General features: G+C 40.6%; 1 long non-coding RNA gene and 8 other non-coding genes across 9 annotated transcripts; all 9 read right to left on the reverse strand.

Annotated features, from left to right (window-relative positions):
• Nucleotides 1-8,764: 8,764 nt before the first annotated feature.
• LOC112653822 (uncharacterized) lies at nucleotides 8,765-54,401 on the reverse strand. Its single transcript, XR_007409788.1, has 10 exons — nucleotides 53,997-54,401; nucleotides 53,582-53,626; nucleotides 52,358-52,538; nucleotides 51,252-51,999; nucleotides 50,826-50,870; nucleotides 48,642-48,686; nucleotides 47,420-47,661; nucleotides 18,436-18,618; nucleotides 11,585-11,647; nucleotides 8,765-10,252 (listed from the first exon to the last, which is right to left on the reverse strand). It is a non-coding gene; the product is annotated as an uncharacterized LOC112653822 (long non-coding RNA).
• Nucleotides 10,913-10,979, reverse strand: LOC112654219 (small nucleolar RNA SNORD109A). Its single transcript, XR_003132880.1, has one exon. It is a non-coding gene; the product is annotated as a small nucleolar RNA SNORD109A (small nucleolar RNA).
• On the reverse strand, nucleotides 47,290-47,369 carry LOC112654199 (small nucleolar RNA SNORD115). Its single transcript, XR_003132861.1, has one exon. It is a non-coding gene; the product is annotated as a small nucleolar RNA SNORD115 (small nucleolar RNA).
• Nucleotides 48,932-49,012, reverse strand: LOC112654196 (small nucleolar RNA SNORD115). Its single transcript, XR_003132858.1, has one exon. It is a non-coding gene; the product is annotated as a small nucleolar RNA SNORD115 (small nucleolar RNA).
• On the reverse strand, nucleotides 51,121-51,201 carry LOC112654195 (small nucleolar RNA SNORD115). Its single transcript, XR_003132857.1, has one exon. It is a non-coding gene; the product is annotated as a small nucleolar RNA SNORD115 (small nucleolar RNA).
• LOC112654201 (small nucleolar RNA SNORD115) lies at nucleotides 52,231-52,307 on the reverse strand. Its single transcript, XR_003132863.1, has one exon. It is a non-coding gene; the product is annotated as a small nucleolar RNA SNORD115 (small nucleolar RNA).
• LOC112654198 (small nucleolar RNA SNORD115) lies at nucleotides 53,877-53,946 on the reverse strand. Its single transcript, XR_003132860.1, has one exon. It is a non-coding gene; the product is annotated as a small nucleolar RNA SNORD115 (small nucleolar RNA).
• Nucleotides 54,402-55,513: 1,112 nt separating the features above from the next.
• LOC112654197 (small nucleolar RNA SNORD115) lies at nucleotides 55,514-55,594 on the reverse strand. Its single transcript, XR_003132859.1, has one exon. It is a non-coding gene; the product is annotated as a small nucleolar RNA SNORD115 (small nucleolar RNA).
• A 5,408-nt stretch (nucleotides 55,595-61,002) lies between these two features.
• On the reverse strand, nucleotides 61,003-61,082 carry LOC112654200 (small nucleolar RNA SNORD115). The gene has a single exon (XR_003132862.1). It is a non-coding gene; the product is annotated as a small nucleolar RNA SNORD115 (small nucleolar RNA).
• Nucleotides 61,083-72,089: the final 11,007 nt, after the last annotated feature.

Genomic DNA, 72,089 nt, shown 5'->3' on the forward strand with positions numbered 1-72,089 from the left:
CCACTTGGTCATGGTGAATAATCTTCTTAATGTACTCTGGCATCCTATTGGCTAGTATCTTGTTGAGAATTTTTGTATCTGTGTTCAGCAGGGATATTTGTCTATAATTCTCCTTTTTTGGTGGGATCTTTGTCTGGTTTTGGAATTAAGGTGTTCTGGCCTCATAGAGTGAGTTTGGAAGTATTCTATCTCTTTCTATCTTTCCAACAGCTTTAGTAGAATAAGTATTGTTTCTTCTTTCAATGTTTGATTGAATTCCCCTGGGAACCCATCTGGCCCAGAACTTTTGTGTCTTGGGAGGTTTTTGATGACTGCTTCAATTTCCTCCCTGGTTATCACCATGTTCAGGTTTTCTATTTCTTCCTGCCCCAGTTTTGGTAGTTTGTGGTTTTCCAGAAATGCACCCATTTCTTCTAGATTGCCTAACTTATTGGCGTAAAGCTGGTCATAATATGTTTTTACAATATTTTTATTTCCTTGTTGTTGGTGGTGATCTCTCCTTTCACATTCATGATTTTATTAATTTGAGTCTTTTCTCTCTTCTTTTTATTAAGGCTGGCTAATGGTTTATCTGTCTTATTAATTCTTTCAAAGAACCAACTCCTGGTTTTGTTAATCTGTTCCACAGTTCTTCTGGTCTCTATTTCATTGAGTTTTGCTCAAATCTTTATTAACTCTCTTCTTCTTCTGGGTGTAGGATCTATTTGCTGTTTTTTCTTCAGCTCCCTTAGGCACAAGGTTAGCTTTTGAATTTGGGTTCTTTCCAGTTTTTGGATGGATGCTTTTATTGCGATGTATTTCCCCCTCAGGACTGCTTTTGCTGCATCCCAAAGATTTTGAATAGTTGTATCTTCATTCTCATTAGTTTCCATGAATCTTTTTAATTCTTCCCTAATTTCCTGGTTGACCCTTTCATCTTTTAGCAGGATGGTCCTTAACCTCCACGTGTTTGATATCCTTCCAAACTTCTTCTTTGATTTAGTTCTTATTTCAAAGCATTATGGTCTTATATTCAGGGGACAATCCCAATCTTTTGGCATCGGTTAAAACCTGATTTGTGACCCAGTATGTGGTCTATTCTGGAGAAAGTTCCATGTGCACTGGAGAAGAATGTGTATTCAGTTGCGTTTGGATGTAAAGTTCTGTAAATATTTGTGTAATCCATCTGGTCCAGTGTATCATTCAAAGCTCTTGTTTCTTTGGAGATGTTGTCCTTAGAAGACCTGTCGATTGTAGAAAGCACTATATTCAAGTCACCAAGTATAAGTGTATTATTATCTAAGTATGTCTTAACTTTGTTTATTAATTGATGGATATACTTGGGGCATAAAGATTCATGATTGTTAAGTCCTCTTGTTGGAATGATCCTTTAAGTATGATATAGTGTCCCTCTTTATCTCTTACTACCATCTTCAGGATAAACTTTTTTATCTGAAATAAGATGGCTACCCTAGCTTTCTTTGAGGACCATTTGAATGGTAAATGGTTCTCCAACCTTTTATTTTCAGACTGTAAGTGTCCTTCGGTCTAAAATGCTGTCTTGTAGACAGCAAATAGATGGGTCTTGCTTTTTATATCCAGTCTGAAACCCTGTGTCTTTTGATTGGGTCATTAAGCCCTTTCATGTTCAGAGTTACTCTTGAAAGATATGAATGTAGTGTCATCATGATACCTATTCAGTCCCTGTTTTTGTGGATTGTTCCATTGGACTTCCTCTATTATAGAATCCCCTTTGGTATTTCTTGCAGAGCCAGTTTGATGGTGACATATTCTTTCAGTTTCTGCCTATCTTGGAAGCTCTTTATCTCTCCTTCTATCCTGAATGAGAGCCTTGCTGGATAGAGTATTCTTGGCTGCATGTTCCTCTCATTTAGGACCCTGAATATATCCTGCCAGCCCTTTCTGGCCTGCGAGGTCTTTGTGGAGCAGTTTTCTGTTATTCTGATTCTTCTCCTCATAAAGGTTATGGATTTCTTTTCCCTTGCTGCTTTAAGGATCTTTTCTTTATCTTTGTAATTTGCAATTTTCACTATTAAATGTTGAGGTGTCAAGTGGTTTTTATCGATTTAAGGGGGGTATCTCTCTATCTCCTGGATCTGAATGCCTGTTTCCCTTCCCAAGTTAGAGAGGTTCTTAGCTATGATTTTTCAAATCCACTTTCTGGACCTCTGTTCCTTTTGGCGCCCTCGGGAACTCCAATTAAACAAAGATTTTTCCTTCTGAGGCTGTCATTTATTTCCCTTAACTTATCCTCATGATCTTTTAATTGTTTGTGTCTTGTTTCGTCAGCTTCCTTCCTTGCCATCAACTTGTCTTCTATGTCACTCACTTGTTCTTCCACCTCATTAACCCTCGTCGTTAGGACCTCCAGTTTGGATTGCATCTCATTTAATTGATTTTTAATTTCTGCCTGATTAGATCTAAATTCTGCAGTCATGAAGTCTCTTGAATCCTTTGTTTTTTCCTAGAGCCACCAGTATCTTTGTAATTGTGCTTCTGAATTGGCTTTGTGACATTGAATTGTAATACAAATTTTGTAACTCTGGGAGAGAGGACTGTTTCTGATTCTTTCTTTTGAGGTGAGTTTTTCCTTGTAGTCATTTTGCTCAGTGCAGAATGGCCAAAAACAAGTTGTACTGGAAAAAGGAGAAAAAGAGAAAAAAAGTAAAAAAAAATAAAAAACGGGGGGGGGGGGTGGGGAAACAAACAGAAAACAAAAAACAAGGGGGAGTATCCTCTGATTCCATATACTGTAATTCCCTCGACTTCCCCTGAACTTTCCAGTACTTCTTGGTCAATAACTTGCTTTTCCCCTGTCCTTCTAGCTGGTCTTCTGGGTGTGGGGCCTGCTGTGCTGATTATCAGGTGTGTGCACCTGGGGGAGCTGCCCAGCCCCCTGTCAAGTGCACGGCTCAGTGGGAGCTGTTTATCCTGTGAGGCCCCTGCTCGGTTCCAGGTACAGGGTGACACCAGGAAGAACAACAACAGTGGCAGTGTCGGGTTCTCCAACTCTGGAGGCAGTTTCCACAGTAACTACCCGCAGCTCCCAGTCTTCAGGGGCCTGGATGCTCCGGGGGCGGGGGAGCACCGATCTGCACAGCTCCGGGCCTCTGGCTGCAAGAGCATCTTTGCTGCCCTGTGTCCTCCTGACCTTTGCCTGTCTCAGGGGGAACACCGGATCTCCGTCTCTGTCCCCCAGCGCTCTGGGCTCTGGGGCCTGCACCGCTGGAATTGCACTCCCGGGGCTGCGCAGCCCCCTCCGTGTGGAGAGGCCGCCTGAGCCACCGCCCAAGCTGTTCCCGGCCCGCTGGGCGCATGCTCTAGCCCTTTAGGGAGCTCGGCCTGCAGTGTGTGGTGTGCTCTCCCCCAGGGCGCAATTCCTCTGTTAGTGCCCCTGGGATCCTAAGGGCATCCCTGCCCATCCTAGGATCCTGCCTGAGTTCCTGCCAGTGCCTTTCCATCGGAAGATTGGTAAAGGTCCTGCCTCTCCGGGTCTAGGCTTTCCTGTCCTGGGGGCACTTGCCACGGGGCCTTAGCCCGGCTCTTCGTGGAGGCCCCTCCCCTTTGGATGCTTTTTTATTTATTTTTTTTCTGTCTTCCTACCTTGATAGAAGCGTAAATTCTTCTCACTGTAGCATTCCAGCTGTTCTCTCTTTAAATCTCAGGCTGAATTCATAGGTTTTCAGGATGATTTGAAGGTTATCTAGGTAATTTGGTGGGGACAGGTGATTTGGGGACCCTACTCTTCCGCCATCTTGCCCTGCCTCTTCATTTTGTTTATATATAACATTTTCTGCATATACCAGAATTTTGTACTCATTTCTTCTTTCTTCACCACATTTCAGATATTTGGTATCATATTTGATATCCTTTTATTCTGTGCTTTTCTTAAGTGATTCTTACTGATATATTGGTAAGATATTACTAAGATACATATTGCTTTTGTACTTTCTTTCTTACTCTTTCTTATGTTTTTTGTTTTGTTTTGTTTTGTTTTGTTTTCCTCTCACAGTGTCCTTTAACACTTTTTTTGTAGGGCTGGTTTAATGGTCATGAATTCTTTTAGTTTTCGCTTGGTGAGAAACTCTTTATCTTTGTTTCTATTCTGAATGATATCCTTGCTGGATAAAGTATTCTTGAGTACAGATTTTTCCCTTTCAGCACTTTGATTACATAATGCTACTTTCTTCTGGCCTGCAAAGTTTCTGCTGAAAAATCAGCTGATAGCCTTATGGGGTTTCCTTTGTATGTAACTGTCTTCTTTTCTCTTTCAAACTTTAATATTCTTTCAGTATCACTATTTTTGCCATTGTAATTACCACGTGTCTTGCTGTGGACCTCCTTGGGCTGAATTATTGGAGGATTTCTATGCCTTCCAAATCTGGATCTCCATTCCCCTCCCCAGATTCAGGAATTTTTCAGCTTTTAATTCATCAAATATATTTTGTGCCCTCCTTTCTCTTCTTCTCCTTCTGGAAACTTTATTATGTGAATTTTATTATATTTGATGAGGTCAGTGAGTTCTCCAAGTTTATTCTTATTATGCGATATTTGGCTCTCACCTGTTCAGCTTATTTTTCATTATTCTCTCTTCCAGGTCACTGATAATTCCTCTGCTTCTTGTAGCCACTATTTATTCCATTTATTGTATTTTTAATTTTACTTATTGAGTTTTCCATCTCTCACATGTTATTTTTATCTCTTTGTCAATGATCTCACTGCTGCCCTCCATCCTTTTCTGAAGTCAAGTGAATATCTTTATCATCATTATTTTAATTATGTATCAGGCATATTACTTATTTCTCTTTCACTTAGATATCTTGCTGTGATTTTGTTCCGTTCTTTCATTTGGCACATATTCCTCTGTCTCCTCATTTTGTGTAGCTCTCCATTTGTTTCTCTGTGTTACAAAATTCAGCTATGTTTTCTGTTCTTGCAAGTAGTGGCTTTGTGAAGAAGAGATCTTGTAGTGCCCTTTAGTGCAGTGTCTCTTCTCTTGTTTACCAGAAACCAAACTTCAGTTCAATTTCCTATGTGTGTTGCCTATGTTGCTTTTGTGTCTGAGTCACTTTTCCTTTCAGTTCAGACATCTAGTGCTGACTCCTTGCTTGCTGTGGGCTGTGCTTGCTCTCTGTGATATTAGTGAGACCCAGGCAGTCAAGCTTTGAGGGGGTGTGACAACAGAAGAGCTTGGCATCGCATTCTGAATAAGTGGCTAGGCAGGTTGTATGTGGCCATCATGAAATTTATGGTGAGCTAAGGGCTGGGGTCAGTAGGTTTGGGGTGGGTGAGTCCTCAGGACAACTTATGCATGGGGTGTACTGCTAGCAGGTTAGGTAGCAGTTGTCTGTGCAGTGCTATCTCCCACAGGTGTCTCTATTTATGTTGGGGATAGAGGAGGAAAATGGCACCTGCTAGCTCCTTTGTTTCCAGAGAAGTCTCCCAACACATTGTGAAATCAGTATAAAGAGATCTCTTTCCCTTTCTGCAAGCTATTGCTTCTACGTTGCCTCTCTTTGGGCTGTTGTCTCTTTTTAAGGGCAGGAAACAGCTATCACTGGCCCTCTCAGCTTGCTCAGTGCTGAGTCAGCTGACTTTTAAAGTTCCAGGCTCCAAGTCTTGCTGGTTATACAAACTCACAAAACTAACCCCTCTGGTTTTCAAGGTCAGATGTTATGAAGATTTGTTTTCCCCATGTGGGCTCCCTGGTGCTTAACCTGTCCATGATTATAGCTCCCTCCTTCCTGTGAGCAGCTTTAGACCACCATTTTTCCTTTCCCAACCTCTCTATTGTGTATTCCTCTCTACATTTAGTTATGGAGTTTCTTTACTTGTCTTAGGATCACTCTCCAGTTTATTTATTCATACATGAGTGATACCCAGTTGGAAGCATGGGACAAGGTGAGCTTTGGGTCCTACTCTGCCATCTTTACATGTCTGTTTGATAACTGAGATATTTTCTTACATTTATATTAAGAAGACAGTGAGTTTTTTCAGACTGTATGGTGATATCATAGTTAAGGATATGGCAATGTTGGACACACACAAAAATTGTAATAGACTAAACAATGTGGCAGAAATTGATTTTCAAAATTTACGACTTAGATTATTGGAGCAAAAAGTGATCCACACCAAAACAACATTTTATATAAACTCGCTTTCAGCAACTTTTTCTCTCTTCTATATCCTAAGCCATATTTTCCCACATTGAAACAATATTTCCACGAAGTGCTCATCTGCTGATTACATCCCTAGAACTAGCTTTATATTTTTACTCAATCTGTGCTTATGGTTCCTTCTTTAAATTTTTGTCTCCATTAATATCAAAAACTTAAATTTAGTGGCATTATTTATATTACACACATGCACACACATAAATGGCTAAACTCTGTAGATAAAGAAGTTATATATATGCTTTCCTGCCATATATATTTTTCCAATTTTCTCTTAGATCATCTTAAGCCAAACCAAGAGCATCATTACTTACAGTTCAATATCTCTACCATCATGCCAACTTTGTTTTAATATCTCTATGTGGTTATCATTTTTTAAAAGTAAGCAAGAAAGCAAGTAATGACCTCAACACATACTAACGCAGGCCTGGAGAAATGACCTTGGATTTATTTTAACCCAGTATATTTGGCAGAAAATAATTGTGAAGCATTGTGTGTAAAGAGACTTTAATCTGCTATCTCTACTTGGAATGCATGACCTGTAGGCTCAATCCAGAGGCATGGCTGATATGTAAGTCTGACTCAACATGACCCTGACTATATATATATATATATATATATATATATATATATACACACACACACACAAAGTACACTGGCAACCAGATTTTCTTGTTTCCCTGTACCAAGTTCTCATACACACACACACACACACGCATGCACACCTAAGCCCTCACATGAATAAGTCATAAAATGTTTAAAGGGTGATTGATGTAAAACAAAACTTGTGTATTAGTAACTATTAGATATTTCAGTGAGATGATAATGTCCATTCTGTATATTCTATTCTACACATTTCTTTTTTTTAAAGATTTTATTTATTTATTCATAGAGACACAGAGAGAGAGAGAGGCAGAGACACAAGCAGAGGGAGAAGCAGGCTCCATGCAGGGAACCCAATGTGGGACTCGATCCTGGGTCTCCAGGATCACATCCCGGGCCGCAGGCAGCGCTAAACTGCTGCGCCACCAGGGCTGCCCTCTACACATTTCTATAAAGCTAAGTAAACATTACACTAGATTCAAATTCTCTGTATCCTACATGATTAATTTACTACCTCACTCAGGTAACATAATTTATGCACTTATATTTATTTTCTTATTTTTTCACTCTCAAGTATGCATTGCCAGCACTAAAGATAAACAAATGAAAAGTAAAACCCATATACCAAACACAAATCTCAAACTTACCTGAAAAGAAATACGCACAATGCTTGAATCTTAAAATTTTTCACTATGGAAGCTTGTCCTGATTAATTATCCATGGGAACATTTTTAAAATCAGTGTTATAAATTTTGTTTTCTCGTTGTCATCCTTGCATGTATTGTCAGAATATAAATTATTATAATAAAAATGTTATAAAAACTGTGATTTATCCATATAATGGCTTTATCAGAGCATATGAATCTTAATATACAAGTTTTGCTTTGCAATTAATAATAGTGCTTAAGTGATTGTTAATGAAAATCTATCTTGGTATGACTGTCAGTGTAATATTATGGTTTACTGAAAATGTCAGTGTTTGGAAGAGAATGCTCAACCTATACTGAAGACATCAATCTTTAGATCTTTAGATCCCAAGTTAGCACATTACCAATATTAGACAATATTCCTAGGAAATGTACTTTTGGACTAATTTGATGGGATATTTAAAACTTTCTATTAATATATGATATGTTTGTAGAAAAATCCATGAACATACATTGTACAGCTCAATAAATTTGATCATCCAAATAAAACAACTAACGAAGACACAGATCAATACACAAATATTACAAGCATTCCAGGAATCACCAAAGTGTCTTATTTCCATGACTATCTCCCACATGTCTTTCCATAAGAAACTTATTTTCAGATCATAGACTAGTAAATATACAACAGATATAGGTAAGGCAATTTCAAAATAGAACTAACTGACATATATAAAACACTGAATCCACAATGATAAAATTACATAATAATGTAATTATAAGTGCAAATAGAATATTTATTAAATTATGCCATATTCTGGACCATTATAGATATACATAATTATTCAAAAGTAATAAAATCAATTCAGAGTTTGTATTTCCATCATATGGAATTAGGTTAGAAATCATTAATAAAGACCAAGAGAAAAAGCCAAACTTCTTGGAAATTAATCAGTGATCTTCTAACTACTCCATAATTCAAAAATAAATCCACACAGAATTTAGAAAATATACTTATATTAGTAATAGAAAAGATGTAAATGCTAAACTTGTAATCATGCAGCTAAAAAATGCTTACAGGGAAATTTAGAGTGAAAAACTATATATTAGAGTTGAGGAAGGCTTAAAAAATCAATAAATTATATTTTACAAGAAGCTAAATTAAAAGAGTCAAATAAAAATCCAGAAAGGTATAAGGAAAAATTAAAGAGGTTAAGAGCAGAAATCAGGAAAATAGAAAGTAGACTTAAAAAGGAAAAAGTAACAACAGAAAATAATAATTTGAAGCAATTAATACGATTGAAACCCTCCTATCAAGAATAATCAAGAATGAGAGGTAACACAAAATATTAATACCTAAAAGATATACAAAATAAGAATATATTACTAAAAAACTTATAGTAATGAATTTGATATTTCAAATAGAATGCTCATTTGACTAGTAAGAATCTTAAGCAAATGATGTAGTCCCAAAGATATCAACACTATATAAGTGCCTTTTTATAAAGAAAAAAAAGGAAGAAAAAACCTGAAATTTGGGGCATTTGAGGCAAAGAGGGTGGAGTTGTTCATTAGGGAAGAATCTAATGTGTCAGTTATATTTTTCTTCTATATCTGAGTCCTGTGCTATTATGTAGCATCATCATATGGACAAGTTACTGCATAGATATTATGCATCAATATGCTATTACATTGCTTGGATTGAGACAGTAGCACCAACTTTATGAATGGGTGAATCTATTAATGGTAACAAATATACAAGTAGGGGCTTGTGAGAATATGCTTTTTAAATAAAAACAGGCCCTATTGTCCCTATTTATATGTCTGTTCAAAGGCTGTTCATGTTGAGGTTCTAGAGTTCACTTCAATATCTGGCAGAGCTAACTTCCTCTTTGATGTAAGACTATTTCTTAGTAGTTACTCAGTTCTTTAGAATCGTTCTATGGTTCTAGAGAATAAATGTAGATTTAAAAATTATAATAAATGAATACAAAAATAAGTATATTACTTGATGAGTTGTGACAGAACTTTGTCAAGAAAAAAAAGTTGCCTGCGCTTAAGGCAGTAACCACTAGGTCCCACGTAACATAAAATCTTCACCAAATCCTGCCAGGAAATATATAAACCACTTTTCTTAGGGATTTGTATTTCAAGTTTTAGTAAGAAATAATAACAATATGATATTTCCATATCTCTACATTCAATATCTCTAACATAATATCCTTTTTTAAAGGCCTAGAACAGTGTTGAAAATTGAACTATTTTGTGTTTCAAAAGAATTATTGCAACTTTTATCATATAAAAACTTAACAGTCTTAAAGAGATCTAACAGAATTTCACATACAACTTCCCATGTTGCAAAAACGAGAAACAACCCATGTCAATCTTCAAAGATTAAAGTAGAAGCAGAAATATAAGGCAATATGACCACAAAAACCTTATGAATCGTAGAATCTCTGTTCTTAAATTTCAATAATTAAGCAGATGAAATATGATAATATTTTGGCATATTTGGATTTCACTATAATAATTTTTGATCCAGTATGAAACTGCTAAAAAATTCTCTAGTATTCTGTATCCTTCTATTAAAGCAGAAAATAATTAAAATGAAAGAACAAATTTTAAGGATACAATAATGTAGGTAACCTTGATTAAGTCTTCAATGAGGAAAAAGGCACATTATAAGAATATTCTTGAATAAGCTTCTGAAAAAAATGAACATAGAGACCTCAAGACCTGGCAAACACAATATGACATATGAGCTTCAAAGTATCTTTGTTTAGTCACTCACCTCTATTCTCTGAAGTCAAAGCTCTGATCTCAGTTCTTCTAACTCAGCAAAACATGACAGAAAGAAAAACAGAGTATCAGAAAATATTCAACAGTAAAATTAACAAAAAGCTAAAGTTGGTTTCATTGTCATTATTTAATATAGGCATACAATCTTTTCTTCTTTTGGCCAAAATGAGAATCTCAGTATCCATTACAGTTGCTTCCTTCCTTCTTAATTCAAAATTTTTATTCCCTCATTGGTTACTCAAGAACATATTTTCTCTATGTAAGTATCTATTGGCAACTTTTGTTCAAAGTAACCAAAACAAAGGAAGTCTTGGATCACTGATTGTGTCTAAAGGTGAAGAGGATCCATGGGTGGCTCAGCGGCTTAATGCCAGCCTTCAACCCAGGACATGATCCTGGAGTCCCAAGATCCAGTCCTGCGTCGGGCTTCCTGCATGGAGCTTGCTTATCCCTCTGCCTGTGTCTCTGCCTGTGTCTCTGCCTCTCTCTGTGTGTGTGTTTCTCATGAATAAATAAATAAATAAAAATATTTTAAAAAGGCGATAGTACTTATAAAACAAGACACAAGCCCTGTTCTGGGGAAAAAAAAGAAAAAGCATGCTAACAGTGGTGTTATGTTGTCACTGAAGGGTTACTACAGACAGCCAGGTTCTGAGAGTCTTATTTGTCCTAGTAGAGGGCAACTCATCTGGACCTCAGATTGACATCTGGAATGAGTCCCTCAGCATCCTCAGACAATTGTGCTCATCATTGATCCAGACAAGCACCCTCCCAACAAATAAGCATTTCCATAGCCAGGCTTATGTTGTGCAGGTTTGAATAAAGAACAGTAAATGTGTGGTAGACACTTTGTTTAGTACCTAAATAATGAAACCCATATAGCTTTTAAAATGCTACTTTTGATTGGTCTAATAAAATTAGGTAAGATCTACAGGGGATATAAAGAAACCCTTTAGTCAACTAAAATTTTAAAGTGAAAATGAGGTACCAAAATAATATAAAATGTGATTATAGTGTAAATATTAGTAGAAGCATCTATGTTGCGAATATTTCAGATAAAGATAGAAAATCAGTATTTAGCACAGTTGAATTTCACTACACGATTATTTTCATCCAATGCGAACTTGTGAAAAAAAAAGAGGGAATAATCTCCTAAAGTTACTTGGGTTACTTTAAAAATATTTTTAAAAGGGTAGAAAACATGAGGATTCCTTGTTCCATGTAGGGATACTCACTGGGAAAAATATCTATCATAAAAATACTCTTCCTTAGGCCTCAGAAAGAATGAACTAACAGATTTGAAATATTGACATTACTAGTCATGAAACATATAATTTCAAAAGCACCAGGATAGCAACTCACCTTTCTTTCCTGAAAGTAACTTATTAACTTGAAAAAAACCAGACACCTCTTCTACCATTTGATCTGTAAAACATTACAAAAAAATAGGTCATATGAGACAATGCATGAAATTAAAATAATACATAATATTAGTTCTGCTTTAATTAATCATACAGACACCCCTTGCCACAAACACCACAGTTGCTAGATCCTTCGTCATTTCTGTCATATCATTTATTCATTTGTTTCCTCCTTGAGTTCTTTACTTTGCAAATGGCCAATAATTCTCTCTGCTGAGCTATTTAAATAAGTATATGGTAGTTATTTCTATGGAAATTCTAAAGCTGTATTCACTCAATAAAGACTGAAAATACCTTGTGATGTTAAAAATGCCCTGTGATGTGAAAAATGAAAAGAATATAGTAGGAGTATTGTGAGATTATTGAGGATTATTAGAAAGGGGTATATGAGAACTTTTATGAGGATTACTGATGACTTCATCAATTGAGCAGTACTAAAAGTGAGTTTTATTTGTCTTATTAGAAGGCCACTTAGCTGGACCTCAGCAACCCCAGGTACTTATGCTTATTCTTGATCCAGACAGGACCAGAACCAACCAATTATCATTCCTCATACCACACTAATGCTCTTAACAGTTTACTACTTGTCCTTATCTTACAGTAGAAAAAAGGACAGGTAGATATTGAACTTGACTTCAGTATATCTGGTTATAATGGCAGCTCCAGAAGCTTCCCAGAATCTTCATTAGAGTGACACATTAAGTGATATTGCAGTTGGAGAGTTTTTTTTAATAATAAATTTATTTTTTATTTATGTTCAATTTGCCAACATACAGAATAACACGCAGTGCTCACCCCGTCAAGTGCCACCCCTCAGTGCCCGCCACCCAGTCATCCCCAAACACTGCCCTCCTCCCCTTCCACCAGCCCTAGTTCATTTCCCAGAGTTAGGAGTCTTCCATGTTTTGTCTCCCTTTCTGATATTTCCTACCCATTTCTTTTCCCTTCCCCTTTATTCCCATTCACTATTATTTATATTCCCAAAATGCATGAGACCATATAATGTTTGTCCTTCTCTGATTGACTTACTTCACTCAGCATAATACCCTCCAGTTCCAACCACGTCTAAGCAAATGGTGGATATTTGTCATTACAAATGGCTGAGTAATATTCCATTGTATACATAGACCACATCTTCTTTACCCATTCATCTTTCAATGGACACCGAGGCTCCTTCCACAGTTTGGCTATTGTGGACATTGCTGCCAGAAACATTGGGGAGCAGGTGTCCTGGCATTTCATTGCATCTGTATCTTTGGGGTAGATCCCCAACAGTGCAATTTTTGGGTCGTAGGGCAGATCTATTTTTAACTCTTTGAGGAACCTCCACACAGTTTTCCAGAGTGGTTGCATCAGTTCACATTCCCACCAACAGTGCAAGAGGGTTCCCTTTTCTCCACATCCTACCAACATTTGTGGTTTCCTGCCTTGTTAATTTTCCCCATTCTCACTGGTATGAGGTGGTATCTCATTGTGGTTTTGATTCGTATTTCCCTGATGGCAAGTGATGCAGAGCATTTTCTCATGTGCATGTTGGCCATGTCTATGTCTTCCTCTGTGAGATTTCTGTTCATGTCTTTTGCCCATTTCATGATTGGATTGTTTGTTTCTTTGCTGTTGAGTTTAATAAGTTCTTTATAGATCTTGGAAACTAGCCCTTTATCTGATACGTCATTTGCAAATATGTTCTCCCAAACTGTAGGTTGACTTTCAGTTTTGTTGACTGTATCCTTTGCTGTTCAAAAGCTTCTTATCTTGATGAGGTCCCAATAGTTCATTTTTGCTTTTGTTTCTCTTGCCTTCATGGATGTATCTTGCAAGAAGTTACTGTGGCCGAGTTCAAAAAGGGTGTTGCCTATGTTCTCCTCTAGCATTTTGATGGAATCTTGTCTCACATTTAGATCTTTCATCCATTTTGAGTTTATCTTTGTGTATGGTGCAAGAGAGTGGTCCAGTTTCATTCTTCTGCATGTGGATGTCCAATTTTTCCAGCACCATATAAGAGACTGTCTTTCTTCCTGTGGATAGTCTCTCCTGCTTTGTCGAATATTACTGGAACATAAAGTTGAAGGTCCATTTCTGGATTCTCTATTCTGTTCCATTGGTCTATGTGTCTGTTTTTCTGCCAGTACCACACTGTCTTGATGACCACAGCTTTGTAGTACAACCTGAAATCTGGCATTGTGATGCCCCCAGCTATGATTTTCTTTATTTAAATTCCCCTGGCTATTTGGGGTCTTTTCTGTTTCCACACAAATCTTAAAATAATTTGTTCTAATGCTGTGAAGAAAGTCCATGGTATTTTGATAGGGATTGCATTGAATGTGTAAATTGGCCTGGGTAACATTGACATTTTCACAATCTTAATTCTGCCAATCCATGAGCATGGAATATTTTTCCATCTCTTTGTGTCTTCCTCAATTTCTTTCAGAAGTGTTCTATAGTTTTTAGGGTATAGATCCTTTACCTCTTTGGATAGGCGTATTCCTAAGTATCTTATGCTTTTGGGTGCAATTGTAATTGGGATTGACTCCTTAATTTCTCTTTCTTCAGTCTCATTGTTAGTGTATAGAAATGCCACTGATTTCTGGGCATTGGTTTTGTATCCTGCCATGCTACCAAAATGCTGTATGAGTTCGAGCAATCTTGGGGTGGAAGCTTTTGGGTTTTCTATGTAGAGTATCATGTTATTGGCGAAGAGGGAGAGTTTGACTTCTTCTTTGCCAATTTGAATACCTTTTATTTCTTTTTGTTGTCTGATTGCTGAGGCGAGGACTTCCAGTACTATGTTGAATAGCAGTGGTGAGAGTGGACATCCCTGTCTGGTTCCTGATCTTCGGGGAAAGGCTCCCAGTGCTTCCCCATTGAGAATTATATTTGCTGTGGGCTTTTCGTAGATGGCTTTTAAGATGTTGAGGAATGTTCCCTCTATCCCTACACTCTGAAGAGTTTTGATCAGGAATGGATGCTGTATTTTTTCAAATGCTTGCTCTGCACCTATTGAGAGGATCATACGGTTCTTGGTTTTTCTCTTGCTGATATGATGAATCACATTGATTGTTTTACGAGTGTTGAACCAGCCTTGTGTCCTGGGAATAAATCTTACTTGGTCATGGTGAATAATTTTCTTAATGTATTGTTGGATCTTACTGGCTAGTATCTTCTTGAGAATTTTTGCATCCATGTTCATCAGGGATATTGGTCTATAATTCTCCTTTTTGGTGGGGTCTGTCTGGTTTTGGATTTAAGGTGATGCTGGCCTCATAGAATGAGTATGGAAGTACTCCATCTCTTTCTATTTTTCCGATCAGCTTTAGTAGAATAGGTATGGTTTCTTTAAACGTTTGATAGAATTCCCCAGGGAAGCCATCTGTCAGTGGACTTTTGTGTATTGGGAAGTTTTTTGATGACTGCTTCAATTTCCTCCCTGGTTATTGGCCTGTTCAGGTTTTCTATTTCTTCCTGTTCCAGTTTTGGTAGTTTGTGGTTTTCAAGAAATGTGTCAATTTCTACTAGATTGCCTAATTTATTGGCATATAGCTGCTCATAATGTTTTTAAAATCGTTTGTATTTCCTTGGTCTTGGTAGTGATCTCTCCTTTCTCATTCATGATTTTATTAATTTGAGTCTTCTCTCTCTTCTTTTTAATAAGGCTGGCTAATGGTTTATCTATCTTATAAGTTCTTTCAAAGAACCAACTTCTGGTTTTGTTGATCTGTTCCACAGTTCTTCTGGTCTCAATTTCTTTGAGTTCTGCTCGAATCTTTATTAACTCTCTTCTTCTGCTGGATGTAGGATCTATTTGCTGTTTTTTCTCTAGCTCCTTTAGATGTAAGTTTAGCTTTTGTATTTGAGTTCTTTCCAGTTTTTGGATGGATGATTGTATTGTGATGTATTTCCCCCTCAGGACTGCTTTTGCTGCATCCCAAAGATTGTGAATGGTTGTATCTTCGTTCTCATTAGTTTCCATGAATCTTTCTAATTCTTCCTTAATTTCCTGGTTGACCCTTTCATCTTTTAGCAGGATGGTCCTTAACCTCCACGTATTTGAGGTCCTTCCAAACTTCTTGTTGTGATTTAGTTCTAATTTCAAGGCATTATGGTCTGAGAATATGCAGGGGACGATCCCAATCTTTTGGTATCAGTTAAAACCTGATTTGTGACCCAGTATGTAGTCTATTCTGGAGAAAGTTCCATGTGCACTTGAGAAGAATGTGTATTCAGTTGCGTTTGGATGTAAAGTTCTGTAGATATCTGTGAAATCCATCTGGTCCAGTGTATCATTTAAAGCTCTTGTTTCTTTGGAGATGTTGTGTTTAGAAGACCTATTGTGTGTAGAAAGTGGTAGATTGAAGTCATCAAGTATAAGTGTATTATAATCTGTCTTAATTTTGGTTATGAATTGATTGATATATTTTGCAGCTCCCACATTTGGGGCATATATATTGAGGATTGTTAAGTACTCTTGTTGGATAGATCCTTTAAGTATGATATAGTGTCCCTCTTAATCTCTCACTACAGTCTTCGGGTAAATTTTAGTTTATCTGATATAAGGATGGCTACCCCTGCTTTCTTTTGAGGACCATTCGAATGATACATTGTTCTCCAACCTTTTATTTTCAGGCTGTAGGTGTCCTTCTGTCTAAAATGAGTCTCTTGTAGACAGTAGATAGATGGATTTTGCTTTTTTATCCAGTCTGACACCCTGCCTTTTGATGGGGTCAAAAGCCCATTCACGTTCAGAGTTACTATTGAAAGATGTGAGTTTAGTGTCATCATGATATCTATTCAGTCCCTGTTTGTGTGGATTGTTCCATTGGACTTCTTCTTAAAGGGGAATTTTAAGAGTCCCCCTTAAAATTTCTTGCAGAGTTGGTTTGGAGGTCACATATTCTTTCAGTTCCTGCCTGTCTTGGAAGCTCTTTATCTCTCCTTCCATTCTGAATGAGAGCCTTGCTGGATAAAGTATTCTTGGTTGCATGTTTCTCTCATTTAGGACCCTGAATATATCCTTGTAGCCTTTTCTGGCCTGCCAGGTGTCTGTGGAGAGGTCTGCTGTTACTAATACTTCTCCCCCATAAAAGTTAGGGATTTCTTGTCTCTTGCTGCTTTAAGGATCTTCTCTTTATCTTTGGAATTTGCAAGCTTAACTATTAAATGTCGAGACGTTGAACAGTTTTTACTGATTTTAGGGGGGGATCTCTCTATTTCCTGGATCTGAATGCCTGTTTCCCTTCCCTGATTAGGAAAGTTCTCAGCTATGATTTGTTCAAATACATATTCTGGACCTCTGTCCCTTTCGGTGCCCTCGGGAACCCCAATTAAACATAGGTTTTTCTTCCTCAGGCTGTCACTTATTTCCCTTAATCTATCCTCATGATCTTTTTTCGTCTCTTTTTCCTCAGTTTCCCTCTTTGCCATCAACTTGTCTTCTATGTCACTCACTCGTTCTTCCACGTCATTAACCCTCTTCAGTAGGACCTCTAGTTTGGATTGCATCTCATTCAATTGATTTTTAATTTCTGCCTGATTAGATATAAATTCTGCAGTCATGAGGTCTCTTGAGTCCTTTATGCTTTTTTCTAGAGCCACCAGTAGCTTTATAATAGTGCTTCTGAATTGGCTTTCTGACATTGAATTGTAATCCAAATTTTGTAACTCTGTGGGAGAGAGGACTGTTTCTGATTCTTTCTTTTGAGATGAGTTTTTTCTTGTAGTCATTTTGCTCAGTGCAGAGTGGCCAAAAACAAGTTGTATTGGGGAAAGGAGAAAAAGAGAGAAGAGAAAGAAGGAAATAAAAAGAAAAAAAGCAAAAAGAAAAAAAGGAAGAGAAAAAGGGAAACAGAAAAAAGAGAAGAAAAAGAGAGAATAAAGAAAAAATTGGGGGAGGAAGGAAGCAAACAGAAATCAAAAAGAAAGAAAAAACAACAAAAAAACAACCAAGGGGGAGTATCCTCTGATTCTGTATACTGTAAGTTCCTTGACTTCCCCTGGAACTTTCCAGTGCTGCTTGGTCAATAATTTGTTTTTTCCCTGTCCGTCTAGCTGGTCTTCTGGGGGAGGGGCCTGTTGTGCTGATTTTCAGGTGTTAGCACTTGGGGGAGCTGCTCTGCCCCTTGCCTGGTGCAGGGCTCAGTGAGTGATGTTTATTTTGTTTATTCGGTGCGGCCACTGTGAGGCTCAGTGGGGGTTGTTTACCCCGTGAGGCCCCAGGGGGAACAACCATAGTGGCAGCAGCCAGCTCTGGAGCCCTGTAGTCAGCTCCCACAGTAACTACAGAGCTCTCCATCTGCAGGGCCCGGATGCTCCAGGGACGGGGCCGCTGATCTGCTCAGCTCGGGACAGGAGCGTCCTTGCTGTCCTGGGCACTCCTGGCCTCTGCCTCTCCTGGGGGGAGGCCGGATCCTGGGCTGTGTCCCTGGCCCCTGTGCTCCCGGGCCTGCGCTCCAGCCACATAGACCCCTCCGTGGTGCCGCCCGATCCCCTCCCAGCTGCTCCCGGGTCCAGCCCTGTGCGCTGCAGCCTTTTAGGGAGCTCGGCGCACTCTCCCCGGGGCGCAGGCGTCTGTTAGTGTCCCAGGGAGCCTGAGGGCATCCCAGCCCTCCTGGGTCCTCCTCTAACTCCCTGGGAGCGCCTTTCCGCCCGGGAAGATTGGTGCAGCTCCTGCTTCTTTGGGAAGGGGCTTTCCTATCCTGGGGACACTCACAGTGGCCTTAGCCCGGCTCCTCGTGAGGCCCCTCCCCCTTGGATACCTTTTGTTTCTTTATTTCTTTTTTCCCCGCGTCTTCCTACCTTGATAGAAGCGTGAATTCTCACTGTAGCGTTCCAGCTGTTCTCTCTTTAAATCTCAGCCGAATTAATAGATTTTCAGGATGATTTGAAGGTTATCTAGGTAATTTGGTGGGGACAGGTGACTTGGGGACCCTACTCTTCCGCCATCTTGCCCCTCATCGTCCAGTTGAAGAGTTTTTAATCCTGATATATTTATTCAATAAGATAGAAAAAAAAAAGAATCAGGAGTTAACCAGGAGGTTGAGTTATATCTCTTAAAAGATTAATAAATTATGTTAGGATCTATCTGACAATGTGATAATACTTTCATTTGATCAATCTATAGTCTCTGGAGAGAAAATATATGTCCATATTGAAAGTATAGGACCATTACCCTATACCATTCTCTGTTTTATCTCACTTGGAGCAATTATTTTAATACACAACACATACAAACCAAATCTATTCTATGACTTGCCTTCATTAATCTGTAAATGCTCCCAAATATCTAGATATTTTAAAACAAAATCCATTCCTCATTACCATTATCCAAAATATATTTCCTTTTAGAAGTCACAAAAAATACCCTAAGAAAAGAATACTTTTGTCATTTTCCTGATCTGGCTGACTTCCCAATATCTGCATTTAGTTTAATGCAGTTTCTTTTTTTTTTATTTTTTCTTCTTTTTAGTTTAATGCAGTTTAATGCAAAAGCATCAAATATTAACAGCAAATAATTGAAAATAAATAGATATAATAAATACATCTATTAATACATGTAAAATATTAACAACTACATTGACCAAGGGAACAAATTAGCAATAATTAGTATTGGTTAGCTACTTAAAATGCACTAGAAAGGTGCTAATATTCAAATCAAATTCCTCAATATAGCAAAATATCTAAAAAGTCAAGATAACATTTATGATTTACAAATATAGCATGCACACAAAGAAAAATATAGATGTACTTAAAAGGATGAGCAGATGATATAATATAAAAGCCATTCCTCAGCTCTAGATAAGCTGGACTTATGGTAAAATCAGAATAACTCCTTCTCCCTAAGCAACTAGATACTGTCTGAAAACAAAACAAAAAGGGCAGTGCAAGTAAGTTTCCATTCTTATTCTAGTCAAAATGTATAATGTACAGAAAAGAATAAGGCAAGATGAAGCAAAAAATGTAAACTGTAGTCCTTAAAACTGACAGGGAGATGACCATATTTTAGGAGGAACACAGAAAAAATTTTAAGTCTGTTCTGTAGAATGCATAGAAAATTATGACTATGTGTTAATAGATCTCATAAGAAAAATGGAAATTATAAGCATGAATAAAATAGTAATTCTAGAACTTAAAACTACAATATATTTAAAAAAAATAATAGATGGAGCAAAATGACAAAGTAGGAAATTCCTAGCTTGTGTGCCCCAAGACAAACAGTGGATGGCAGCCATCCATGGATAAAAATGGTTTTGTGAGAGCTTTGGGATCTAGGTAGGAGATTGTGAAATTCCAGTAGAGACCCAAGACTAAAGAAGGCTGCTTTAAGAAGGCAGGCTCATACCCCCTTAATGGTAAACTCACTAAATGTAGTCCTCTTTGCAGATTAAAAATAATATCATCCCACTATGGGTTCAGCTCCAACTCTGCTTCGTTGTGGTCTTGCATGCAGCCTCGTTCACCAAGAGACCCTAGAAGAGCTATGCTCACCTGTGACCCTGGTAGTAGTTTGTCAGTCTCAGACCTGACTGTGAATACTGAAGTGGCTCTATGGACTGGCCCTAGAACTGTCTGCCACAGTCTGGAGTCATTCTTGCCCACTCAGATACATGGGAGGAAACACACCCATCTCTGCTTCTGGTTACTGACCCACTGACTTTAGTCTCAACTGCAGATCCTCACATAGCCCTAAGACTGATCTACTGACAACAGTGTATAAAGAAAGGAAGACAATTTTTTCTGTCAAATATATGGACATCAGTGCTACTCTACATAAATCATGAATCAAGAATCAGGCAAACATGAAACCACCAAAGGTAACTAAACAAGCTTCAATAAATTAACCCCAAGTAAATGTAGATTTATGAATTTCCTGACAAAAAAGTCAAAATTATTGGGTAAGGGAAGATGGTGGTGGGCTAGGAGGATCCTAGACTCACCTCATCCCATGAACACAACTAGATAATATCAATCATCCTAAATACCCCAGAAATAGACCTTAAGGGTGACAGAACAAAATCCACAACTAAAGGGAGAGAAGAGGCCATACTGAAGAAGCTAGGAAGTGTAGAGACATGGTTTATGGGAGAAATGGGTTTCAGGTGCTTCAGAGAGAAGGGAACCATGGTCACAGAGAGCAGGGAGAGAGACTGGAGTACACAGGGGAATACACAAGGAGAACATTTCCCCAAAGCCATTGGCTTGAAAAATAAGGTGAGTTGAGCTTTACAAGTTCTTACAACCAGTGGGGCTTAAATACTGGAGTCTTAAAGGTTAGTATATTTGGCAGGGATAGAGTCCCAAGGACACTATTCTGCTCCTGGAGAGAAGGTAATCAAAAACAGTATAAAAACAGCAATATGAAGAAAGCCTGGGGCACACAGTGGGAAGATTATTTTCTCTTCTTGGAGCATACCCCTGATAAGGATTATTCAGAAAGATACCTCTTTGGGAACAAAGAGCTGGCCAGAGCCATTTCTGTCGCTAGACTCTCAGCAAAAATACACAGCCACCTGTGGGAATCAGCACTCATTGACACTGGATACATAACTTGCATGTACCAAGACCTACCACCCTGGGACTGGTGGTAATCTGTAATCTGGTGGGACTGCCTCCTCAGTCACACATGCATCAGGCCCAGTATAGTGAGCCCATTCCCCCAAAAGACCAGCACAAATTACTCTCACACCATGTCACCAGAAAGTTCTGTAGGGCTTCAGATCCAGTGGAAGTGGTGACAGGTATAATTTCACAAGCAAACAAAAGCACACCTAGTTAAAACTTGCCACATTAAGGTCAGGGACAAACATTGCCCATAGCAGGCAAGGAGAGCCTCTGCAGATGACTGACCTGAAGGATAGAACATCCAAAATGCAACAGCAGAGCACATACAACACACCAGACACACTCCTTGAAGTGCCAGGCTCTGGGCACTAAAAGACTTCTTCTTCATAAGGCTATTGCTTTCAGGAGTAGTACTCATAACTACCACAAGGAAGAAGGCAGAGACTTCGACAAAATGTGAAGATGGAGAAGGTTATCCCAAATAAAGGAACAAGCTAAGGTCATGGCCAGAGATATAAGCAAAAGACATAAATAACATGTCTGATGGAGAATTTAAAGCAACAATCATAAGGATATTCACTGGGTTTGAAAAAATAATAGAAGATATCAGGAGACCATTATCAAAGATATCAAAAAGTTAAAAAATATCCAATTAAAGATGAAAAGTACAGTGTTTAAGATTGGAAATATACTTGATGAAATGAACAGAAGGCTGAAGGAAAAACACAAACAAATAGTGATGTAAAGACAAGGTAGTGGAAAGCAATGCTAAAGAAAAAATAGAAGTATGCAACACAAGAATAGATTTAGGGAACTTACTGACTACATCAAACATAATAGCATTCATATTATAGGAGTCCTAGAAGAAGAGAGAGAAAAGGGGGATAGAAATTTTATTTGAAGTAATAATACCTGAAAATTTCTCTAATCTGGGGAAGGAAACAGACATCCAAATCTAGGAAGCAGAGAGAACTCCCATTGAAATCAACAAAAGCAGGCCAACACCAAGATATATTGCAACTAAATTTGAAAATATATTAATAAGGGAAAAATCTTCAAATCAGCAAGACAAAAGAAGTCCTTGCCTTACAAGGCAAAAACCTAATAAATCTACCTGGAGATTTCTCAACAGAAATTTGACAGGCCAGAAGAGAGTGGCATGATATATTCAAGCACATATATTCATGTGCTGAATGGTAAAAATGTACAATCAAGAATACTCTACCCAGGAAGGATATCACTCAGATAGAAGGAGAGAGAGAGAGATAAAAAGTTTCCCAAACAGAAATGAAAGGAGTTGTAAGGACTAAACCAGTCCAGCAAGAAATATTAAAGAGGACTCTGTGTGGAAAGGAGAGACCCAAAGTGACAAAGATAAGAAAGGATCAGATCAGAGAAAAATCTCCAGAAACATTATTTTATTGTAATAGAATCATAATAAAAATATCTGTCAATTATTACTTTTTAAAATTTAAATTCAATTAGCCAACATATAGTATATACTTGGGTTAAGGTGGAGTGTTCCATACTTTATCAACTGTATATAACACTCAGTGCTCCTGTGCCCTCCTTTATGCTCATCACCAAATTACCCCACCCCACCACCTCTGCTCCAGCAACCTTCAGTTTGTTTCCTATAGTTAATAGTCTCTCTTGGTTTTTCTCCCCTGTGATGACTTCCCATTTAGCTTTCTCTTTTTTAATATGTATATTTTTATTGGAGTTCAATTTGCCAATGTATAGTATAACATCCAGTACTCATCCCGTCAAGTCCCCCCTCAGTGCCCATAATCCAGTCACCCCATCCCCTTGCCCGCCTCCCCTTCCACTACTCCTTGTTCATTTCCCAGAGTTAGGAGTCTCTCATGTTTTGTTGCCTTCTCTAATTTTTCCCACTCGTTTTCTCTCCTTTCCCCTATAATCCCTTTCAGTATTTTTTATATTCCCCTTATGAGTGAAACCATAAAATGTTTGCCCTTCTCCGAACTTAGCATAATACCCTCCATTTCACTTAGCATAATACCCTCCATTTCCATCCACATCGAAGCAAATAGTGGGTATTCATCATTTCTAATGGCTGAGTAATATTCCATTGTGTGTGTGTATATATATATATATATATACCATATCTGTGTGTATATATATATATATATATATATACCATATCTTCTTTATCCATTCATCTTTTGCCCTATGATCCTTTGTGTTTTTGCTTGTATTCCCCATATGAGTGAAACCATATGCTTGTCTTTCTCTGATTGACTTATTTAATTCAGCATAATACCCTCCAATTCCACCAACATTGATGTAAATGGTAAGTTTTCATCCTTTTTGAGGAGTAAGAAATATATATATATATATTATATATATATAATATATATATATTTGATTTGTGAATGTTGACATTTTATAGACATTTTAATAATATTTATTTTTCCAAATATATATATTTTATTATCCATCTTTCTATCTCTATCTATCTCTATATAGATCTTCTTTATCCAGCCATCTGTCAATGATATCTTGTCTCTTTCCACATTTTGGTATTGTGGACATTGCTGCTATGAATATTGGTGCAGGTGCCTCTTCAGATCACTACATTTATATCTTTGGGGTAAATACCTAGTAGTTCAAAATTGCTGGGTAGATGTAATTTTAACTTCTTGAGGAATCTCTGTACCATTTTCCAGAGTGGCTGTACCAGCTTGCATTCCCACCAATAGTGTAAGAGTATTCCCCTTTCTCCACATCCCCTCCATTTGTTGCTTCCTGTCTTGTTAATTTTCACCATTCTCACTGGTGTAAGGTGGTATCTCATTGTGGTTTGGATCTGTTTTTCCCTGATTGTAAGTGATGTGGAGCATTTTTTCATCTCTTGGCCATTTCTATGTCTTCTTTGGAGAAATATCTGTTTATGTCTTCTTCCCATTCCTTGATTGGATTGGTTTTGGGGGGTTGAGTTTGATAAATTCTAGATCTTGGATGCTAGTTCCCTATCTGATATGTCATTTGCAAATATCTTTCATGAATAAATAAATAAAATCTTTTCCCATTCTGTAGGTTGCCTTTTACTTAGGTTGACTGTTTCCTTTGCTGTGCAGAAGATTTTTATATTGATGAAGTCTCAATTGATTCATTTTTGCCTTTGGAGATGTGTCTAGCAAGAAGTTGCTGTGGTCAAGGTCAAAGAGGTTGATGTCTGTGATTTTGATGGATCCCTGTCTCGCATTTAGGTCTTTCAAACATTATGAATTTATCTTTGTATATGGTGTAAGAAAATGATCCAGTTTCACTTTTCATAAGTGGCTGTCCAATTTTCCCAACACCATTTATTGAAGATACTGTAATATTTCCATTGTATATTATTTTCTGCTTTGTTGAAGTTTACTTGACCATAGAGGTGAGAGTCCATTTATGGGTTCTTTATTCTGTTCCACTGATCTGATCTGTGTGTCTGTTTTTGTGCCAGTATCATACTGTCTTGACGATTACATCTTTGTAAACACAGCTTAAAGCCAGACATTGTCATGCCCCTGGCTTTGGTTTTCTTTTTCAACATTCCTCTGGCTATTCAGGGTCTTTTAAGGTTCCATAAAAATTTTAGGATTATTTGTTCCAGCTCTGTGAAAAATGCTGATGGTATTTTGGTATTGTATACATAAACCACATCTTCTTTATCCATTCATCTTTAGATGGACACCGAGGCTTCTTCCACAGTTTGGCTATTGTGGACATTGCTGCTATAAACATCGGGGTGCAGGTGTCCTGGCATTTCATTGCCATCTGTATCTTTGGGGTAAATCCCCAGCAGTGCAATATCCACCATTTGCTTCTACCTGGATGGAACTGGAGGGTATTATGCTGAGTGAAATAAGTCAATCGGAGAAGCACAAACATTATATGGTCTCATTCATCTGGGGAATATAAAAAATAGTGAAAGGGAATAAAGGAGTAAGGAGAAAAAATGAGTGGGAAATATCAGAAAGGGAGACAGAACATGAGAGACTCCTAACTCTGGGAAACAAACTAGGGGTGGTGGAAGGGGAGGTAAGCGGGAGGTGGGGGTGACTGGGTGATGGGCACTGAGGGGGGCACTTGATGGGATGAGCACTGGGTGTTATTCCATATGTTGGCAAATTGAACACCAATAAAAATAAATTTATGTAAAAAAAGAGAATGATATTTGCTGTGGGCTTTTCATATATGGCTTTTATGATATTGATGTATGTTCCCTCTCCCTCTACACTGTGGAGAGTTTTAATCAAGAAAGGATGGTGTATTTTGTCAAATACATTTTCTACATCAATTGTATTATATGGTTCTTGTCCTTTTATTAATGTGATGTATCACTTTGATTTGTGAATGTTGAACCATCCTTGCAGCCAAGAAATAAATCTCACGTGGTCATGGTGAATAATTATTTTAATGTACTATTGGATTCTATTGGCTAGTATCTTGGTGAGAATTTTCATCCATGTTCATCAAAGATATTGATCTGTAATTCTCCTTTTTGGTGGGGTCTTTGTCTGGTTTGGGGATCAAAGTAACGCTGGTCTCATAGAATCATTTTGGAAGTTTTCCTTCCATTTCTATTTTTTTAAAACAGGTTCAGGAGAATAAGTATTATTTCTTTAAATGTTTGGGAGAATTCCCCCCAAAAGCCATCTGGTCCTGAACTATTATTTGTTGGGAGATTTTTGATGGTTCAATTTCTTTGCTGGTTACGGGTCTGTTCAGGTTTACTATTTCTTCCTTTTTCAGTTTTAGTAGTTTTTTTTTAATTTTATTTATTTATTAATGATAGTCAGACAGAGAGAGAGAGAGAGAGAGAGAGGCAGAGACACAGGCAGAGGGAGAAGCAGGCTCCATGCACCGGGAGCCTGATGTGGGATTCGATCCCGGGTCTCCAGGATCGCACCCTGGGCCAAAGGCAGGTGCCAAACCGCTGCGCCACCCAGGGATCCCTTTTTTAAAAAAATTTATTTAGTTTTAGTAGTTTTTAGGTCTCTAGGAATGCATCCATTTCTTCCAGATTGTCTAATTTGTTGGCATATATTTGCTTCTAATATGTTCTTAAAATTGTATTTTCTTGGTGTTGGTCATGATCTCCTCTTTTTCATTCATGATTTTATTGATTTGGGTCCTTTCTTATTTTTGATAAGTAATGCAAGGGTTTTATCAATTTTATTAATTCTTTCAAAGAAAGATATGTTCTACTGTTCTTTTAGTTTCTATTTCATTGATTTCTTCTCTAAACTTTATTATTTGTCTTCTCCTGCTTGGTTTTTAGGCATTATTTTCTGTTCTTTCTCCAGATCCTTTAGGTGTAAGTTTAGCTCTAGTATTTGAGACTTTTTAAATTTTTTGAGAAAGGGTTGTATTGCTATGTGCTTTCTTTTTAGGAATGCCTGTACTGCATCCAAAATGTTTTGAACAATTGTGCTTTCATTTGTTTCCATGAATTTAAAAAATTCCTCTTTAATATCCTAGCAGATGCATTCATTTTTCAGTGACATGCTCTTTAATGTCCATGTGTTTGAGTTCTTTCCAAATTTACTCTTGTGTTTAAATTCAAGTTTCAAAGCATTGTGATCTGAAAATAAGCAAGGAATAATCCCCATCTTTTGGTATCAGTTGAGATCTGATTTGTGAACGAGCATGTGTTCTATTCTGGAGAATGTTCTATGTGCAGGCAAGAAGAATGTGTATTCTGGTGCTTTAGGAATGCTTTGTATATATCTGTGAAGTCCATCTGGTCCTGTGTGTCCTTCAAAGCCCTTGTTTTCTTGTTGATATTGTTGAAATGGTAGATTATCTATCCATTTCTCTGAGAGGAGTGTTAAAGTCCCCTACTATTATCGTATTATTATCAATGTGTTTATTTTTTTAATAATACATTTATTTTTTATTGGTGTTTAATTTTCTTCAGAGAGTTAGAACAAATTATTTTAAGATTTGTGTGGAATCAGAAAAGACCCCGAATAGCCAGGGGAATTTCAATGTGTTTCTTTAAATTTGTTATTAATTGGTTTATATAAGTGACTGCTCTTATCTCCATGTTCTTGTTGGATGGGCCATTTAGGTATGATATGCTGTTCCTCTTCATCCCTTACTACAGTCTGGTTTAGAAACTAATTTGTCTGATATAAGTATTGCTACCCCAGCTTTCTTTTGATGTTCATTAGCATGATAAGTCATTCTCTACCCCTTCACTTTCAATGTGGAGGCATCTTTGGTTCTATAATGAGTCTCTTGTAGATAGCATATGGATGGGTCTTGCTTTTTTATCCAACCTGATACCCTGTGTCTTTCAATTGGGACATTTAGCTCAATTACATTCAGAGTAACTATTGAAAGGTACAAATTTAGTGCCATTTTATTACCTATAAAGTCCGTTTCTGTAAATTGTCTCTGTTCCTTTCTGATCTATATTACTTTGGGCTCTTTCTTTGCTTACAGGATCCTCTTTAATCTTTCTTGCAGGGCTGTTTTAGTAATCTCAAATTCTTTTAGTTTCTGTTTGTCCTGGATGCTCCTTATCTATCCTTCCATTCTGAATGAGCCTTGCTGGATAAAGTATTCTTGGATGCATGTTTTCCTCATTTTGTAATCTGAATATATCATGCCAGTCCTTTCTGGAATGTTAGGTTTCTATGGATAGGTCCTCTGCCAGTCTAATATTTCTACCCTTGTACATTAAAGACCTCTTGTCTGAGTTACTTTCGGGATTTTCTCTTTATCTCTGAAATTTGAAAGCTTTACTATTATATGTCAGGGTGTTGGTCTATTTTATTGATTTTGAGGGGGCTTCTCTGTGCCTCCTGGACTTGACTGCCTGTTTCCTTACCCAGATTAGGGAAGATTTCAAGTATGATTTGGTCAAATATACCTTCTGTCCCTCTCCCTCTTTCTTCCTTTGGGACCCCAATAATTCTAATATTATTTCACTTTATAGTATAGCTGATTTCTTGAAGCCTTACCTAAAGGTGCATTAGTTGTTTTACTTTCTTTTCCTCAGCTTCCTTCCTTTCCATCATTTTGTTTTCTATGTCACTGACTCTCTCTTCTGCCTCATTAACCCTAAGCTGTTAGAGCATCAATTTTAGGCTACATTTCAGTTAAAGCATTTTAAATTTTGACCTAATTAGATGTTATTTCTGCACTAAGAGATTCTCTACTGTGTTTTATGCTTTTTTTTGCAAGCCCAGGTAGTAACTTTATCATCCTTATTCTGAATTCTAGTTCTGACATTTTACTTATATCCATATCAATTAGATCTATGGCAGAAAGTTATACCTCTGGTTCTTTCTTTCACCATGAATCTCTCCTAGTCATTTTGTCCAGAGAAGAATAGATGAGAGAACAAAATAAAAAATATCAGTGAAATACACACTAGACAAATCCAAAGAGGTCAGAAACCAAAGAAAAGAAAAGAAAATTAAAAGGGAAAAAAGACAACATATAATTTCACACGTGGACGAAACAGAGTGATCCACTTGGTCTTGGGTGTATTTTGGTCTGTGTCAGAGGACACGAAATCCCAAAATTGTAAAGAAAGTTAAATATATATATATATATATATATATATATAAATTGAATACAGGGCAACCCGGGTGGCTCAGTGGTTTAGCACCGCCTTCAGCCCAGGGCTTGATCCTGGAGACCCAGGATTGAGTCCCACGTCAGGCTCCCTGCATGGAGCCTGCTTCTGCCTATGCCTGTCTCTCTCTCTTTCTCTCTCTCTCTCTCTCTGTTTCTCATGAATAAATAAATAAAATCTTTTAAAAAACTGAATACAGTAAAAGGGAGCAAAAATGAATATATCTATAAAATATAGATGTAAAAATGAAAATTAGAAAAAGACTTAAAAATAGTTGATAAAATAAGAAATGAGTTGAAAAGAAAAAATTTAAACTGAAAGACTAAAGATTCATGAGAACAAAACCCTCAAATTCTATATACTATTTTCCCCAAACAGGAGTTTTTAAGTCCTGAATGATCCATATAATTGGTATTGGACTGATATTCCTGCTGGTCTTCTGAGAGTGAGGACTGTTGCACTGATTCCCAGGTGTCTTTGCCAGGGCAGGGTTGCACCACCTCTTGCCATGAGGCCAGGTTCAGTGTAAGTTTCTTTGGGTTGCATTATGTGGCTTTTGTTCCTTGATGGCTTTTTGCACCCTTTAGAGGATGGGGGGAGAAAAGTAAAAATTGCAGTGCCCTGCTCTCCAGCCCAGAGCTGAATGATCACCGCTCCCACTCTTCAGTGCACCCTTAGGGGAAAAGAGTCAATCTCTTTTGTGTTCATCAACCTCTACAGACTCTTGTGGTGCACACCCACACCAATTCCCCAGGGGAGGGTGGCAGGTCTCACTGTGGTCCCTGGCTTGCTGGGCCCCTGCTCAGGGAATGTTTATCAGATAGTGGGTGCACACATATGCTCCTCTCAGTGGAAGGAGCAGGGTCTCCCACTGGTATAGCTTGCTGGACCCCTGCTTTAAGAGCAGTTGCCCAATTGTGCTGTGACTTGTGGTTTATGGTACCACCTGGCTGAGGGGCTATCCAGGGCTCATTAATTGTAGCCAGTTTCCCTGTTCCCATGCTTGGTAATTCTGTCACACTCAGGCACCCCTGTCCTTTATGTGACCCTGGGGATCCTGAGACTACATTGTCCGACCTAGGATTCTACCCTGCTTTGCCACCTGAGCATTCTTCAGGCAGGGATATCCCTCAGAGGAACAGACTTTGAAAAGTTCCAATTCTGTATTCCATTGCTATATTACTTTACCATAGCTGGCTTGTGGAGGCTCCCTCCCCTCCGTGGTTTATCTTCCTATATATCCTCTCAGATTCACATCTCTGCACCTCTTACCTTTCAAAACGTCATCGCTTTTCACTTTTAGAATTGCAGCAATTCTTTTCTTAGATCTCAGGTTGAATTCACAAGTTCAGAATGATTTGATAGATAACTAGATGAATTCAAGAGACCAGATGAAATGTAGGCCCCTTATTCTGGTACCATATTCCATCCCTCCAGCATGGTAAAATGCTTCATGATGTGGTTCTTTTTAAATATAAGTTAATGCTAACTTGTGTCAAATAAATATCAAGGTAATGTTTAGTGAGTGTGTTCATGCTCAGGGGGTGCCAAAATTCACTCAGGCTCTTTCTGAACTGTGGTTCTGAAGATCTAAGAAGTTCCAATTCAGCAATAGAATTGAAGATGCAATTCACTCCTGCCTAGTTCTCTTGGAACACTTTCTCTTGAAATCCAGCCACTGTGCTGTAAGGAGACAAAGCCTGCAGCCTTAAGCATGATGGTCTACAAGACAGCAACTGAAGGAGGCCTCCCCATCTGAAAGCACAAGGACAAGGAGCAAGTTGGCAACCACTGAGGCTCACTATGGGCTTGGAGGATAAGCCACAGGCACACCTGACAGGCTTCTGTATGTGGAAGGCGGAATGGCAGAAGACAGTCACTGAGGAGATGGAGCCACTCCTTGAGGAGTAACAGGAGCAGCTCAGAGAGGAGCACCACCAGGAATACTGAAGATGCTGATGGGGAGATCCTGAAGGGGGCAGACAAACCACTAAAAATCACTTATTAAAACAAAAGTAAGAGAAAGCATAAAATTGTGCCTTCATTCAACCATTTACAAATTTATAAAAATTATTAAGATGAAATAAAAGGGGGGGCAGGGCAAAATGGTGGAAGTGTAGGGTCCCCAAGTCACCTGTCCCCACCAACTTACCTAGATAACTTTCAAATCATCCTGAAAACCTATGAATTCAGCCTGAGATTTAAAGAGAGAACAGCTGTGAATGCTACAGAGAGAAGAGTTTGTGCTTCTAACAAGGTAGGAAGATGGAACAAAACTAAAAGACAACCTACAGAATGGGAGAACATATTTGCAAATGACCTATCAGATAAAGGGCTAGTTTCCAAGATCTATAAAGAACTTATTAAACTCAACAGCAAAGAACCAAACAATCCAATCATTAAATGGGCAAAAGACATGAATAGAAATTTCACAGAGGAAAACATAGACATGGCCAACAAGCACATGAGAAAATGCTCCGCATCACTGGCCATCAGGGAAATACAATCAAAACCACAATGGGATACCTCACACCAGTGAGAATGAGGAAAATTCACAAGACAGGAAACAAATGTTGGAGAAGATGTGCAGAAAGGGGAACCCTCTTGCACTGTTGGTGGGAATGTGAACTTGTACAGCCACTCTGGAACCTGTGGATGTTCCTCAAAGAGTTAAAAATAGATCTGCCCTATGACCCAGAAACTGCACTGCCGGAGATTCACCCAAAAGATACAGATGCAGTTAAAACCCGAGTGATTATGTCCACAATAGCCAAACTGTGGAAGGAGTCTCGGTGTCCATTGAAAGATGAATGGATAAAGAAAATGTGGTCTATATATACAATGGAGTATTAGCCATTAGAAATGAATACACACCATTTGCTTCGATGTGGATGGAACTGGAGGGTATTATGCTGAATGAAGTAGGTCAGTTGGAGAAGGGCAAACATTATATCGTTTTACTCATACAGGGCATATAAAACATAGTGAAAGGGATTATAGGGGAAAGGAGAGAAAATGAGTGGGAAACATCAGAGAGGGTGACAATACATGAGAGACTCCTAATTCTGGGAAATGAACAAGGGGTAGTGGAAGGGGAGGTGGGCGGTGGGGGATGGGGTGACTTGGTGACGGGCACTGAGGGGGACACTTGACGGGATGAGCACTGGGTGTTATAGTATATGTTGGCAAATCAAACTGCAATAAAATATACAAAAAAATTTTAAAACAAACAATGGAAGAATAAATAAATGAAAACAATATACAGAATAAATAAAGAGCTAAATATCTAACTAATGTAATAAATAGAAACATGAAGTACAGTGAGCTCATGGATTCCCCACTGAGCAAAAGGCCTAGCACATTGACATTATCAATGGGAAAATTTTCGAGATGTGTCTTTCAGAATTGAGAGTATCCTGCAAACCAATCTCTCTTTGCAAAATGAGTGGTATATGCATCATTAAGATTACCTTACTGCCCCAAAAGAAACATCAAATGATACTAAGAAGTCATATAAAATTTATTTTCTTGTAAACAGATATCTAAAGACATGTCCTAACCACATATCTAATATAAGCCCCTCCATGGGAACATTCTGGCTGAGGTAAAAAAGCTGTCATCATTTTATTTCAATGCCTGCAATGTCTTACTAATATCCTCAAGTGTGAACTCATATATTCTATTATTAGGATATATACACCTGCTCCTCTCATTTAGACAAATATGATCTTACTACAAAGAGGCTACCATGGCTCTGAATGAATGTCAAAATCATTTCCATGAAAGTACATTGAAAAGCAGTTTTGGACTTTCGAGGGAAGTCATTCAGAAAAAAATGCTAAAAGGGATGGACACCAGATGCCTCACTGGGCAAAGTTTAATCAATCAGAGAACACATCAGAAAAACCTGGCAAAACCAAGAAAGCACAGTTTCTTAAATTTATATGATGAAGAAGTAGTCAAACCTCAGCCTGCAATACAGCTATCAGAATCTTCAGATAGTCCCCAAGTGTAACCAATGGCATGAGTAAATTCCTACATCTAACAAGCTGGATGCCATAGGTGTAAAACCACGACAATAGAAACTCTATTATGACTCAAGTGAAAACCATGGCATTCATCATTGATGAAGCTTACAGAGTTACTGGCTTCAAGCTCACCATGCATGACAAGGGAAAATGTTAACTGGGGCCAGTGAGAAAGGAATGCCTTACATTGAGAGATGATTCCATTTAGGCAAGTTAAAAATGTTTCATATTTAAAAAAAAAAGTTTCATATTCCTGACATGATATATTGAAGGGCTAACACTCAAGAAAACTTTTAATCTATACTTAGGTAACCAGAAAAGTAAAAATTATTTATTGTTTTGTGTTTAATCTTTTTCTATTAAAGAGCATTCATTTTTTATTCAACTTTTTACTTAAATTCTAATTAGTTAACAAATGGTGTGATATTAGTTTTAGGTGTAGAATTTAGTGATTCAACACTTACATACAATACCCAGTACTTATCACCCTAAGTGTCCTCCTTAATCTCCATCACCCATTTAATCCATCTCCCCTTTGGTAACAATCAGTTCGTTCTCTATAGTCTGTTTCTTCATCCCCACCCTTGATGTTCATTTTTTTCTTAAATTTCACATACGAGTGAAATAATATGGTATTTATCTTGCTCTGACTGACTTATTCCACTTAGCATAATACTCTCTATCTATCCAGTTCATTCCAAGTGGCAAGGTTCATTCTTTTTGATGGCTGAGTAATATTCCATTGTGTATTTGTGTGTGTGTGTGTGTGTGTGTGTGTGTGTACACACACATCTTTTTCTATTCATCAGTCAACAGACACCTAGGCTATTTCATAATTTGGCTATTGTAAATAATGCTTCCATAAACATCAAGGTATATGTATCTCTTTGAATAAGTGTTTTTGTATCCTTTTAATAAATACCTAGTAGTGCAATTGCTGGGTCATAGGGTAGTTCTAGTTTTAACTTTTTGAGGAACTGTTTTCCAGAGTGGCTGCATTCCAAAATGCATCCATTTTGCACTCCCACCAACAGTGTAAAAGATTTCCACTTTCTCCACATCCTCACCAACACTTGTTGTTTCCTGAGTTGTTAATTTTAGTCTTTCTGACAGGTGTGAGGTAATATCTCATTGTAATTTTGATTTTTTCCCCCGATGATGAGTAATGTTGAGTATCATTTCATGTGTCTGTTTGCTATCTGAATGTATTCTTTGAAAAAAAATGTCTATTCATGTCTTCTGCTCACTTTTAAACTGGATTATGAAACTTAATACCAAAAACCCAAATAAGTTCTTTATAGATTTTGGATTACTGGCCATTGGATATGTCATTTGCAGATATCACCTCCCATTCCATAGGTTGCCTTTTAGTTTTGCTGATTATTTCCTTCACTCTGCATAAGCTTCTTATTTTTATAAAGTCACAATAGTGTATTTTTCTTATTATTTCCCTTGTTTCAGGGGTCATATCTAGATCCTAAGTTAAGATAGTGGAGTAGTAGAGGGACCCTATTGTTGGCTCATCTCTTGAATAGTCAGTTAAATATAAAATCTTTTTGAGCACCCAAGAAATCTGAGGACAGAGAACAAATTGCATATCTAGAAAGCAAAATGGCCACATTGTGGAAGATAGGAGGTGCAGAGAGTTGATTTGGGGGACAAAAGAATTGTGGGTGCTGTGGAAGAGAGGGAGCCTTGATCACTGAGAGAAGAGAGAGAGAGAGAGAGAGAGAGAGAGAGAGAGAGAAAGCAGCACACACGTGGGATTGCACACACATGAAAAACTTCCCAAAACAATTGACTGGGAAAAGAGAGAATATTGGATGGATCCAAAAGGTGAAATGAAACCTGGAAGAAAAGGTATTTCCTTTAAATCCTGAGCAATGGAGCCAGCTGAAGGAACAGACTTCTGACATTGATGACGCAGTAAGAAAACTGTAAAATCAGAGCCATATAAAACTTGTACTGTTCTAGTTGTTTTAATCTGTTTTTTTTACATTGGCTTTTGTTTTCTAAACATTGTTTTCCAATATATTGTATATTTGGATTGCAGAACAATTTGTAAGATGAATACTTTCTTTTTATGTGTATTATTAAAAGTGTTCTGAGTGAAGCTAATTGTCAACTTGATTAAGGAATATTGCTTTGTGCCCACCACCTAGTGTAAAATAAAATTGAGTAATACAATCTTAAAAAAAAATTATCCGTTCAAAGCCAGCTCCCTTGCCAATGCTGGGAAAAGGAGAGGGATTAACTACCACAGTGTTTATATGCAACAGAGCTCAAAGTCTGAAGTTTTGTAAGTCAGTGCCATTGGTCAGGGTTGTGCCTAATGGATTTAGAGGGGGAAGGAGGGCAGAGACCTGGGAGTATGGGCAGTGTGGTTGGAGGATCCCCTGGATCACATCGGGAGAAATAGTTCCCCTTCTTGGAGTGCATTTGGAGGACCTAGCTTCTTTTAGCAAGCTAAACAAAGCACAACTAGTTACAACTTGCCACACACTGGACAAGGTCTAAACATTCCTCACTGCAGACAAGAAGCAACTCTGAGAGGACAGACCTGAGGGAAGGATCAGGCAAAACACAACAGTAGAGTGCACACTCTGAAACACTTTCTGAAGACCAGGTCCAAGAAAGACAACACAGGACCTCTTCTTAATATAGTCATCACTCTCAGGAGCAGGGATAAAACAGGTTTCCTGATACACAACCCCCACCCCACACATACAGTGACCTAGACAAAATAACAACATGGAGGGATTCACCCCATAAGAAATATCAGGAAGAAGTCTCAGACAAGATTTAATAAATCAAATGTAAGAAAGATGCCTGAACCAGAATTCAAAGCAACAATCATAAGGATACTCGTCTTGAGAAAAGCATAGAAGACACTACAGAATCCCTTAATGCAAATATCAAAGACCTAAAAACTAGTCAGGCTGAAATTTAAAAATGCTATAAACCAAGACACAATACCTACTAGATGCAATGACAATGAGGATGGGTGAAGCAGAAGAAGAAACCAGTGATACAAAAAATAAAATTATGGAAAATCATGAAACTGAAAAAAATAGGGAAAGGAAAGTATTAGATCATGAATGTAGACTAAGGGAATTTAGTGACTCCTTAAAATATAATAACTTTCACATCAGAGGAGTTCCAGAAGAAGAAGAGAGGGGGAAAGGGCAGAAGATTGGAGGAAGGGTTAAGATGACAGAGAAGTAGGGGGAACCTGGGTTCTCCTTATTGCTCAAACATAGCTGTATTGAGATAAGATCACTTGGAACAACCAGTAAATCAATCTAAGGACTGGGAGAAGGATCTCCATGATTGGAGAGAGACAGACTCACAAGTGTGAGGTGTGTGGAAGTGAATTTTGGTAGAGTAAAACTGCATTTCTGTGGAGAGAAGGTAATCCTTTCCGTGGGGAGAGAAAAGGGAGAGAGAGAGGGAGGGTTTGAGAAAGTGCAGTGTCAATGCAGTGTTTTATACAGGATGAAAACCTCCACAGAACTTGGACTGGGGAGTGAGAGTGAGGGAAACTGAGTGTCACAGGTGTTTGTTTGTTTGTTTTTTCAGATAGTGTGTGAAGCACAAACTCTGAGGTTTTGGAAGTGTGGGACTTTTTCCAGAGCGGAGCTGTGGTGTGCACTCCTGGGGAGAGGGCCTGGAATGCACAGAGTGGTGTAGGGTTCTCCTGGGTTGCACTGGGACAGAATATTTATTCCCCTTCCTGAAGTACATTTGGAAGAGGTAATATTGACTCTCCAAGGACAAAAGATCCTACAGACACTCCTCTTTCATTGTCAGGGGACTGCACAGGCACAGGACTGTTTTTCTTGGATGAAGGACACCAGACATAGGACAGCGAGGCTGTGCTTCTGAGGGTGGGGAATGGTTCCCCATGGTGGCTGGTCTGGTAATATTTGGTTTTTAATCCCAGCTACATGCTGAAGATAAAACACAGGAAAGCTGTGATGCTGGGTGCACTGACAGCCCTCACTTTTCCGTGAGGGCTTCCTGAATGGTAGGGGGTGTGAGATCTCCTGTCTGGGACAAGAGAGTGGAGTGAAGCCATTTCCCCCCTCACCACCAAAATGAATGGACTTCAGAGAGCAGCACAGCAGCCCCCTGTGGAGATAGAAGCTGCTTACACTAAACACAGCCCTTTAAGCCTGTCAAATATGTATTCAAGAATACTTTATCTAGTAATGCTGTCATTCAGAATAGAAGGAGCAATAAAGCACTTTCCAGACTAACAAAAACTAAAGGAGTTCATGACCATTAAGCCAGTCCTGCAAGAAATAATTAAGGGGACTCTTTGAGTGGGAAAGAAAGACCAAAAGCAGCAAAAACTAGAAAGTAACAAAGAACATTACCAGAAACATCAACTCTACAGGTAACACAATGGAACTAAATTCATTTGTCTATAATAGTTACTTTGAATGTAAATGGACTAAATGCTCCAATCAAGATACAGGGTATTGATTAAAAAAAACAAGACCTATTTATATGCTGCCTAAAAGAAACTCATTTTAAACCTAATGTCATCAGCAGACTGAAAGTGAGGGGATGGAGAACCAACTACCACATTAACGGATGTGAAAAGAAGTCCAGAGTAGCCATACTTATATCTGAGAAACTAGATTTTAAACCAAAGACTGTAACAACAGGTAAAGGAAGGCACTATATTATATTAAGGAGTCAATCCATCAAGAAGATATAACTGTAAGTATGTATGCCCCTAAATTGAGAGCATCTAGATACATAAATCAATAAAAACATAAACCTCAATCATAATAATACAATAATAGTAGGAGACTTCAACACCCCACTTACAGTGGTGGACAGATCATTTAAGCAGAAAATCAAGAAGGAAACAAACAATGGTGTTGAATGACACGCTGGACCAGATGGATTTAATAGATATATTCAGATCATTCCGTCCTAAAGTACCAGAACACACATTCTTTTTGAGTGCACATGGAACATTCCCCAGAATAGGTCACATATTGGGTCACAAATCAGGTCTCAACTAATTCGAAAACATAGAGATCATGCATGCATATTTCCAGACTACAATGCTATGAAACCTGAAGTCAACTACAACAAAAAACTGGAAACACCACAAATACATGGAGATTAAAGAACAACTTGCTAAGGAATGAATTAGTTAACCAGGAAATTAAAGTAGAATTAAAAAAAAAGACATGGAAGCAAATGTAAATGAAAACATGACAATCCAAAACCTTTCAGATGCATTAAAGGCTATCCTAAAAGGGAAGTATATTGCAATACATGCCTACCCCAAGAAGCAAGAAAGGGAAGTATATTGCAATACAGGCCTACCCCAAGAAGCAAGAAATGTCTCAAGCACATACCCTATACTTAAAATTAAAATAAGTAGAAAAGGAACAGCATATATAGCCTAAAGCCAGCAGAAGATGGGAAATAATAATAATTAGAGCAGAAATAAATGATATAGAAACAAAAACCAGTAGAACACATCAATGAAACTAAGAGCTGGTTCTTTGAAATAATTAATAAAATTGATAACCTTATAGCCAGACTTATCAAAAAGAAAAAGGAAAGGAAGCAAATAAAGGAAGCAAATAAAAAGATCACAACACCAAACAAATGCAAACAATTATAAGAGAATCTTATGAAAAAAATACATGCCAACAAACTGGGCAATCTGAAAGAAATGGATAAATTCTTAAATACATACAAACTGCCAACACTGAAACTGAAGGAAATAGAAAATTTCAACAGACCAATAACCAGTAAAGAAACTGAATCAGTAATCAACAATCTCCAAACAAACAAGAGTCCAAGGCCAGAGGATTTCCCAGAGGAATTCTACCAAACATTTAATGAAGAGTTAATACCTATTCTTCTAAAATTATTCCAAAAAGTAGAAATGGAAGGAAAACTTTCAAACTCATTCTATGAGGTCAGAATTACCTTGATTCCAAAACAAAGACTCCACCGAAAAAGAGAATTATAGAACAATATCTCTGATGAACATGGATGCAAAAAATCCCAACAAGATACTATCAGATCAAATCAAACAGTACATTAAATAAATTATTTACTATGGGGCGCCTGGGTAGCTCAGTTGGTGAAGTGTCTGACTCTTTGTTCCAGCTCAGGTCATGATCTCAGAGTCATGAGATAAAGCCCCATGTTGGACTCTGGGCTCACCATGGAGTCTGCTTGGGATTCTTTCCTCCTTCCTCTTCTTCTCCCTCCCTCTCTGATTGTCCCCCCTCATCTCCTTCTCTCTCAAAATAAATAATTGAATAAAATTTCTTAAAAAAGAATATTTCATTATGATTAAGTGGGATTTATTCCTGGGCTCCAGAGGTGGTTCAATACTTGCAAATCAATCAATGTGATACACTCGTCATCAGGGAAATACAAATCAAAACCCAATGAGATACCACCTAACACCAGTCATAATGGCTAAAATTAACAACACAGGAAACAACTGGTGTTGGCGAGGATGCAGAGAAAGGTGAACCCTCTTCCACTGTTGGTGGGAATGTAAACTGGTGCAGAGACTCTGGAAAACAGTGTGGAGGTTCCTCAAAGAGTTAAAAATAGAGCTACCCTATGACCCAGCAATTGCACTACTAGGTATTTACCCCAAAAATGCTGACGTAGTGAAATGCTGGGAAACCTGCACTCCAATGTTTATAACAGCAATGTGTGCAATAGCCAAACTGTGGGATGAGCCTCAGTGTCCTTCAACAGATGAATGGATAAAGAAGATGTGATATATATATCACATGTATATATATATATATATATATATATATATATATATATATATACACACATATATATATATATATACACACAGAGTACAGGTCTTTTACCTCTTTAATTGGGTTTATTCTTATGATTTTGGGTACAATTGTAAATGGAATTGATTCCTTTATTTCTCTTTCTGCTGCTTATTCATGTATAGTAAGGCAACAGATTGCTGCACATTGATTTTGTATCCTGTGACTTTATGAATTTGTCTATCAGTAATACCAATCTTTTGGTGGTTTTGGCTTTTTATATAGAGTATCACGTCATCTGAAAATATTGAAAGTTGACTTCTTCCTTGCTGAGTTGGATGCCTTTTATTTCTTTTTGTTGTGTGATTGCTTCCAGCTCACCAGTCCAGTGGTGAGACTGGACATTCCTGCCTTATTCCTGATCATAGATGAAAGCTCTGTTTTTCTCCACTGAGAATCTGGGTTTTTCATTTATGGCCTTTATTTATGTTGACGTATGTTCCCTCTAACTCCATTTTTTTGAGTTTTTTTTAAATCAAGAATGGATATTGTACTTTGTCAGAAGCTTTTTCTCCATCTATTAAGATCATATGGTTGTTATCCTTTCTTTTACTAATGATCCTTTCTTTTACACATTGATGATTTGTGAATAATGTTCTACTCTTTAGATCACACCAATCATCTTGAATGATTCTTTTATTTGATTTGCTAGTATTTTCTTGATAATTTTTTCCTCTGTTTATCAGTGATATTGGCCTATAGTTCTGTTTTTTAGTGGAGTCTTGATCTGGTTTTGGTATCATATAATGCTGTCCTCATATATTGAATTGTGAAGTTTTCCTTCCATTTCTATTTTTTTGGAGTAGTTTGAGAAGATAACATATTAACTCTTCCATGAGTATTTCATAGAACTTAATTGTGAAGCCACATAGCTGTGGATTTTGTTTATTGGGAGATTTTTTATCACTGATTCAATTTTTTTTTTTTTTGCTGGTTATCCACCTGCTAAGGTTTTCTATTTCTTTCTGTTTCAGTTTTGGTATTTTATATGTTTCCATGAATTTATCCATTTCTTCCAGGTTGTCCCTTTTGTTGCCATGTAGTTTTATATAATATCCTCTAATAATTCTTTGTATTACTCATCTCTCATTTGTGATTTTACTAAGTCTAGCTAAGAGTTTATCAATTTTATCAATCTTTTCAAAGACAAGCTACAAGTTTTATTGATCTGTTGTGGTTTTTAGTTTCCATATAATTTATTTCTGCTGTAATCCTTATTATTTCCCTTCTTTGGCTGGCTTTAGGCTTTATTTGTTATTCTTTTTGAGCTCCTTTAGGTGTAAGATGAGGTTGTCTGATATTTTTCTTGCTTCTAATGCAGGCCTGAAGTGCTATATACATCTGTCTTAAGACCATTTTGCTCCATCACAAAGATTTTGGACTGTTGTGATTTCATTTTCATTTGTTTACATGTATGTATTTTTTTTCTTTGATTTCCTTGTTGACCAATTCATTGTTTAGTGGCATGTTGCCTAATCTTCATGCATTTGTGGTCTTACCATTTTTTTTCTTGTGTTTCATTTTGTGTTTCATAGAAACATATGAAACATGAAAATATGTACAGGGGATACCTGGGTGGTTCAGCGGTTGAATGTTTGCCTTCAGCTCAGGACACGATCCTGGGGTCTGGGATCAAGCCCTCCATTAGGCTCCTTGTGGGGAACCTGCTTCTCCCTCTGCTATGTCTCTGCCTCTCTCTCTGTCTGTGTCTCTCATTAATAGATAAATCTTTTTTAAAAAGAAAATATGTATGGTATGATCGCAGTCATTTTGTTCTGCTGAGATCTGATTTGTGAACTAGTATGTGATCTATTCTGGAGAATGTTCCATGTTCACTCAAAAAGAATCTGTATTCTGCTGCTTTAGAGTGAAATGTTCTGAATATATATGGTAAGTCTATTTGGTAGACATTCAAAACCATTGTTTCCTTATTGATTTTCTTCACAGATATCTGTTCATTGATGTAAGTGTGGTGTTTAGGTGCCCTACTATTATTGTATTATTATCAGTGAGTTCTGTTAAACTTGTTATTGTTTTATTTTTTTAAGGATTTTATTTATTTATTTATTTATTTATTTATTTATTTATCCATGAGAGACACAGAGAGAGAGGCAGAGACACAGGCAAAGGGAGAGGGAGAAGCAGGTTCCCCCCAGGGAGACTGACATGGGACCCCAGGATCACACCCCAAGCAGAAGGCAGAGCCCAACCGTTGAGCCATCCAGGCATTCCGTTATTAATTGTTTTATATATTTGGGTCCTCCAGTTTGGGAGCATAAATATTTGCAAATGTTAGATCTTCTTGTTGAATAGATCACTTTATTATGATATAGTACCTTTCTTCACCTCTTGTTAGAGTCTTTGGATTAAAATCTACTCTATTGAACATAAGTATTACTATTCTGTCTTTCTTTTGATGTGTTATTGCATGGTAAATGTTTTTCCACCTCTTTACTTTCAGTCTGGAGATGTTTTTAGGTCTAAAATGAGTTTTTTGTAGGCAGCATATAGATGGGTCTTGGATTTTTATCCATTTTGACACCCTAGTCTTTTTTTGTGACTTTATTTTTATAAATTTATTTTTTATTGGTGTTCAATTTGCCAACATATAGGATAACACCCAGTGCTCATCCTGTCAAGTACCCACCTCAGTGCCTGTCACCCAGTCACCCCCACTCCCCGCCCACCTCCCCTTCCACCACCCCTAGTTTGTTTCCCAGACACCCTAGTCTTTTGATTGTGGTATTTAGTCCATTTACACCCAGAGTAATTATTGTCAGATATGTATTTAATGCCACTTTATTACTTGTTTTATCATAGTTCCTGGAGATTCTCTCTGTTCCTTTATAGTTATTGTCACTTTTGGTATCTCCTTTCCACCCAGAGTCCCCTATAATATTTTTTGAAGGGCTGAGTTAATGATCATGAACTTCTTTAGTTTTTGTTTGTCTGGGAAACTCTTCATCTCTCCTATTCTGAATTATAGGTTCGGTGAATTCTTTGCAGTAGATTTTTCTCATTTTTAAAAAGATTATTTATTTATTTATTATTTATGATAGTCACACACAGGGAGAGAGAGAGAGGCAGAGACACAGGCAGAGGGAGAAGCAGGCTTCATGCAAAGAGCCCAATGTGGGACTCGATCCTGGGACTCCAGCATCATGCCCTGGGCTGAAGGCAGGTGCTAAACCACTGAGCCACCCAGGGATCCCCAGATTTTTCCCATTTAGCATGTTGTATATATCCTGCCTTTTTTTCTGGCTTGTCAAGTTTCTGTGGAGAAGTTTGTAGCTAGCTTTATGGGTCTTCCTTTGTAAGTTAGGTACTTCTTTTGTCTTGCTGCTTTACGATTTTTTCTTTATCACTACAATTTGGAAGTTTAAATATGATGGGTCTTGGTGTTAGCCTGCTTTTGTTGATTTTAATGGGAGGTTTCTGTTCCTCCTGGATTTAGATATCTGTTTCTTCCCCACATTGGGGAAATTTCCAACTAGTATTTCTTCAAATAAATTAGCTGCCCCCATTTTTCTCTGTTCTTATTCTAGATACCTATAATATAAATGTCATTACATTTTATGAAGTCCTTGAGTACATAAGTCTATTCTTGTGTTCTATAATTCTTCTTTCTCTTTTTTCAGCTTCATTTTTTCCCATTATTTTGTCTTCTATAAAACTTATTTGTCCTCTGCTACTTCCATTCTTTTTTTTTTGCTACTTCCATTCTAATGGTCATTACATTCGGTCAGTTTTGAATCTCGGTTATTGCATTTTTAATTTCTGACTTTTTAAAAACTCTTTTATTTCTGTGGTAATGGTCTCCCTGATTTCTTTCATGCTTTTCTCAAACCTAGTGAGTGTCCTCATGATTATTGCTTTCAATTCTTCATAAGGAGTATTACTTATATCTGTTTTGATTAGATCTCTGGCTGAGGCCTTATCTTGTTCTTTCTTTGGGGATGAGTTACTCTGTCCTGACATTATGTGTAAGTCTCTGTCTTCTCTGAGTTAGAAAACCTGTTATGTTTTCTGCTTCTGGAGGTAATGGCTTTGTTAAGAAGAGATCATATAATGCTCAGGGCCTGGCACTTCAGGAAATGTCTCTGATGTGTGCTGTATGCACTCTGCTGTTGTGTTTTGGCTGGTCTATCCTGTAGGCCAGTTGCCTGCAGATGATCTTCTTGCCTGGACTGGGTAGTGTTTGGAACTTGGTAGTGATTTGACTAGGTGTGCTCTAGTCTCCATGTTAAATGATGTCTGATACTACTTCCACTAGCAATGAAACTTTGTAGAACTCTATGGTCAGATGTTGTGGTGTGACTAGGGGTTTATGTTCATCTTCTAAGGAAGGTGTCCACCACACTTGGAATGGGGCAAATTTGAACAATAAGGGCAGTATTGGAAATGTGAAGAACTGTGTGACCTGGTTTAAGCAGGTTAGGCAGTAACTGTTGGCATTGTGCTATTTATGGAAGGTGGTTATGTGTTTGTTCTGAGGGGTGGTGGAAGAGAAACAGTGCCAGCCAGATGCTCTTGCCCTGGAAAGGGGTTTTAGTGCTTGCTGTCCTCAGGGAGGCACCCTAAGGGTGAATTATCTCCTCCGTGAGTGTCTCAGCTATTTTTCAGTGTCTGTTTTCATACTGTATGACTCCATGTAGTTTACTTACTTTCTTGGAGCAACACAGTATTGTCCATATGCTATCTAAACCAATCCAGCTATCACTTGAGAATCCAGACTTTAGGGACACTTGGGTGGCTCAGTGGTTGAGCATTTGCCTTTGGCTCAGGGCATGATCCTGGAGTCCTGGGATTGAGTCTTACATCGGGCTTCCTGCATGGAGCCTTCTTCTCCCTCTGCCTATGTCTCTGCCTCTCCCTCTCTCTGTCTCATGAATGAATGAATAAATAAGTAAATAAGTAAATCAATCAATCAATCAATCAATCTTTAAAAAAGAATCCAGACTTTAGGTACATGGTATGGGCAGAAGCCTGTCCTGGTCTTCTGGAAGAGGGATTCAGTGTGCTAAAACTAAGGGAGTTTTAACCAAGAAGGGCAGTCTTGTCAGAGCACAGGGCACTAGAATGAGGAAGAAGCAACTATGCAGCCAGTAATGGGGATGAGCTGCACTTGGCAGGTGACTCTGCATAGATGCACTTGCACAGCAGAAAAATGGAAATCACTGGATCCTTTGTCCACTGAAAGGCCATTCTATGAAAGTGACCTATCAGAAGTATGGTCAGAGAGGAGTAAATCATCTCTCACTACTGTGACCCACATGATACTCAGATCCCACCATTGGGCCAGAGATTTTGCTTACATTTTTGCCAAGAGAATGGCAATGCCTTCAAATTTCTATCACAAAAAATGCCTGCTGACTATAAAACTACAGTTCTCAAAACCATCTGGTTACAAAAATTAGTCTTTATGCTTTTTCTAGGCAATGTATTGAGAGATCTGTCTCCCTATGTGTTTCCAAGTGTACTCCATTATATTTGTCTTTTCTACAAGAGCTCCAAACCAGTCATATATCAGTGATAAATTTCTACCAAAACCATCATATTCACACAATTTAATTTTCTCCATATGGCATCCTTTCTCTTCAATGCTGTGGAGAAGGATAAGTCAGTATTTACTATGATTTCCTGCTTATTCAGAATGATTTGACAATTATCTGTTTCACTCAGAGATTACAACTGGATTTGCCTGAAAAAACAGTGTTGACCTAAGAAAATGTGAAGCACACAAGAAATGCCAAGTTCATGTTTCAGAACACTGGCTAAAGTGCTCAGCTGGGAAGTTCCAACTGGGAAGCCCCGCACAATTCAATTCCCTTCAGTGACTCCTATGGTTGTCTTTGGCACACGTCAGTTCCACGACACATAACACGATGAAACAATGAAAACTGAAAGAAACATAATTACTCAAGCACAGCATTCTATAGTTGGGCATTTAGATTGAGGAGAAAGAGGCCAAAAGACCAGGGGTGGAGTAGACTTCTCCAGATATTCCAGACATTGTCAAATGTACAGGGAATATTTGACATCTGGGCCAAAAGCAAGAACAGAATTGGTGTATAGTGTCCAGCAGGAGGCCTGGAACTCCTGCTTACCTATATGGACAAACATTGGCATAGATGGTGAACCACTTGGCAAGCAGTGATAGGAAGGGCCAGGAAAAAGTTGATGTGATGTGAAGAGTGGGGCAGGGCAGGATGGTCATGTGGGTTCAGGATCTGTGGGGAGGGAGTTAGGCCAGATGTCCAAGAACCCCAACAGCATGGCAAATGCACTAGGGGCCCTGAGATGTGGGAACACAATGCAGGGCAAAGGTTTCCAGGCTTGAGACCGGTGGCCTACCTTGGGGGACCTAAGGGAGGCCATGGGGGATTGAGGCATGGAGCCCATGTCAGGATACCCAAAAATCAGGATGACTGCTCCACCAATGGGGGCCGAGCATCTGGGACCACTGCCCAGCAGCAACACCCTGGCACAGGGGCTTCACTTGGGGGCTCGCCTTGGGTCAGAGGGCAGGGTAATGCTTGGTGGGCCACGACAGGCAGGGGTGGGACCTGGCCTTATCCCAAAATCTGGTCAGGACAAGATGCCCAGGGTGGGCCCACAGCCCTAGAAGACTTGGGAATCCAGGCCACCCAGCACCACAGGAGAGCTGAATGAAAACTAAAGTTCATGCAACCACAACATGCTTCCCAAGCAGACAGAGCCCTATTCAGGATTGGGAGTGAGGGCTCCCCTAACAGCCGCTGGAGTTGAAGTCCAGGACTACTGTCCAACACCATCCCCGATGGCCTGAAGGCATGCCCGGGGGTGCCTTCATGGGCCCTGGGTTGGTGTTACCATTCCAGCAGCCAAGGCCAGGTCCCTTGATGGTGCAGGCCGCTCTGAACATACTTCAGAGCTGGCTAGCTGTAAGGGGAAGTTCGTGTTATCTGTGCCCACGGCACCCTCCAAGGTAGAAGTAGCTCCATCAGCATGGCACAGAACAGGGACTTGGCTGAAACTGGCCAAGGAGATCTAACGTTGACCCAGGAGGTCCACCATCATTCTCAACAGGGAGCAGCTGAAGCACACAAAGCCAAATGGCCTGGCATGGTACCTCCCTATATGGCACATGCAAGTGACTCTGGGCTGCCCTGGCCACATTTGGCCAGCATGTTCCAGTGCTCTAGGGAGGGGGAGATCTTCCTAAGGCACTAAACCATTTCAGGTATTGCAGCAGTCCAAGCTATACATCTGGGCACGAGTCTCACAAGAAAAGATTCTGAAAATCGAGGTTGGTTGCAGCCTGTAGACTATAAATATGGCATACAAACCTATATGATTGAAGTAGAAGCGAGACCCCAGGAGGCATGGTACAATAAGACACAAAGGAACCAGAGAGGCAGAGCAAGAAGCCAGGGGGAGGCATGACTGAAAAGCAATGGGTTGGGACCAACCCAAAGGCCTGAGCCAGCTCAGGCACCTAGAGGCCCAAAGCCACGACCTTGCCATAAAGGGCAGTTTGGAAAGATTGGTAACCTCAAGGCCCAGGCGGAGGGGAAGCATACCCAGTACCAACTGTAGGTCCAGAATACTAAGCATGGAACAATATCTTCCATTGGTCCAAAGCTTAATCCTATTGAGCATGATCTTCATGTCATCATCTCTCTTTGAGACAATATGAGTTCTCATCACTGACACAAGCACAGTACTGGTCATGTGTGTGGGCCTCTGCCCCTGAAAAGGCTTACCGGTGGTGCTTCATGCTGAGCTGCATGCCTTGTGGACTGGAGCATTTGGGCCTCTTCTCAAGACTGGACCCAGCTGATGTAGTGTGTAGAAGGGTGCAGTGGCATGATCCACTGGGTTCAGGGTCTGTGGGGCTACGAGGCCCTCCATCAAGAAGCCCATCCCGGGGGCAGCTAAGTTTCCAACTGGAGCAGACCCGTGGGGGCTCAATGAGGGTTTTGGGGTTCAAGATGAGGTGAATGGCCTGCATGGTGGAAGCAAAAAAGGGCCCAATAGGGCATGTGGCCCCAAATCTGTGCTGGGATACACGAATAGTCCATTGAGGGCTTCCCTGAGGGGGCTGAGGAATGGGACCCACTGACCGGCAGCAGGTTGGGCACCAGGGTTTCTCTTGGTAACCCTCAGATTGTGGTGGTAGGCAACACGGCAGACCAAGAGTAGGATGGCTGGGACCTGGTCTTGGTCAGCAATCTGTTTAGGATCATATGGCTGCAGTAACCTTGGGGCACTCGAGGACATGGTGAGCCAGGCCTTTGGGCATCTTGGGAGGCCACAGGGCATGCGGAGTTCTTGTAACCCCACCTTCTGCCCAAGAAGGGAGAGCCCTGTCCGGAAATGGGAGGAAGGGTGCCCGGGATGCCTGCAAGCAATTGAGGGCCCAGGGCTGGGGCCCTGCACCATCCCTAATGGCCCAAAGGCATGCTTGGATACCCACCCCATGGCCCCAGCTAGCCCTTGCCTTTCCAGATCCAAGGCCAGTTGAAGGAACCAAGCTGCCACCCTGGGCAGCCAGTTCAAACCTCCTTGGGAGGCGGCAGGTCCAAGGGGAGGTCAGTGCCCTCACAGGCCAGGAAAACACCCAAAACAGCAGTGGCTAGATGCAGCAAGGCCCAGATGATGGCTCCAGGGCCCCAAAGGAGAGGGGACCCCAAGTCCACCGAAGCAGAGCCCCATAGTGATAAGCAGGGAGCAGCAGGAGTCCGCTGGCTCCCGTGGCCTGCAGTTGCCCCCCAGCTGTGCACACTGGGGTCCCACTGGGCTACCCTGGCTACATTTGGGCCCATTCTTCCCTGCACCTTAGGGATGGGAGGCCTTCAAAGGCAGCAATGTTATGTGTCCCTGCACAGGTGGGCCTGCACACAGGGACCCAAATCACCCTCAGGCTTGCCTCCCGAAGGCCCCTTGGTCCCCTGGACTTCGACTCGCCTCGTGGCATCAACTCACCAAACTTAGTTGAGGAGGGGGTGAGAGCCTGGACAGCGCAGCCCCCTGAAAAACACAAGGACACCAGAGAAGCTTAGTAAGGGTCTCAGGGCAGGTGTGGTGGGAGGAGCAAGGGTTGGCCCTCAGGCCCAAAGGACTAAGTTCTTTAGGGCAGACAGAGACCCATGTCCAGACCCTAGCCAAAAAGGGCAATTAGGCAGGACCCGTAGCCTGAAACTCCAGGCTGAGGGGAAGCACCCCCAGCACAACTGGAGCACCCGATTCCTCCACCCAGGACAGTCTCCTCCATTGGACCTCAGCATAATACTATTGAGCATGATTTTTATGTCATCATCTCTCTTTGAGACAATATGAATTCTCATCATTGACCCAAGCACAGCCCTTGCCAGGTGTGTGGGCGTCTGCCCCTGAAACGGCTTACTGGCGGTGCTTGCTGATGAGCTACATGCCTTCGTGCTGGAGCCTTTGATCCTCCTCTCAAGACAGGAGCCAAGAGATTTGGTGGGCAGAAGGGTGCAGCAGCACGATCAACTGGGTTCAGAGTCTGTGGGTATACGAGAAGCCCTCCGTCTAGACACCCATCCTGGGGGGACCTAAGCTTTCAACTGGAGCAGACCCATAGGGGATAAACGAGGGTTTGGGGGTTCAGGATTGAGGTGGATGGCCTGCCTGGTGGAAGCAGAGGAGGGCCTAAGAGTACAAGTGGCCCCAAAGATGTGCTGGGATACACAAAGAGCTAGAGGAAAGCTACAAAAAGGGGACTAAAACATGGGGCCCACACCCCAACATCCAGTCGGGCACCAGGGTTTCCCTTGGGTCCCTTCAGGTGGTGGGTAGTGGGCAACATGGCAGGCAAAGACTAAGATGGCTGGCACCAGGACTTTGTCAAAATTCTAGTCAGGGCGGAATGGCTTTAGTAGATTAAAGGCCGGCAGGACTGGGGAGCCAGGGATTTGGGCATCAAGGGAGGGCCCCAGGGCGGTCTGACTTCTGCAACCAGGCCCTCCGCCCAGCATGGAGAGCCATGAGTGGAACTGGGAGTGAGAGCGCCCGGGATGGCCTCCAGAGGTTAGGAGCAAGCCCCCCGTCTAGACGCCCATCTGGGTGGCTGCTATGCTTTCCTGTGGAACAGAGCCGTGGGGGCTCAACGAGGGTTTGGGGTTTCAGGATTGAGGCGAGAGTCCTACCTGGTGGAAGCACAGAAGACCCAATAGGGCAAGTGGCCCCGAAGCTGTGCCGTGGTACACAAAGAGCCAGACGAGGGCTACACCAAGGGGCATGAGCAAAGGAGCCCAACGCCAGGAAGCAGGTCAGGCACCAAGGTTGCCCTTGGGAACCCCTGGGGTTGTGGGCGGTGGGTGGCGGGCAGCCTGGCGGACTAAGTCTAGGATGTTGGGGACCGGCCACAGCTGGGCATCTGGTCAGGACAGTATGGCCTTAGTAGACTCGAGGGCCTCAGGACTGGGGAGCCAGGGCTTTGGGCATCAAGGGAGGGCCCCAGGGTGGTCTGACTTTCTGCAACCAGGCCCTCGGCCCAGCACGGAGAGCCATGAGTGGGACTGGGAACGAGAGTGCCCGGGATGGCCTCCAGAGATTTAGGGCCCAGGACTGGGGCACTGCACCATCCCCAGTGGCCCAAAGGCACGTCCGGATGCCCAGTGCAGGGCCCTGGCGAGCCCTTGCCTTCCACAATGCCAAGGCCATGTGAGGGAATCAGACCCCGGACCTGGGCAGCCATTGCCAACCTCCTTGGCAGGGGGCAGGCCCCAGGGGATGTCCGGGGGATGCCAGCCGAGGGCACCACCGCAAGCAGCGGTGGCTAGACGCTGCACGTCCCGGTTGAGGGGCTCCAGGTATCCACAGGAGAGGGGACCCCAAGTCCACCGAGGGGCACCCCATAGTGATTAACAGGGGGCAACAGGAGTCCACCTCCTCCCGCAGCCTGGTTTTGTCCCCCATCCCCCACCCCAGCCGCACACGCTGGGTCCCTCTGGGCTTCCCTGGCTACATTTGGGCCCATTCTTCCTGCACCCAGGGGATGGTGGCCCTTCAAAGGCAGCGACACTATGTATCCCTGCACGGGTGGGCCTGGCCTTCACACAGGGACCCAAATCACCCTCAGGCTTGCCTCCCGAAGGCCCCTTGGTCCCCTGGACTTTGAATCGCCTCGTGGCATCAACTCACCAAACTTAGTTGAGGCGGGGCCGAGGGCCCGGACAGCACGGCCCCCTGAAAGACACAAGGGCACCGGAGAGGTTGAGCAAGGGTCCCAGGGTAGGTGTGGTGGGAGGAGTGGTGGGTCGGTCCCAGGCCTGAACGACTAAGCTCTCTCGGGCCGACAGAGGCCCACGTCCAGATGCTAGCCGCAAAAGGCAATTTGGCAGGATCCGGGGCCTGAAACTGCAGGCTGAGGGGAAGTACCCCCAGCACAACCGGAGCACCCGGATCCTCTGCCCGGGACGGTCCACTCCACTCCACTGGGCCTCAGCATAATCCTATTGAGCATGATTTTTAAGTCCTCATCTCTCTTCGAGACAATATGAATTCTCATCACTGACCCAAGCACAGCCCTTGCCACGTGTGTGGGCGTCTGCCCCTGAAACAGCTTACTGGCAGTGCTTGCTGATGAGTTTCGTGCCTTCTGGGCTGGAGCCTTTGATCCTCCTCTCAAGAGTGGACGCAGCTGACGTAGTGTTCAGAAGGGTGCGGCGGCACGATCGACCGGGTCCAGCCTCTTTGGGATAGGAGCAAGCCCTCCGTCTAGACGCCCATCTGAGTGGCCGCTAAGCTTCCCTGTGGACTTCCCTGAGAGAGGAGGAGGCTCAACGAGGATTTCGAGGTTCAGGATTGCGGGGGGCAGCCCACCTGGTGGAAGCAGAGGAGGGCCCAAGTGTTCACGTGGCCCCGAGCCTGTGCTGGTATACACGAACAGCCACACGAAGGCTCCCCCAAGGGGGTTGAGCCACGGGACCCACAGCCTGGCACAGGTTGGGCACCAGGGTTTCCCTTGGGTACCCCTTGGGTGGTCGGGCTGTGGGCAACTTGGCGGGCTGAGACCAGGATGGCTGGTACCTGGCCTTGGCCAGCATTCTGGTCAGGGCAGTATGGCCTTAGTAGATGCGGAGCCCTTGAGGGCTCGGGGAGGCAGACCTTTGGGCGTCATGGGAGGGCCCCATGGCACGTCGAGTCCCGGCAGACCCACCGTCCGCCCAAGCAGGGAGATCCCTGTGTGCCCAGAGAGCGAGAGCTCCCGGGAAGGCTGCCAGAGCTTGGGTGCTCATGGCTCTTGCCCTGTGTCAACCGGACTTGCAGAGGGCATCGGGCTTGTTGGTGGATGTGGCCTGGACACACTGGTGCTCTGAAAGACACAAGGGGACCATAAAGTTTGAGTAATGGTTCCCTGTCATGATAGGACGGATGCTCTGCAGCCAGGATCGAAGGCCTCACCCCACTCAGGCAACTGGAGCCCCATGGCCAGGCCCCAGCCCTCCTTGCAATTTGGCAGGACCTGTGGCCTGCAACTCCAGGAGAAGCACCCCCAGCTCCCTTCTAGCCTCCATATCTTCAGCCTGGGATGGTCCCCTCCATTGGGCCTTAGCATATTTTTTTGAGTTGGTTTTTATGTCATCATGTCTTAGAGACAATATAAGTACTCATCATTGGCCAAAGTACATTACTGGTCATGTGTGTGTGCATCTACCCCTGAAGCAGCTTACCTGTGTTGTTGCTGACAAGCCATGTGCCTTGTGGGTGGAGCCTTTGGCCTCCTGTCAAGACTGGACCCAGCTGTCGTGGTGTGAAGAACAGTGCAGCGGCATGATCGACTGCATTCATATTCAGTCCAGATCGGAGCAAGCCCTCTATGTAGTTGACCTTCCGGGTGGCTGCTAATCTTCCCTGTGGAGCAGAGATGTGTGAGCTCATTGAGGGTTAGTTTCAGGATGTAAGGTGGGAAGCCCACCTGTTGGAAACAGAGGATGGCCCATGAGGGCACGTGGCCCTGAAGCTGTGCTGGGATACATGAATAGCAGATGCGGGCCCCCCAGGGGTTCTGAGCAATGAGGCGCAACACCAGGCAGCAGGTCTGCACCAGGGTTTCCCTTGGGTACCCCTTGGGTTGTGGGTGGCCAGCAACTTCATGGGCAAGACTAGGATTGCTGGGCCCTGGCCTTGGCCGGCAATCTGTTCAGGGCAGTATGGCCTTAGTAGGTTCAGGGCCCTCAAGGATTTGGGGACCCAAGACTTTGGGTCTCATAGGAGGGCCCCAGGGCATGTCAAGTTCTTGCAACTGCACCCTCTGCCCAAGCAGGGTGTGTCCTGTCTGGGACTGGGAGCCAGAGCACCTGGGACAGTCGCCAGGGCTTCAGTGTCTAGGGGCTGGAGCCCTGGGCCATCCCCACCACCCAAAGCCCTCCAGGATGCCCACCCCAGGGCCCCAGCTAGCCCTTGCCCTCCCAGTTGCCAAGGCCAAGTCAGGGAACTAGGCTCCTGCCCTGGGCAACCAGTCCCAACCTCCTGGGTGGCATCAGGTCCAAGGGGAGGTCAGTGGATCCCAGCCCAGGGTACCACCCCAAGCAGCAGTGTCTCAACCTTGCACGGCCCAGCCATGTGTCTCATCAGTCCACCACAGGAGGGGGGACCCAAGTTCCAACAAGGTGGCATCCCTTGGTGATCAGCAAGGAGCAGCAGGAGTCCCCTGCTCTCCGTGGCCTGGCTTGGCCCCCCATCAGCCCAACGTGGGTTCCCTCTGGCCTGCCCTGGCCACCTTTGGGCCCATTCCTCCCTGCGCCCTGGGGATGGTGGGCCTTCAAAGGTCAGTAACACTATCTGGCCATGCATGGCTGGGCCTGCATGCAAGGGACCCAAGTCGCCCTCAGGCTTGCCTCCCAAAGGCCCTCTCATCACCGTGGCCTGTGACCCACTTCACAGCATCCACTCACCAAGCCTTGTTGAGGTGGTGGCGAGATCCTGGCCAGCGCAGTCCCCTGAAAGACACAAGGGGACCAGAGAGGCTGAGCAAGGGCCCCAGGGGAGGCATGGTGGGAGAAGCGATGTGTCTGCACCCAGCCCAAAGGCCTGAGCCCTCTCAAGCACCCTGAAGCCCATGGACAGGCCCCAACCCTGATGGGCAGTTTGGAAGGTTTGGGGGCCTCAAGGCCCAGGCTGAGGGGAAGCACCCCTAGTGTCACATGAAGACCCGCCCGGTATTTGCAGCCCTGGGCAGTCCCTTCCATTGAGCCTCAGTGTAATCCTAGTGAGCATCATCATCTGTCTTCAAGACATTATGAGCTCTCATCATTGACCCAAGCATAGCACTGGGCACGTGTGTGGGCATCTATCCCTGAAGCAGCTTACCAGTGGTGCTTGCTGCCAAGCGGCATGCCTTGTGTGTTGTAGCCCTTGGAACTCTTCTTAAGACTGGACCCAGCTGACGTGGTGTGCAGAAGGGTGCAGTGGCATGATCAATTGGGTTTGGAGTCTGGGGTGATAGGAGCAAGCCCTCCGTCTAGACGGCCATCCAGATGGCAGCTAAGCTCCCCTGTGGAGCAGAGCCATAGGCACTCAGTGAGGCATTGGGTGTTCAGGATTGAAACTGGCAGCCCACCTGGTGGAAACACAGGAGATCCCAGAGGGCATATGGCCCCGAAGCTGTGCTGGGAGACACAATAGCCAGACTAGGGCTCCCCAAGGTGGCTGAACAATTGGGCCACCACCAGGCAGCAGATTGAGCACCAGGGTTTCCCTTGGGTACCCCTTGGGTTGCGGGTGGTGGGCAACTTGGCGGGCCAATACTAGGATGGCTCAGACCTCGCCTTGGCCCAGAATCTGGTCAGGGGTATATGGCCTTAGTAGACTCGGGGCCCTCGAGGATGTGAGGAGCCAGTCCTTTGGGCATCATTGGAGGGCCCCAGGGAAGGTTGAATTCCTGCAACCCCTCCCTCCACCCAAGCAAGGAGATCCCTGTCTGGGACTGGGAGCAAGAGCACCCGGGATAGCCACCAGCTCTAGAGGGCCCAGGCCTGGGTCCCTGGCCATCCCCAATGGCCTGAATGTATGCCCGGATGCCCATCCCAGGGCCCCAGCTTGCCCTTCCCTTCCGGAATTCCAAGGCCAGGTGAGGGAACCAGTTTCCCCCTGATCAACCAGTCCCAACCTCCTTGGGAGGCGGTAGGCCCCAGGGGACATTGGTGGCTACCAGCCCAGGGCTCCACCCCAAGCAGAGTTGGCTAGATGCAGTACGGACCAGCCAAGAAGCTTCAGGTTCTCACAGGAGAGGGGACCCCAAGTCCACTGAGGTGGTGCCCCTGTTGATCTGCAGGGAGCAGCAGGAGTCCCCTGCTTCTTGTTGCCTGGTGTGTCCCCCCAGCCACCCACACTGGGGCCCCTCTGGGCTCCCCTGGCCACCTTTGCGTCCACTCCTTCCTGCTCCTTGGGGGATGGCAGGCCTTCAAATGGCAGGAACGCTATCCATCCCTGCATTGGTGGGCCTGCACAGAGGGACCCAAGTCCCCCTCAGGCTTTCCTCTCTAAGACCTCCAGGTCACCTAGGCCTGCAACCGGCCTTGTGGCATCCACTCACCAAGCTTAGTTGTGGCGGTGGTGAGACCCTGGCTAGCATGGCCTCCTGAAAGACACAAGGGGACCAGAGAGGCTGAGCAAGGGCCCCAGGGGAGGTGTGGTGGAAGGAGCAATGGGTCAGCACCCAGGCCCGAAAGCCCTAACCTTCTCAGGCACTCGGAAGCCCATGTCCAGGCCCCAGGTCCAATGGGCAATTTGAAAGGATTGGGGGCCTCAAAGCCCAGGCTGAGTGGAAGCACCTCCAGCACCATTTGGAGTCCCCATATCCTCTGCTGGGGTTGGTCCCCTCCATTGGGTGTCAGTGTAAGCCTATTGAGCATGATTTTTATGTCATCATCTCTCTTCGAGACAATATGAGTTCTCATCATTGACACAGCACAGCACTCTCCACGTTGTAGGCCTTTCACCCTGAAGTGGCTTACTGGTTTTGCTTCTAGGGCTTGGTTGGCTGGAGACTTCAGTTCACCTTGACCAAGCTGAGGTGGCCTTGGGAGGGCTTGGCAGGATGGGTTAATATATTTGGTGTCCTTTGGCAGAGAGAATGCCAGTCGTCTAGAAGTCAGCCTTGTGGCAGCTATCCCAGGGTGCAGAGCTGTGGTGGGTCAAGCATATTTCAGTGCTCTGTACGTTAATTTCAGGCCCATCTTCGGGACCAGAAGTATTTTGATAGGGTGCAACCCTGGACCCCATGTCAAATTTAACAAGCCTCAGTTCAAGGGTTCCCCCAAATGGTGCTGAGCATATGTGCCTACCATCCTGCAGCAGCCGTCCAAACACCAAGGCTTCCCATTTGGACCTGTGTTGGGTCTTGGGCTATGCCAGGGAGGGGATGGACTTGGAATTAGCCCTCATTCTGGTCATAGCAGGATGGTCGGGGTGGGCCTTGGGCTTTGGAGGACTCTGGGACCCAGGGCACAGGGCAGCATGGGATGGCCCAGGGCACGCTGAATTCTAGCAACTCCACCCTGCCGCCCAAGCTAGTGATCCCTGTCTGAGATTGGGAGGGAGGGCTCCCTGAGTGGCCCCGTCAGTTTAAGTACCCATGGTTGGGGCCCAGCACCATCTCCATTGACCCAAAGGCTCACCTGTGTGCCTCCTACCAGGTCCAGGGTCAGCCCTTGCCATCTTGGCAGCCAAGGGCAGTAGAAGCCCATAGCTCCACTTGGTCTGGCACAGCCGCCCTGCCTGGGACACTGGGTTCCCTCTGGGCTGTCCTGGCCACCTATTGGTCCACCTATTCCTGCACCTTGGTGATGCCAGACCTTCCTGGAACTGTCAACATTTTCTGGTGTTGCAGGTGTTTCACCTGGATGCTGGGTCTCGTGTCACCTTCAGGCTTGCCTCCCCTTGGCCCCGAAGTTGGCTGCAGCCTGTGTCCTAGCCCAGAGACATTTGCTCACCTTACGTGTTTGTAGCAGAGTTTAGAGTCTGGCCAGCGTGTTCCACTGCAAACCTCAAGGGTACCATCTATGCTATTCAACTGCATCTGTATAGGAATCTTGGGTTGAGCAATGGGTGGTTACCAAGGTGAATAATTGAGTTTATCTTGTTCACTTGGTGTTCTTCAGACATGTCCCTGCTACAGAGGGGAGTCTGAGGTATCATTTTTCTTATTCCAAATCTACAATGCCCTCCAGGTCATATTGGCAAGGATACAATATGGTATTGTCCTGTACATTCATTCTCAATAGAATTTCTTCAAGCATGATTATGTCATCCTTTCTCTTCGAGTGAACATTTTTTTTTTGCTAATGTCCTATGCAAAGCAGGTCCCATTCATAAGGAATTCCCCCTTGAATCTTCTTACCATGGTTTCTTAATGCATATCATGATGCCCAGGTTGTTCCTGATTGGGCTGCTTCCCTCCCTGGTCTGGAATTAGGTGATATGGAGTTCTCCATGGGATCTTCATTTGAGGACCTGTTCTCAGAGTGTTAGGCTTGCTCTTCAAATATCCTAGGCAGTTTCAGTTGTCTTTGTGTGCCAGAGTTGCTTGTTCTTAATTTTTGGTGCTGGGATTCAACATGTGATACCATCTTGCAACCACAGGAGACCTGAGGGAAACATCAGAGTGCAGAAGATCCTGTGCCCTTGCCTTAAATGATATACCATGGAATGTGGGACCCCAATGATGAGCTGAGTATGATTGATTCACCACCCATCAGTGGTCCAGGGTTACTACAGGGCATGATGCCCCAGTACACACAATTTTGGTCCTCTTCTGGTAGCTTAGCAGTGCTGATATATGCTTGAGTATTTTGGATTTCTTCCTTCTCCAGAGCCATCTGTTTAATGAGAAGTAGGGTTTTTTTTCAGAAACACCTTTACAGCTGTGTCATTTTCCCAATGCATTTTCTTTATATGTGTATCAACCATTTAATACACAAATGTGTCCAGAATAAGTGAACTAATGGATGTTTTATTAGAATGTAGCAATAAATCCATATATACCTACTTTCCTAAATACATGTTAAATTTGCCCATAGTCTTCTTTTATGTTTATAGATTTACCCTCATCTATAGGCCTATCTCTTTTGATTCATTATATAAACTCCGCTGTTTTAATGATTTTACTTTTTAGATTTTTTAATTTTTGGCTTCAATTTTGTTTTCTTTGAAGAACAATTTAATATATCTCTGGAACACTTGTGAACTGACAATGTAATTTAATATAGATTTATTTTTCAGGAAACCATATCTCCCATCATTAAGAGATACTTTCCTTAAGATCAAATCCCTGCCCTGGAACTTTCAGTCCATTTTTCAAAAGCCATGTTTCTTTTGTTCATATCAACCTTTGAAGTCCTGCTAACAGTATTTAAATTCTGATTAATATACTCCATCATCCTAGTGTACAGGTGAACTTATGTGATCCACAAAATATGAGGTCATGAGGGAGTTGCTTTAATATTTTGAAGAATTTCCCAATTTATTTCTACAAAGGTACTTTTGAAAAAGTTTTTTTTTTTCGTATTCCTGATTGTTTCATTTTTTAAGACATACATTTTCCCCAATAAATTTCCCAAGTGATATGGACACCAGTGCCCTTTTTTGGTAAAATGTATTTTGTCAGATTTCCCATCATGAAAATCTGACAATACCAATAGTTCACAATTGTTTTCTTAATTTAAATTGAATTAGCCAACATATAATACATTACTATAAACTATCACTAGTTTCAGATGTGGAGTTCAGTAATTCATCAGTTGCATATAACACCTGGGTCTCATCATGTAACATGCCCTCCTTAATGCCCATCACTCAGTAACCCCTTCCCCCTACACAGCAACCCTCAGTTTGTTTCTTTTATAGTAAAGAGTCTCTCGTAGTTTGTCTCCTTCTTTGATTTCCGTGGATTCAGTTTCCCTTCCCTTCCCCTATGATCCTCTGTGCTGTTTCTTATATTCCGCATATGAATGAAACCATATGATAATTTTCTTTCTCTGATTGACTTACTTTGCTTAGCATAATACCCTTCAGTTCCATCTATTTTGATGAAAATGATAAGATTTTATCCTTTTTAGTGACTAATAATCCATTTTATATATATGACATCTTTATGCATTCATCTGTCAATGGACATCTGTAGCCCACAATTTCTTAAATTGTCATAGGAAGTTTTATCAATCCACCAGAGTCACAGGTAAGCTATCTGAATCTTTTTTCAGTGTCCACCAACTGAAATACATGGTATGAATTTTTGCTTCTCATCTTCTGTACACCATGGAGGTCAATCTTTTCTAGAGGAAGTGGTCTGAGACACAAATGCAGACTTCTGCTGTTGTCAACTATGAAGTTTATTTGAGATATTTTCCTAACCTGGACACATACTGACTTGCATCATGTTTCCCAGTGGCCATGAAGGACAGATATCCTCCTCTGCTATCTTATACATTTCTTTGGAAATGACAAAGTTAGGCTTTCCAGAGATACTATCTTGTCAAGATGATACAGGAAGAAATCAATCCTCTATTATTTCATTTTGCAAAAGGAATAAAATATATTTATTGACTCTACATAGGCATTCTCTTTTGTCCTAGCTTCTTTCTTGGCCTGTATCTATGATCAAAAGTATCATCTCACCTTGTATCACTATAATAATCATTGCCTGAATGTTCAACTGAAGACACAATGAGGGAAAAAGAGGTATGGAATTGTTCCATATAAAGGCTCCTTTGAGGAATCATGGATCATGTAACAAAGACTAAAATATGAGCATTTGTTAGGTACATTGAATATTATAGACATTGTATACCACAAAGGATTGCCATGAGGGATTGGTTATCTCCTGTCTGAAATTCCATAATTTCTCCAGTGATAAGAGATAAATCAATAAATGAATGGTTAATCAATTAATTAATAACAGAAGAAACAAATATAAATTTACCTTATGAAAATGCTGAGCACCACTCATTCACCATAAAGGAGATGTCCATGTAAACAAGCTCCTAGATAGGAAAAGCACTCAGGATGTGTATGGTAAAATCAAGTTCCCTATGGTTCATTTTTTGGTCTATACAGCAATAGTGTTATGTAGAAAACTGGGCTTGGTTATTGGCCTTGAGTATCCACAAAATGATCTTGTAAAATTATGCAGAAGTAGTTTTATTGAGATAGATATCTGGAATCTTAAAAATGTGCCCACTACCATCCCTGAGGCAAACCCTGCATGAGGCTTTTTAGGCCATGGCCTGAATGACATCTTCTTTTTGTTCAGACTCCTTTTTTGTGTTCTTATCTGAAGATCTTGCTGATATTCCAATCAGCAATGCAAATTTTTTCTTTGTAATATATATCTTTATTTCTGTACTTTGGGCAGACAAAACCTCATGATGGAGATGATACCATGGCTCCAACAATCTCAACATTATATTTATATAAGCACTTCCAAAATTGTTTTTGTTTTTGTTTTCCCTTATGGTGCCATCTTCTAAAGGACTTGTGTCTTGAACTTCAAATGTGAAGCTAGTGTTCCATTTGGCAAAGCTAAATAGATTAAGGAGCCAATTAGAAAAACTGGCATCACCAATAAACCCGTAATTCCTTAAATTGACATTTTAAAACCCTAATAATCCTCCAAGGCCACAGTCCCTTTGAGCCAAGACCCAATGGCAGATTAATTCTTGCATTTCATTCTCTGGATGCCATAGGGCATGATTCTTCCTTAGAGGAATTTGTTTCGAGTATCCAGTAAAGAGCCCAGCAGTTATTGTCTCTTATGTATATTAGATAGTTTCTAACCTGTGCACACACAGATGGTAATGTTTCCTGGTAATGTTTCCAGGAGTAATGAAGGAAATATTTCCTTCATTTGGAGTGTGAGCCATTTCAGGTATAACTTAAAATGTTTCTAATTATGCTACTCCAATGGCCTACCTCCCAAACAGAAATTAAACATCTACAATACTTAGCTTTCTGAAAGGATCCACTTATTTATCTTCTTAAGTCAGGCCTCTTATATAGTGTAATTTTCTATGTCACCTATATCTATGATCAAACATGTCCATTCACCTTGATTTTAATGCAACAGTGAAATTCTTTCCAGAACTTCTAACTGAATAAACTGATGAGAAAAATATAGGTAAGGATTAGTGTTGAGGATGGCCCTCTGTGACTAAATATGGCTCACCAAAGATAGCCTAAACTTGAGGATGTGTTGTTATCTTGAAAACTATAGAGAAGATTCCCTGAAGGGACTTGTTGCCTGAAGACTCAAATCCTATTACTCTATAAGGGAAACATGGAACGTCAACATTTTGCTTTGGCATTACTGACTACATTGTACTTCAGTGTAAAGTTATTAAACATGATTTTTAGGCCATCATTTCTCTACAAGATAATATGAGTTCTCATCTTTGATTAAACCACAGCATTACCTGACAATTTATACACTTTGACATGTATATGCTCATCAGAGATAGATTTTAGAATTTGCGATGTCAAAATAGACATGACTTTTGTCATTTACTATCATGAACACCTGGCCGACATAGGCTCATTCTGTGGCAACAGTCAAACTATCCTTTTTTAAAGAGTCATTTTCTGTGTGGACAGTTGTAAGACAGATAAAATATTTTACTGCATATTTCATGGTCTCATGATTTATCCATACTCTATGTTAAGCAATTACTATGATCATTTCTGCAAAAATGACTTATTACAGAGTTGGTGCAGCTTTCATTCACTCAGCAGAAAAAGGACAATATATACAGGCTTCTTAACTTTGTATAAACATGCAGGTGATGTTTGTAGACATGGGAGACATTCATTGTCAATCTTATTCTATCTAGTCAAGAGGTCATCAGGATATTTGCCATGGTTCATTGCATATAAACTCAAATAAAATCATACTCTTTCAGCCACATCAAACTCTGGATCTAGAAATCAGATGTCAGGACACTTGAAATTGTGATCACTTTATGAATCCTTTGGAACCATATATGAAACTTTTACATGATGGCCAATAAGCCATTGTGTTATATTGTAAGTCCTCTTCAATATCTTACAATCTTGACAAGAGCAGAACAAAGAAAAATACAATAATTAATGTAAATATGTATACTTGTATACTTAGACCAAAGAAACTAACAAAATGGAGTAGGAACCATACTCAGAAAAATTCTATACTTTCAATAAACTTTCAGGAAAACAGTAATGTTTTCTGACTTATCATCAGGAAAATACAAATAAGATACCACCCACACCTATCATAATGGCTAAAATTAACAATACAGGAAACAACTAACATTTACAAGGATGCAGAGAAAGAGGTACCCTCTTGGGATGCCTGCGTGGCTCAGTGGTGGAGCATCTGCCTTCAGCTCAGGGCATGATCCTGGGGTCATGGGATCAAGTCCCACATAAAGCTCCACTCAGGGAGCCTGCTTCTTCTGCCCATGTCTCTGCCTCTCTCTGTGTGTCTCTCATGAATAAGTATATAAAATCTTAAAAAAAAAAGAGGTGCTCTCTTATACTGTTGATGGGAATAAAAACTGCTTCAACCACTCTGGAAAACAGTATGGAGGTTCCTCAAAAAGTTAAAATAGAACTACTCTATAACTCATCAACTGTGCCACTGGGTATTTACTTAAAGGATACAAAAATGCTGATTTGAAAAAAAATACTGATTTGAAGGGACACATACACCCCAGGGTTTATAGCAACATTATCAATAATAGCCAAATTATGGAAAGAGCACAACCAAACCTCCATTGATTGATGAAAGATAAAGAATACTTGGTACACACACACAGAGGAATATTACTCAGCCATGAAAAAGAATGAAATCTTGCCATTAACAATGTTGTGTGTGGAGCTATAGTGTATTATGCTAAGCAAAATAAGTCAGTCATAGAAAGGTAAATACCATATAAATTCACTTGTATGTGGAATTTAAGAAACAAAACAAGTGAACTTAGGGGAAGGGGATAAAAGGGAATCAACTATGAGAGACTCCTAACTATAGTAAACAAACTGAGGGTTGCTGGAGGGCGGGTATGTAGGGCCTGGAGTAATTGGGTGATGGGAATTAAGGAGACCACTTGATGTAATGAGCACTGGATGTTATGTGTAACTGATGACTCACTAAACACTACCGCTAAAACTAATACTACAGTATATGTAGATAACTTGATTTAAATAAAATCTTGAAAAAATAAAAATAAAAAATAAAATTATAATGGTCAAGATAATTAAGAAGAAATTAAGAAATCAGTTTATCTATCCTATTAGAGTAAGTTTCTCTTTAGCTCAAAGTCCTTAATGATAATTAAACCCTGCTCAATTATACTTATTAGTCTCACATATGACGTTTGCATCCACTTGGGTTTCTCCTTTACCTTAATGGTAATGTGTTATCAACATCACCTGGTAGTACTCTGTTTAATGGATGACTGTCAGTCTATCAGTGTAACACTTTAATATGGACCAGGTCTCCTGTTCAATGATGATAACTCATCTCCTCAGGAGGATTTTTTTTCAGCATCTGGTCAAATGATGACATAATGAGCCCAAGGAAACCCACAAACTCTAAGTATTTTATATGATAATGACTTGTTTTTCTTGTATCAGATAATAGGGTAGGCTTAAACCCTAAATTTATAGATTTTCCAAACTCAAAGAAAGAAATGCCATACTTACTACATGGAGTTAATATTATTTTTAATAAAGTCAAGTGGTAAAAAAAAAAAAAAAAAAAAAAGTCAAGTGGTAAGGCTTGGGGCTACTATGAAAAAAATGGCTTGGTATAATTTAGCCAAATAATTACTTCTCGTATGGTTTATTCATTTCACTTGTCCAGAAATTTGCAGATGATTAAAAGTAGTCAAATGTTGAGTACTTGTAGAATATTACAAAGCTCCTGAATTACCACAGATATAAATTCTACATGTTTAAGAATTCCAAGTTTAGGTGATATAATTTAGTAAGGTACTGTTCACAATTTGACTATCAGCTTTAGCCTACAGACACACGCATGGCCATATGGACATTATATATAACATTACTAAGAATATTTAATACCTTCTAAAGTTGGATTCTCAATAATGTCCAATTGCCATCATACTCCAGGTAATATTGGACCTCAATTTGACTTATCTATGTGTTCCCTGTAAAGAATTTTCCTGACAGCACTGTTTCCTGAATTATCTAATCCTATACAAGTGTTAAAAGATTCCAAAATGTTCAGCCTATTCCTTCTGTATGAATGACTTTGTCGGTTTTATGAAAAAGCCACCCATTTAATTCCCATTTTCCTATGGTATTCTTCTTAGGTCCTCTTGATTTCTAATTTTCTAATTCTTAGAGAGTTTGATATTTCTAGAGTTGTCATTTAGAGTCCCTGGATATGAGTAATAGGCATTTCATTTTATGTTCCAAAACTTAGTACCTTTTTTCAAGCTTGGTCTACAAATTTCTTTTTTAAAAAACATTTTATTCCTATTTTCAAGTATAGGTTTTAAAATAAATAATATAAATATTTTAGAGAATCTTCTATGATTCAAATAAATCAGTAATCTCCCATATAATATTTTAGTTGCCGTCTATTCTTCAAAGTTGGATGGTTGCAAAACAGACCACAAACCATATTTATTAACAATATAAATATTTACTTTAAGACTAAAGGCTAATATACAGTGACATCTGCAAGATGGCAAAATAGAGGTCTCTGGTCCTAATTCACTCACAGAAAAAAATGCCTTTATGAGAATCCGAGACCTCAAAGGTAGTGTTTTAGCACATTATAGGAGTGCAAAAATTAATTTTAAAATATTTAAAATGGTCAGAGTGAAGGTTTTACTTCATACTTTCACCTTTCCTCAAAGCTGACACAGAACTACACAGAGAAAGATCTCCTTGGCACATGATTTCTCCACGGGGGGAAAGAGACTAAGACATACATCCAACTTTTCCAGTGTTTTTGAACACTAAGATACCTACACTTATCTCTTCTCACATCGAACAGGGGGGATTAGAATTAGTAGACTACATAGGACCATTAGAAACAGGGAAAAACGATCTGGGCTCACAGGAAAATGAGTTCATGGGTGCTGCAGATATTAGCAGAAGCTCTGTACCCCCAACAGCAGTTTGGAAAACCAAAGCTCTTTCCAGCATCATTGCTACAACAAGGACTATCCCCAACTATCCTCATCTAAACAAGGAGCCCCGGCTGACCCCACTGTAGAACCCAATCACTTCTGCCAGCCTAAGAGCTGTGTCACAAACACACACAAAGGTGTAGCCCCACCAGCAGTCCTGTCTATGCAGGAAGCTCCAGTGAAACTTAGAACCCAACTACTGGCCCTACAAATTCCACTCCACCTAATGAAGGAGCCCAGCCAGAATCACCATCTGACTAGACAACCCATCAGGGTCCCCACCTAATGCAAAGCCCAACCAATGGCCCCTGCAACTGCAGGGCCCAGACAGCATCCCCACCCAATTTCAAAGCACTGGTAGCTTGCCCTACTGTTCGGTGGATGCTAAAGCTGGTCTACTCAGAATCCTAGGCTTGGGTGATTGGTAAAAGACTTTTCCTTGCTAAGCCAAGCTATAAAGACTGGAAAAGGTTACTACTTTCTCAAATGTACAGACACCAATACAAGGACACAAGAGTCAGAAAGAATCAGGGAAATATAGCACTATGAAAGGAAATAAATAAAGCCAGTAACCAATCCTGAATAAACAGAACTACAAACATCCTGATAAAGAACATAAAACAATTGACTTAAATAAACTCAGCAAACTAAAAAAAAAAACATACATAGACAACTGAATGAAATCAAGAAAATAATAAATGAATGAGTTCAATTAAAATAATTTAAAACCATAAAAATCAAACAGAAATCTTAGAGATTAATAATACAATGACCGTACTAAAAATTTCAATAGAGAAATTCAACAGCATGCTCAGAGGAAGGAATTAGTGAATTTGAAGACTAATCACTTGAGATTACCTGGTTAGTGGGACAAAAAGGTAAAAGAATTTAAATGAGTATAGAAAGCCTACAGAAATATAGAATGCCATAAAAAAAAAACAATATTTGCATTATGGGAGTACCAGAAAAAGGGAGACCAACTGGGGAAGAAATTCTATTTAAAGAAATAGTGGTTGATGGGGAGGGAAATGAAATTAATGAAGCCCAAAAGTCACCAAATAGATTGAATCCAATAGGTCTAACCAAGATACATTATAATTAAATTGTCAAATTCAAAGACAAAGAGGTTTTTTTTTGACAAAGAGTTTTGAAAGAAGCAAAATATAAGCAATTTAGCACATACGAGGGAACCCCCATAAGACTATAGATTTCTCAATAGAATTCTTCCATGTCAGATGACAAAGGGATTATATATTTAAAACACAGAATGAAAAACATTTGCTAACCAAGAATATTAAACCGGGAAAAACTTTTTAATATTTTAAAATAATTTTAATTTATTTTTATATTTTAACATGTGACATTTGCAAGATTCCTTTAAAAAGAATAAACATATTTTTCCCTTTTTTATTTGACTATAGTAGAGACACAGTGTTATGTTGGTTTCAGGCATACAACATAATGATACCACGTTTCTTTATGTTATGCTATACTTACTATAAGTGTAGTTACTATGTGTCTTCAAACAATGGTATGAAAATTTAATTGACTATATTCCTTATACTATACTTGTATTCCCATGACTTATTCATTTCATAACTGGTAGCCTGTATATCCCACAAAACATTTCAGTGAAAGAAAAATACTTTCACAATTAAACAAAACAATGAGGGAGTTTGTCAGCACTAGATTTGCCTTACAAGAAATGATTAATGGAATTCTTCAAGTTGAAAAAATAAACACTAAACAGAAACAAAAAGTATATGAAAGTACAAGTCTCACTAGTAAAGTTAAGATATAGACGAAGAGAATACTGCAATAATGCACAATAGCATATAAATTACTTTAACCCTAGTAATAAAAGTATAGATCTTTTGTATGCAATTGAAATTAAATTGTTATCAGATTAAATTAGACCATTATAACTATATGTAGTTCAATGTAAACCTCATGGTGACCACAAAGAAAAACTTATAATAGATATACAAAAGCTGAAGAGTAAATAAACCATATAACTACAAAATATCATCAACCACAAAGAAAAGCAGTAAGAAATGAATAAAGGAACAAATGAAACAAAATAATTAACAAAATGGCAATACTAAATCCTTACCTGCCAATAATTACCTTCAATGTGAATGAGTTAAACTAATGAGTTAAAAGACATAGAGTGGGAAACCCCTGGGAAGATGGCAGAGCAGTAGGGCCTTGAGTTCACCCCATCTGACATTTTCAATTAGATATCCTCCACATATAAATCAACAAACCAGAAACCAATCCAAAGACTGGAAGAATGAACACCACAACTAAATATAGAAAAGAAACTGCAGCTAAAAATTTAGGAAGTTCAGAAAGCCAGAGCTAGAATTTGACCACAGCAAGGAGGGAGTTGTGCATGTGCAGAGGGCAGAAAATGGGTGTTTGTACCAGGGAGCTCACACAGGGAAGACTAGCTCCCATGTTTGGCTTTAAAAACCAAAGGGAGACAGAACATAAAGACTCCTAACTCTGGGAAACGAACTAGGGGTGATGGAAGGGGAGGAGGGCGGGGGATGAGGGTGAATGGGTGACGGGCACTGAGGGGGGCACTTGACGGGATGAGCACTGGGTGTTATTCTGTATGTTGGTAAATTGAACACCAATAAAAAATAAATTTATTATAAAAAAAAAACCAAAGGGACTAAATTCCATGAGTGTATAAAACCAGTGGTACTTGGAGCCTAGAGCCTTAAAAGTCTGCTGACTCAGGACTGAGCCATCAGGGAAGGTGAGTGATAGCTGGGTTAGTATTCTTAAAGTGACAACAGCTTGCATAGAGAGGCAACAACAAAATAATGTCTGTTTGCACATTATATGATCTATTCATACTACTTTTGGAGCACGTTGGAGGGACTTCTCTCAAAGTGTGGGAGTTGACAGGTGCCATTTTACTCTTCTGCCCCCAGCATAAACACAGAACTACTTGCCAGATGTAGGGCTGTACAGACACTGGCTGCCTGACATTATGCCAGTGCACCATACCCACGAGTCCTTCTGTGGACTAGCTCACTACAAGCATGTTGGTCTTGGCCCTGAGAGCTCAGGGAAAATTTTGTAAAAGCCATTCATGTGCCCTGACCAGCCACCAGGTGCACATACACAACAGTGTATGTTCCCAGCCACTATACAAGGCCCAGGCACTGTCTCATACCCACCCTTATGCCCTGGCAGCCCAGGCATTCAGCCCCAAGGTACCAAAACTATTCCAAGGATCCAGCATAGAGCTAGTATCCCAGCACAGATTTTGCTACTAGCTATGCCATTCCCAAGTTCTCTGGTGGGCACATACCCTCAGACCTATCCTGACTAGGACCTACTAACACCACAGAGAGAAAGCATAGCCCACAACAGGTAGAAAATCAATGAAGACAATCTCACTGAAAGGAAAAGTGACTCAGACAACAGCAGAATGCAAGCAATACATAGAGGATACTCTCCTGAAGTGCCAGGTTCTGGTGAACAGGAAACACTGCACTGCAGGGCACCCTAGGACCTCTTATTCATAATGTCACTATTTTCAATACCAGAAGACATGGCTGACTTTCTTAACACAAAGAAACAGACACAGAGAGGCAGATAAAATGAAGGGATAGAGAAATTTATCCCAAATAAAGGAACAGGGCAAGGCCACAGCTAGAGATCTAAGTGAAACAGATATAATTAACATGTTTGAAAGAGAGTTTAAAGTAATTATAATAAAGATACTCACTGGACTTGAAAAAAGAGTGGATGTATCAGTGAGATCTTTAATACAAATAAGGAAAACCATAGCAGAGATAAAGGACTCCGTAAATAAAATGAGAAATAAACTTGATGTAATGAATAGAACAATGGAAGAAGTAGAGGAATGAATTAGTAACCTGGAAGACAAAGTAATGGAAAGTAATCAGCTGAACAAAAGAGAAAAGAAATAATTACACAAAATAAGAATAGACTTGGGGAACTTAATGACTCCATCAAATGTAATATCATTTGTATTGTAGGAGTCCCAAAGGAAAAGAGAAAAAAATTAAAAGGGCAGAAAATGTGTTTGAAGAAATACTAGCAGAAAATGTCTCTAATCTGAGAAAAGAAACAGATATCCAGATCTGGGAAGCACTGCAAAGTTGCATCAAAATCAACAAAAGTAGACCCACATCAACACATAATTAAGATTGCAAAATATTGGGTAACTCCAGTGGATCAGCGGTTTAGTGCCACCTTCAGCCCAGCACATGATCCTGAAGACCTGGAATCGAGTCCCACATCTGGCTCCCTTCATGGAGCCTGCTTCTCCCTCTGCCTGTGTCTCTGTCTCTCTCTGTGTCTGTGTCTCTCATGAATAAATAAATAAAATCTTTTTTAAAAATTGCAAAACATTGTGATAAAGAAAAAAATTTAAAGTAGCAAGTGTAAGAAGTCATTAATTTACAAGGGAAAACCCACAGCAGGAGATTTATATCAGAAACTTTTCAAGCAAGAAGAGAATGGCATGATATATTCAAAGTGCTAAATGGGAAAATCTGCAGCCAAGAATACCATATCTGGCAAGGCTATCACAAGAATAGAAGGAGAGAAGAGAGTTTTTCAGACAAACAAAAACTAAAGGAGTTTGTGACCACTAAACCAGCCCTGCAAGAAATACTAAAGGGGACTCTCTGAATGGAAAACACAGACCAAAAGTGACAGTATAAGAGTGGGAAACATGAAAACAGTGAAAATGAATATTTCTATAAAAAATAAATCTTTTTATTTATTTAGTTCCTTTAGTCAAGGAACTAAAATAAAGATATAAAATATAATAACATATACTTAAAGCAAGGAGTAGAGGTGGAAAGAATGGTTTCAAACTTAAATGACAATCAACTTAATACAAACTTTTTAATGCAGAATATGTTATATACAAACCTAAGAGTAACTACATAACAAAAAAACACTAATAAGCATGCAAGGAATAAAGAGAAAGAAATCCAAATATATCACTAAGTAAAATCAGGAAACCATGAGACAGACAAGAAAGAATGAAAGAAAATCTACAAAGACAACCACAAAACAAAAAATAAAATGACAATAAACAAATACTATCAATAATTACTTTGAATGGAAACGGACTAAACACCCAAATCAAATAACAGAATGGATTAAAAAAAAACCATCTATAAGTTACCTACAAAACTCATTTGAGAATAAAAGACAACTCAAAATTGAAAATGAAAGAATGGAGAAACATCTATTATGCAAACGTTAGTTAGTAGAAAGCTGGAGTAGTAATACCTATTTCAGAGAAAATTGACTTTAAAACAAAAATTAGAGACACCTGGGTGGCTCAGTGGTTGAGTGCCTGCCTTTGGCTCACATTGTGATCCTGGGGTCCTGGGATTGAGTCCCGCATTGGGTTCCCTACAGGGAGCCTGCTTCCCCCTCTGCTTATGCCTCTGCCTCTCCCTCTATGTCTCTTGTGAGTAAATAAATAAAATCTTTTTTAAAAAAATAAATAAAACAAATACTAAAAAGAGACAATGAAGGATATACAGTGATAAAGGAGACAACCCAACAAGAAGATATGACAATTGTAAAAATTTATGAATGCAATCCAGGAGCACCTAAATACATAAAACAGTTAATAAAAACATAAAGAAACTAATAGATAATAATACAAAAGTAGTAGGAACTTTAACACCCTACTTACATCAAAGGGCAGATCATCTAAACAGAAAATTAACAAGGAAATGATGACTTTGGGGGGCACACTGGAACTGATGGGTTTAACAGATATATTCAGAACATTTCATACTAAAGCAGCAAAATACACATTCTTTTCAAGTACACATTGAACATTTCAAGGAATAGATTGCATATTAGCTCACAAACCCAGTCTCAAAAAACTCATGAAGATCAAAGTCATACTATGCATCTTTTCTGACCACAATGCTATGAAGATAAAAAAAAATCTGAAAAGACCAGAAATACATGGAGGTCAAATGACATAGTACTAAACAATGAATGAGTAAACCAAGAAATAAAATAAAAAAAATTTAAAAGTCCCCATGGAAACAAATTAAAATGGAAACACAATGGTCCAAAGGCTCTGGGATGCAGCAAATGTAGATTTAAGAGGGAAGTTTACAGCAGTACAGACCTACCTCAGAAGTAAGAAAAATGTCAAATAAACTACCTAATCTTGCACCTAAAGGAGATAGCAAATGAACAACAAATGAAGGCTAATCCAGCAGAAGGAAGAACATAATCAAGGTTAGAGGAGAAATAAATGATATAGAAACTAAAAAAAAAAACAAAAAACAAAAAAACCAACAATATAAAAAATCAATGGAGATCCTCCAGGGTGGCAGAGGAGTAAGGAATCCTTGTTTCATCTGGTTTTTGGAAATCAGCTAGATGATTATCAAATCATTCTGACAATTTACCAAATCAACCATAGATCTGAGAAAAGAATTGCTACAATTCTACAAATAGAAAAGTGACCACTTTTTGCAAGGTAAGAGGTGTGGAGATGTGAATCCAAGGTGATATCAGAAGATAAACAGAGGGGGAAGGGACCCTCTGTAAATTAGGTACTGGAAGTGTTACAAGAAGTGGAGCTCAAAATTGGAACTTTTATAAGTTTACCTGAAAAGTGCTCAGAAGGTGAAGTGGGGATGAATCTCAGTGGAGGACAATGTGGTCTCAGGATCCCCAGGGTCCCAAAAGGACAAGGGTGGCAGTGTGGCAGAGTTCCCAGGCATTGGAGCGGGAAAGCTGATTGCAAGCAGTAAGACCAGGCACCAGCTTTCTACCCAGTGTTGCCATAAGCCACAAACCGCTACACAGTTGGGTGACTGTTCTCTGAACAGGAGCCCATCAAGAGGCAGAACTGTGGTGAGATCTCACTCCCCACCCTGGGAGGAGCAACACAGGTGCCCACCAAAAGAGTCCATAAAGTTTAGAGCCTGGAAATGGGGTCACACGCTTGAGATAAAAATGCCCAGTCACAAGCTGGGTGAATAGAGTTCTGACAGAAACCAGGAAGACAAGAGTGATTGACTGCTTTTCTGTGAGGGTTTGTTGAAGAGTGGGGGAGCTTGATATTTCAGCTATTGGGCTAGAGATCTGCCCACCACCATTTTAATCCCTCCCTCACCAGCTCTGGAGCTGCTTAAACTGAGCTCAGCCCCTTGAAAGGGCAGTGCAATTCCCAGGCAAAGACATCTGAGAATCAGCCCAACAAGCCCCTCCCCCAGAAGACCAGCAGGCA

The sequence above is a fragment of the Canis lupus genome, chromosome 3 (genome assembly GCF_003254725.2).
Source record: "Canis lupus dingo isolate Sandy chromosome 3, ASM325472v2, whole genome shotgun sequence".
NCBI lineage: Eukaryota > Metazoa > Chordata > Mammalia > Carnivora > Canidae > Canis > Canis lupus.